General features: G+C 44.4%; 2 protein-coding genes and 1 long non-coding RNA gene across 3 annotated transcripts; all 3 read right to left on the bottom strand.

Moving 5' to 3' along the window:
- Positions 1-8,436: 8,436 nt before the first annotated feature.
- Positions 8,437-15,196, bottom strand: LOC108891828 (uncharacterized). Its single transcript, XR_001962375.2, has 3 exons — positions 15,098-15,196; positions 10,285-10,463; positions 8,437-9,986 (listed from the first exon to the last, which is right to left on the bottom strand). It is a non-coding gene; the product is annotated as an uncharacterized LOC108891828 (long non-coding RNA).
- Positions 15,197-19,823: 4,627 nt separating this feature from the next.
- On the bottom strand, positions 19,824-40,499 carry efnb2a (ephrin-B2a). The gene is made up of 5 exons (XM_018689179.2): positions 39,481-40,499; positions 32,955-33,238; positions 26,698-26,790; positions 25,610-25,717; positions 19,824-23,875 (listed from the first exon to the last, which is right to left on the bottom strand). Exons 1-5 carry the CDS (start codon positions 39,591-39,593, stop codon positions 23,466-23,468), a joined length of 1,008 nt encoding a protein of 335 aa, XP_018544695.1. The 5' UTR covers positions 39,594-40,499; the 3' UTR covers positions 19,824-23,465.
- A 2,067-nt stretch (positions 40,500-42,566) lies between these two features.
- Positions 42,567-50,614, bottom strand: arglu1a (arginine and glutamate rich 1a). Its single transcript, XM_018689178.2, has 4 exons — positions 50,042-50,614; positions 47,497-47,722; positions 44,749-44,832; positions 42,567-44,023 (listed from the first exon to the last, which is right to left on the bottom strand). Exons 1-4 carry the CDS (start codon positions 50,371-50,373, stop codon positions 43,859-43,861), a joined length of 807 nt encoding a protein of 268 aa, XP_018544694.1. The 5' UTR covers positions 50,374-50,614; the 3' UTR covers positions 42,567-43,858.
- Positions 50,615-57,744: the final 7,130 nt, after the last annotated feature.

Genomic DNA, 57,744 nt, shown 5'->3' on the forward strand with positions numbered 1-57,744 from the left:
ACTATGACATTTTTTGAGCCTTATTATTTTTTGATGCCTTACTATACTATGACATTTTTTGAGTGTTTTTGACCATTTTTGATGCCTTACTATACTATGACATTTTTTGAGTGTTTTTGACCATTTTTGATGCCTTACTATACTATATTTTTTGACCATTTTTGATGCCTTACTATACTATGACATTTTTTGACCATTTTTGACCATTTTTGATGCCTTACTATACTATGACATTTTTTGAGTGTTTTTGACCATTTTTGATGCCTTACTATACTATATTTTTTGACCATTTTTGATGCCTTACTATACTATGACATTTTTTGACCATTTTTGACCATTTTTGATGCCTTACTATACTATGACATTTTTTGAGTGTTTTTGACGCCATAGTATACTATGACATTTTTTGACCATTTTTGATGCCATACTATACTATGACATTTTTTGACCATTTTTGACCATTTTTGATGCCATACTATACTATGACATTTTTTGACCATTTTTGACGCCATACTATAATGACATTTTTTGACCATTTTTGATGCCTTACTATACTATGACATTTTTTGACCATTTTTGACACCTTACTATACTATGACATTTTTTGAGTGTTTTTGACCATTTTTGATGCCTTACTATACTATGACATTTTTTGACCACTTTTGATGCCTTACTATACTATGACATTTTTTGAGTGTTTTTGACGCCATACTATACTATGACATTTTTTGAGTGTTTTTGACCATTTTTGATGCCTTACTATACTATGACATTTTTTGACCACTTTTGATGCCTTACTATACTATGACATTTTTTGAGTGTTTTTGACGCCATACTATACTATGACATTTTTGGACTGTTTTTGATGCCTTACTATACTATGACATTTTTTACATTTTTGACATCTTATTATAACAACATATTTTTTCTTCCATTTTGGATTGCTATTATTTCTGTATAGCTTTTATATTACTCGTTAGTTTTACTCTAGTATTACATTACTTTTAGCATAACATAAAACTTATCACATTTTACCATTTACAGATTCAATTAAATTAAATTCAAAAAAAATTTATTTGCATAGTGCAGATACCTTTTACTGTTGTAACTACATCCAGTAACAGATTACTTTGACTATTACATCTTACTTCTGATATTGCTCATTACTTTTACATTACTTGAATTACCTGGAGGACTCTGTCCTGGTCTCAAACAACTTCTTCATTGTACGAAGACTCTCTGTGATCGTGGACAACGTCTCTGTGATCGCGGACAATGTCTCTGAGATTATGGACAAAGTCTCTGTGATCATGGACAATGTCTTTGTGATCATGGACGATGTCTCTGAGATCATAAACGGTGTCTCTGTGATCATCAACAATGTCTCCATGATCGCGGGCAGTGCCGTCAAATCGGTGACCCCAGTCTCCGCCGATTCTATCGCAAGGTCTCTACGAAGCATGGGACAATGTCCCTGATCGTGGACAATGTCTCTCTCATCTTTGACAAGGTCTCTGCGACCGTGGACAACGTCTCTGATCGTGGACGATGTCTCCCTCATCCTCAACAATGTCTCTCCGATCATGGACCATGTCTTTGTGATCGTGGATGATGTCTCTCCGATCATGGACCATGTCTCTGTGATCGTGGATGATGTCGTTAACGAAGTGGTGACACCTGGAGAAAATCAAAGAGAAACATACAAAGGAAAATGATCAATACACTACTACCTATTCCTCATCAACAGTTTAACCATGAAAACACAGAGAAATATTCAACATTACAGCTGAACCACAACATTTAACAAACATTAGAGGCTGTTTCAGAAAATCAACAGTTGACTGTCATCACTTCCAGAAGAACCAACAACAAATATTTGGGAAAAAGTCAAATGACTGATTGATTGTGTGTCTATCAACTCATCACTGGAGCAACGTCTGTTACTGTGAACTGCACAACAATAATAAACACTATCAGTTAATTTTTGAATGCAGAATTTTTAACTTGTGTTGTTTATTATACTTCAGTAAAAAGTCAGAATATTTCTTCCACTGCAGACGTTCACATACAGAATCATTATTTCACATTTCAACCTTCTTCTTAATAACACACATTTAAAATGTCTTTGTTTTGTGTTGTTTTCATTTAACGAATAACAACCAAATATACAAAGGTCTTAACAGCAGCTTATGTGAAAATAATAAGTAAAAAAAGTAAATAAGTGTAGAACTGGTCGTTATAAACTGTGAAGCTATTTTTAAAATCACCCCCTGACCAACAGTTAAAATTAACACACTCATGAACAACTCACTCCAATATTTTATCTGTAGAATTGATAGTTTTGTACGGTGTAGTCTGGTGTGTCTAGCACATACTTACTTTGACTATTACATCTTACTTCTGATATTGCTCATTACTTTTACATTACTTGAATTACCTGGAGGACTCTGTCCTGGTCTCAAACAACTTCTTCATTGTACGAAGAGACTCTGTGATCGTGGACAACGTCTCTGTGATCGCAGACAATGTCTCTGAGATTATGGACAAAGTCTCTGTGATCATGGACAATGTCTTTGTGATCGTGGACGATGTCTCTGAGATCATAAACGGTGTCTCTGTGATCATCAACAATGTCTCCATGATCGCGGGCAGTGCCGTCAAATCGGTGACCCCAGTCTCCGCCGATTCTATCGCAAGGTCTCTACGAAGCATGGGACAATGTCTCTGATCGTGGACAACGTCTCTCTCATCTTTGACAAGGTCTCTGCGATCGTGGACAACGTCTCTGATCATGGACGATGTCTCCCTCATCCTCAACAATGTCTCTCCGATCATAGACCATGTCTCTGCGAACGTGGATGATGTTGTTGACAAAGTGGTGACACCTGGAGGAAATCAAAGAGAAACAAAGGAAAATGATCAATACACTACTACCTATTCCTCACTATGACATTTTTGGACCATTTTTGATGCCATACTATACTATGACATTTTTTACATTTTTGACGTCTTACTATAACAACATATTTTTTCTTCCATGTTGGATTGCTATTATTTCTGCATAGCTTTTATATTACTTGCTAGTTTTACTCTAGTATTACATTACTTTTAGCATAACATAAAACTTATCACATTTTACCATTTACAGATTCAATTAAATTAAATTCAAAAAAATTTTATTTGCATGGTGCAGATACCTTTTACTGTTGTAACTACATCCAGTAACAGATTACTTTGACTATTACATCTTACTTCTGACATTGCTCATTACTTTTACATTACTTGAATTACCTGGAGGACTCTGTCCTGGTCTCAAACAACTTCTTCATTGTACGAAGACTCTCTGTGATCGTGGACAACGTCTCTGTGATCGCGGACAATGTCTCTGAGATTATGGACAAAGTCTCTGTGATCATGGACAATGTCTTTGTGATCATGGACGATGTCTCTGAGATCATAAACGGTGTCTCTGTGATCATCAACAATGTCTCCATGATCGCGGGCAGTGCCGTCAAATCGGTGACCCCAGTCTCCGCCGATTCTATCGCAAGGTCTCTACGAAGCATGGGACAATGTCTCTGATCATGGACAACGTCTCTCTCGTCTTTGACAAGGTCTCTGCGATCGTGGACAACGTCTCTGATCGTGGACAAAGTCTCCCTCATCCTCAACAATGTCTCTCCGATCATGGACGATGTCTCTGTGATCGTGGACGATGTCGCTGTGATCGTGGACGATGTCTCTGTGATCGTGGACGATGTCGTTGACGAAGTGGTGACACCTGGAGGAATCAAAGAGAAACATACAAAGGAAAATGATCAATACACTACTACCTATTCCTCATCAACAGTTTAACCATGAAAACACAGAGAAATATTCAACATTACAGCTGAACCACAACATTTAACAAACATTAGAGGCTGTTTCAGAAAATCAACAGTTGACTGTCATCACTTCCAGAAGAACCAACAACAAATATTTGGGAAAAAGTCAAATGACTGATTGGTTGTGTGTCTATCAACTCATCACTGAAGCAACGTCTGTTACTGTGAACTGCACAACAATAATAAAGACTATCAGTTAATTTTTGAATGCAGAATTTTAACTTGTGTTGTGTTGAGTATTTCTTCCACCGCAGTCGTTCACATACAGAATCATTATTTCACATTTCAACCTTCTTCTTAATAACACACATTTAAAATGTCTTTGTTTTGTGTTGTTTTCATTTAACGAATAACAACCAAATATACAAAGGTCTTAACAGCAGCTTATGTGAAAATAATAAGTAAAAAAAGTAAATAAGTGTAGAACTGGTCGTTATAAACTGTGAAGCTATTTTTAAAATCACCCCCTGACCAACAGTTAAAATTAACACACTCATGAACAACTCACTCCAATATTTTATCTGTAGAATTGATAGTTTTGTACGGTGTAGTCTGGTGTGTCTAGCACATACTTACTTTGACTATTACATCTTACTTCTGTTGTTGCTCATTACTTTTATATTACTTCTATTAATAAGGATTACTCATACATTGTTTTTATATTGAAGATTACTTCTATTTTTACACTTTTAATATACTGAACATAAACAGTTTAATCTCAGTGCTCTGTGTTGGAACAGTTGATGTAAAGCGGTTTGTGAATTACCTGGAGGACTCTGTCCTGGTCTCAAAGAACTTCTTCATTGTACGAAGACTCTCTGTGATCGTGGACAACGTCTCTGTGATCGCGGACAATGTCTCTGAGATTATGGACAAAGTCTCTGTGATCATGGACAATGTCTTTGTGATCGTGGACGATGTCTCTGAGATCATAAACGGTGTCTCTGTGATCATCAACAATGTCTCCATGATCGCGGGCAGTGCCGTCAAATCGGTGACCCCAGTCTCCGCCGATTCTATCGCAAGGTCTCTACGAAGCATGGGACAATGTCTCTGATCGTGGACAACATCTCTCTCATCTTTGACAAGGTCTCTGCGATCGTGGACAACGTCTCTGATCGTGGACGATGTCTCCCTCATCATCAACAATGTCTCTCCGATCATGGACCATGTCTCTGTGATCGTGGATGATGTTGTTGACAAAGTGGTGACACCTGGAGGAAATCAAAGAGAAACAAAGGAAAATGATCAATACACTACTACTAACACTACTAATTGATAGTTTTGTACGGTGTAGTCTGGTGTGTCTAGAACATACACTCAATTAAGAATTTCTGATCATATAGGATCAAACTGAAGTTAAGATGTTTTTCAGTCCCATTTTGACTGAACCTTAACAATAACAATCCGAGACAGAAAATTAGTGTTTGTTGGTTCTGATGTGTTTGATATTGTTTGGTGAGAAGGTGAGGAGAGCTACAGTCAATTTGTCCACAGACAAAACACTGAGAACTATTCTGATACATACTTTTTAAAACCAAGAATGCCACATATTTGCTTCAAGACAGAGGCTGGTGAGGTGAGAACTGAATAGTATTCTTTGTCATATGATAGTCAATGCTGTTGATTAAGCAAAACAAGACATCTGAAAACACCTTGAGCTCTGAATGATTACAGTTAGTACTAGATTTTATAGACGCAATTACTCAGTTCTTATTATGTTCAGAACTAAATATTTATCATTACAGCAGAACCAGTCTGTTCTTCTATTATCTCTGAAAATGGGCTGTTTACTGTCACATATGACATGAAAAATCACATCCTTAAGAACCAACAACAAAGGATCTAAAATGTTTAAGGCCCAAATTGTGGAGGAGCACAGAGTTAAAACTTAGTTTTCAAGCCAGAACTTAACATATAACTGAGCTCAAACACGTATTAACCGAGCAAAGACGCGAAATGACGCAATAAAAGACAACAAATACACACAAAATGATCACAACGATATGACAATCAGACAGACAGAAACACAACACAAACACACGATAGGACACACAAGTAAAAAGACGACAAAAAGGAAAACCCCTCACCTGCATCATTGAAAGATAAGGCTAATGCTAACGCTAACATCCAGGTGTAAAGCAGCCAGGTACAGACGCCATATAATACAAAATGACCCCAAAGAGACACAAAACGATGACAGCGACATGTCAGACCGATATAAACGGAGTTAAAAACGACCTGGATGGAGCACAACGTTACAAAGAGATGCAAAATGCCGGTAAAGTGACTGTAAACAAACACAACAGAGATTTAAACAGACTCAGGAGCTCATTGTGTTTTCACCCATCCACGCTGCGGGTCCACAAGCCATGTCAGGGAAACACAAACACACCCTTACCCACACGATAAAAACGACTGGAAATGGAAATGAGGTCAAAAGAAGTCTTTTAAAGAGAAGGCCAATGCTAACGCTAGCCGCTAGCTAGTTCGCTCCTTAGCCTTACCTTCGCGCCGCAGGTGTGTTCAGCGTCCATCTTCACTCGTGTTCAACAAAAAGGCAAAGCAAAAAATACAAAGCAAAGCTCCAAAGCTTGTTTTAGCATCCAGGCTTCTTCGATAGTTCACTTTTCGCCCGGTACAGACAAACCGAGACGACGGTCCAAAGGTCGGTTTAAATCTGTTTTCCGGCTTCGTTTCTCCGCCTCTCTGGACTCCTCCCACAAGGTCATGACCAATGACAACACCCGCAATCTAACAACGACAGAGAAAACGCCAATTGGCCATCTGATTCTGTTCCGCCTAGCAACCGCCTCTGATTGGTCTGATAATACATCCAGTGACAGTGATTGGATGGAACGCTTAGTAGTAGCTACATTTAAAGGGCACTTACTACCACAACCCAAATAAACTGATATGTAATCTGGCTACGTTTAAAATATGTTTAATGGTTCTCTAAGGGCTCGTGTTTGTGTAGTGTTTGTAATATACATTTTGGCACATTACATTACATATTATAAACCACAGTGTTTCTCCCATTAAAACTTCAAGCTGCTCCACTTAGTCACTTGAGACTTTGTGGTTGATGTTGCGTTGCCCAGACAGCATTTATTCTTAATTCAGTCTCAGTTTATGTTGAGAATCTGTTATATGTTTAATAAAAATACAACGTAATCTGAGGTAAACAAAACAAAAACTTTTTCCACAGTGGAACAGGGCCCAGATTCAAGAGTCAGAGCTGATAAATGCAGCAAACAAACAAAATCACGCCACCATCATCTGTGTCCTTCTCCCCATCAGCCTTTATTTTGTCTGGCATTGTTTCTGTTCCTTCCTGGCTTTGGCCACAACTCTCACAGTTTTCCTAGAAGACGACTCAAACCCTCATTTGCAGCCGTCTGGGCGCGGTTATTTGGAGGAGCTTGGAGCTTGAATAAATCCCAGCAGCTTTGGTGTAAACACGCCATAGTGCTGCAGTCTGCCTCCAAATTATTCTCAGCGGAGCAGCTCCACGTTTCATCTCACGGGTGACATCACAAATGAACTTTGGGAGTCGTGGATGGCAGCGTGAGAGTTGTTTATGTACTTAATAAAACAGACTGAGCTCAACAGAGTAATGTATGCGAACCCAGTTTTAGCCCGGATTATTTTCACTTTAATGTCGCACAGTTGAGGAAAGTGATTTCCCCTGCATGGGCTCCGGGGATTCTGACATATTAGACGTATTACTCTATAGGATTACAGTCACTAAAATAGGCTGCACAACAGTGAGGATGATATTTATAGTGAGCTACATATATGACCATATAATGTAATTGCTGTTCCTTTTCAAGCGCTCGGAGAAGATATAGCCTCCAGCCCTGGAAACAGAGTTAAATGTAAAGTTATTCATACATACTGAATGCACACAATGAGATGAAGATATGAATCCGTGTTCCCCCTCTTTATCCTCCTCCTCTTTTGTCCTTTGCAGGCTTTTATTTCTTTGTCTGTTGTTTGTTACGGTTGTTGGATTTCTATATTTCTGATTTTCTTCCTGCCCGTCAAGGCTGGATTACCAAAAACAGGAAAAAAAAACACAAAAGCCCCAGATTTACTCAGTAGAAATTGGTTGTGCATAACGTGATTAGTTGCAATTTTCTTTAGGAATTTGTACCATTAAAGCAGTATCAATGGAGGTGGGTCCTGCTTTTATTTTCTAAAAGACCACGTGTCAAAATTTAATTCATAACGTGCTGATAAAAGCTAAATTTTATCTGACTGTTCTTGAGAACTATTAAATAAATTTAAAGAATCAACTAAAACCATGTGAGTTCCAAAAAATATAACCCTTGTGACTGGACATGGAATTCACACGGTCTGTAATCAAGACTAACAAAAGCTCTGCTATTTAAAACATGGTCTCTGAAACCATTCTCATCACTCTCTCTCATCATTTCAGGGAAGATTAAAGCCTACACTTATCTGATACAGTGTGATTTCTAAACAGTGAGCCAATGAGAAAATGGAAAGTGAAGAAAAACATTTGAAGTGTAGATATAAATGAATAAATATTGCAGGAACAGAGGTCAGCCTTTAAACTTGAAAGAAATACGACTGAGACATTTTATTGAGATAATATTTTTGGCACATCGAACAGCCCTACTTGACTCTTAGCATGTTAGCATGTTGGCAGAACTGCTAAAGCACGTCAAATCATCATAAGGAAGCTGCAGCAAACAGTGAATTTGCTGTATGAACCAGTTCAACTTTGATGAATTCACACCATCGAACCACAACAAGCTGACACAGAGTCAGGGTAATGCTGCATTCAATTTCCATCAGAGGTCTGAACTGGGAGAGACGTCTCCTCTGACGTCGTTCCAGTTGAGAAGTTGTAGAAACATGGACGCTCACAGAGACTTCACAGCTGCTGTGTCAGAGTTTAGACGACTTCAAAACAGATCTGCTCCACCTGAAGAACACCTGATTAGATTTTAATATAAACATTTTAGAATATTCTTAAAAAGATGTTCATATTTAAAACCTGTAACATTAAACCAAGAAGGTGAACTGATTCAAACGTATCTCAGACTAGCTGTTGTTATGTGTCTACAAACACTACTGATGAAAACAATATATTAATACAGTAACAGTTGTTATATGGTGTATGTCCGTGTATTAAAAGGTCTCTCAGCTGCTTTAGAGCAGCATCAAAGCTAATCAATCGAACAGTTAAAACAGTGCTGTGTAAAAATAGCTCAACAGTTTAATAGCTTCAGTCACTTCAGAGCTCTTAGTCCCTTTTTGGTCTTTCATTAGCAGGTTACTCTTCTCAGTTAAGATGTCATATCTTTCCACTGAACTCTGATTCATGCTCTGTCCCATGAAAGCAGCTCCTGCAGTGTTTACGGTCTGTCTGCTAGCTCCAGCCCAAAGGGTGCATTTGTTTCAACTCCCACGTAGCAGCAGTGGGTAGTGGTTTGATAGTCCCTCCGTTTGAACAGGATACAATGGCCATGCTGAATGCGAGGCACCTTATCATCATACGTCTGTGCCAGTGAAAGAAAAGCAAGCTACTGTTTTTTTGACTCTGTCCTCATTTGTCTATCACCACCACAGTGGAACAAACCTGTCACTGAAGCTTTCACTCTCATCCATCTATATTTATATAAGCAAAACCCTTCCTCTGTGCCACTGAAACAATGCAAATGAAACTGAGTTGATTTGTGTCTCATTATATGGCATGCGCCACCAAACATTAGAAAATAACAAAACCACTGTGGGCTGGTTAGAAGTCCATGATCTCAGCATCAGAGACAGAGAAACTACTGCTGTAACCATACAGGGAAGAAGGGATAAGGTGAGACTCCACCTGGACTCACACTGATTCTTGGCTCAACTTATTCAGATGTGTCTTTGTGTCTGTTCATGAAACCCCAGGAAACCTTGTGTCTTCTTGTGTTTTTCTCTTGCATTCGTTGGCAGATGCACTCTAAAAGTTGCCTCGGCTCTGCCTGAACACTGATGAATAATAGACCAGTCTGGCTCTGATCTGGCATTTCTTCATTCTGGGAGAGTTGACTTCCAGGTCTTTTTGGGTGAAGACCTCGAGCCCAAACCCTGAGGAACAATGGAGTATCAGTTAGCTTTGACTGGAATTGATCACTAGCGATAACCCTTTCCGTGTGTGCCATTAAAACAACACAAATGAAATTCAGTTCTCTTGTTATACATCCCTGAAACCTTCAGAGAGATGTGGATCTGAACCTTTGAGCTGTGGCCACGCACCACTACACATTAGGAAATAACAAAAGCACTCAGGGCTGATTAGACAAAGAAAAGAAACCATGATCTCAGCATCAGAGAAAAATGACTGCTAGAACTGTAGATGAAAAATAGAGATAAGGTGAGACTCCACCTGGATTCACACTGAATCTTGGCTCAACTCATTCAGATGCATCTTAGCGTCAGTTCATGAATCCCCAGGAAACTCTGCTCTGTCTGAACGCTGATGAATAATAGACAAGTCTGGCTCAGGTCTGGCATTTGGGGAGTTCATTTCCAAGTCTTTTTGGGTGAAGACCTTGAGCCCAAACCCTGAGGAACAATGGAGTATCAGTTAGCTTTGACCTGAATTGATCATCACGTCAGTTTTAGTCCAAAAACAACAGAAGGAGAATAAGTGTATTAATGTATTATGTCTATTAAATATCATAGAGTTAAGCCAAATTCCTCAGGTTCATTGTTTGCAAAATGATCCGTTGTAACGGCGTATCTTCTGCAGTCTGAATTTCAGGAGACTTTGACTTCCACTTTAGCTTTTAGACACCAGACTGCAGCAAATTATTATCTGAGAGAAGACATCATAGCAAGTTTCCTTTTCGAAGTATAACATGACAAACAGCCAGTAACTAGGAATAGAGATTTCAGAGTAATAGCAAACTGTCACCCTCAACTGATGATTTCTGAGCCAGGTGATAGGAAAAGAATTGGAAAAAGTAGGTAGTAAGAAGGAAAAAAAAAAGAAGAGGGATTTTCTCTTTTGTCCCGATTGCATTAGAGCTCGTAGAGGAGGAAAATGTAGGTGAAGGGATATGATTATGTTGTGGAAAGGGTTGTACGAGGAACTCTTTGAAGAGATGAGTTTTCAGCCTTGGATGGAAGAATAGGGAGCGACTCCGCGGTGCCGACTGGAGTAAGAAGGTCAATCCACTTTTGGAAATGAGAGGAGCGAAGAGGCTGGGAGAGGCGGAGGAGTGAAAGCTGAGCAGTCGGGCCACGGCTCGAATAGGAGTCCTTCTTTCTCCATGTGAGCTGATCCCCTCCATTCCTCTCAGGTGATGGACATTAGGTTTGGAACCGTGATGGGGTGAGGAGGTATTTCAGCCACTTTACCCTGCAATCCAATTTTTTTTTTCCTCTCCACAGAACTGCAATGCAGTGATCACATCCAATTTCTGGTGCCCGAGCAGCAGCTTACAGAAAGTCTTAAAATAATACCACAGCACATACACTGCCATTACTTCTCAGATTGTCCTCCTCTGCCTAAAGCCATCACACTCCAACACAGTGCAGGTCATTCACATGAAGAAAATGTGTGGTCAGGTAATGCAATTCCAGCGTAGAGGTTAATTCAACCATGACCTTTTTAAAAAAATAATTAGGGTAACACTTTATATGAGGCTACACTCATTCACCATTAACTTGGCAGTATATTGGCTCTTTTTTAGTCATTTTAAAGCACTTATTAATTCCTCATTCTGCATGATCATATTCTACAGCTGCCAGGCCATTAACTAAGAGTCCCCCCTCAACAAACTCCTAACAGAGTGGTGCAGGAATGAGTCCTAAAACCCAGGGATGAGTTAGCATGTTAGCGCTTCCTGTTCCCTCGTCCCAAAGTCAATGGGTTGTTGGTTAAATGAGTACAGATTGGATTTAGGCTTCAAACATTAGAACAGTGGTGTTCATCTGTGAAGATTATCAGATCAGAAACTTTAGCTGCTCACACACACAAGCGCTTGCTGTAGAATATGATCATGCAGAGGCTTTATATCATGACTAATACAGAGCCAGTATGTATGCTAATGAGGAGCAAGTTAATGGTGAATACATGTAGTCTAATCTAAAGTGCTATATTAATTAGAATCTAAAAAAGCCTTGGTATTTTTGGGTCAATAAGACGTCATCTTTCCAGGAAGAGAACACAGTAGTTTTCAGCTCGATGACAGTGAATTTTTTCGCTCAGCTGCTGAGCATCAAACAGCTTCAAAATCCAAAAATGTTCAAATCTCTGACACAACAACAACAACATGAGTGTGAGTGTTTGCGAGTGTGTTGGGGGGGTAGTCGACACCACTGGGACGGCAGCAGAGGATGATGAACTTCAAACAGCGCGGAGGCTCCTCGGGGGTCCATTACGGTGGAAGTGACATGGTTCTAATGATGCTGCTGTGACTGTGGCAACAAAGGTAGCTGAGCAGTTCAAGGGAGGAATAATCCCACGACAACGGGATGACTGACAGCTCCCGGGTCGTCACGGTCAGTGGGAGGGAGTCGCTCCTGCACTGATGACCCCCCCCACCTTGATTTGTTGGCAATGAGTTTGATTGACATGTGATGGTGACATGGCTTTAACTCAGTTTAACAGCAGAGGTTAACACACACATTTACTCTGCACAGACAGTGTGGAGGCTGTTGGCCATTAAAGCAGCAGTTCACCCAAATCAGGAAGAAATGGTTTTATTAAATCTACAGGAATCTGGCTGTGCAGGTTTTATCTGCTGAGGTTTTTAGACTTATTCCATTTAAGACTTCTGCCTCCGTTCCAACACAGTGAAGCTGGAATCTCTGAATTTAATTGAAAATTTTTTGCAAAGCAAAAGAAAAGACATTTAAAAAATTCAGCAGGAACATGCCTCTACAGGAACAACGACTTGGTCCTTGTTGTTTTGTGACTGAAACATCTTTCAGTTTGAGGCTTTTCCTGACCACAGCACTGACAACAACCTCCGTTTACTTTTACCCAATGAGCTGCTGTGGCCATGAGAGCAATGACAGCAAACAAAGCTGCTCATATTCACCGTCCTGAGGCCTGCAGGTCCATTTCACCACCACAATGTGAAATGCATGTTTACAGTTTCATCTCATCTGGCATTAATTTACTCAAATCTGATTTGAAGCTCTGTTGTAGCTGCTTTATTATATTATTATGTATGAGTGAGACAAGTGAAACACAGTATACACAGTTAGCTGTTACCTGTACACAGCTATCACTCAAAGCAAACAATTAAATCACTTTTAAACCACCTGGAAAATCTGTTCCTTCTTTAAAAGGTTGTTAGACAGTTGAATTGTCACTTAGAGCTGAACAGATGACAGGGTGATTGTTTTGGGTTGTGATGTGTTTTTTATATATATATATATACATATATGGCTAGGAGGAGGTAAAGCTGGTTGAAGAGACATGATGACAGGATTTACTGATTTCAAAGCTTCTCCTTTTGTTCCTTTTTCTACGTTTAAGAGTGTGAGTCAGCGTTGCTAACACCTGACATTCACTCACACAATAGACAGGGTGTAGCTGGGCGAACAACACCACGGCAGAGCGTAGGTGAGGGAGGCTGTCCATGTGGGAAATGGAAACACACTTTTGAGGAGTGTGTGTACACATGTGGTTGGGCCACTCTCTGGTTAGCTGAAGGTGTTGGCTGTTTTAACATACCACTGCAGCATGTCAACAAGGCCACCACCCAAAAAGACCATGAGTAAGAACAGTACGTTTGTTTGCTCCTTACAGAAACTGAAACTCTGTGTGGTGTCAATGTGTCATCGTGATTCAGGGAAATCACAGGACACAGTAAAATATTTTACTCTGGTAACACTGGACTAAACCTGAGCTACATTAGTCATTATTCTGTGTGATCAGACCTGGGATGGGCCTCTCTAAATACAACAGGTGCCAGTCTTTCTTTCTAAATGTGAACAAATCCCACAAATCAAAAATTAATTTAATCTTACGTGTATCCAAAGGCTGATATATCTCACTCCATAGTCCAAAAATTATTTCCCCATTGAGGAGGGAACTAAAAATTAATTTTCTCTTCTTAACAAAGGTATTTAAAAAGGCACCCATGACAGGAAACTCTACATACTCCTGTCTGAATATAATTTACTCTGGATACGTTTCCTTATTTTTATTTAATCATTATTTCAATGGCTCAGCTTTATCCTGTTTGTTTTTATTTTGAACAGTATCTCTGTCGTTGTCGTTTCCTGTCAGTAACTGATGGTTTAATGTTCCTGTGTCTTTAGCAGCTGTTATAAACAATCATGTGTTATAAATAAAGTTTCTCTAAATATCACTGTTCTCTCCTCATCAGTTTTCCTTCACCTCATTTTTTTGACAATTCAACCACAGCAATTGTCCTGCTGCTTTAAATCCTCTCTAGACCACCAAATGTATTCATCCGCAGCTGCAAATAGTCCCCGACAAATACACTTCTGTTCCTTCAGTGTGAGTAAAAACTACAGTGCTCAGCAGCTTCAGGAAATTATTAAACGTTTGTGACGTCTGTTTTTAAGATTTATGTCGTCACAAAGAGCCAGTGGAACTTAATTGACCTTCGCATTTAGCAGTTTAGCAGCTAGATATTTTGGTTTTAGGACCGACATCTTTCCTGTCTTGTTTCTGTGTCACCGCTCTCATCAACCTCGCCTTCTTCTAGTCATGTGACAGTGTTACAAGTGAGAAAAGTTCTGATAAACACAGAAATAGACAGACAGGCTAGTTCTGCTTCAAATGAATGCTAATGTTGCTCTGCCGCTTTTAGAAGTGTAACTGCTAATGAATGCACTGTAATAATGTGACAGGGTAATCTCAGTGCTGTGTTACTGCAGTGAGTTAAAGCAGCTTTAAAGATGCTAAAAGTTCATCCTCAGTGTAGCACTGGTGCTGAGGCTGCAATCAGAAGTTAACTTACCACTAAACTCTGAGGACTGAATAGGCAGAAGTTAGATTTACTGCTGACAGATTTATCACAGCTTAACAGCAAACAGAACAATTGGTACGATTATGAAAAACAAAATACAGCTCTTTCTTTTATGTTGAGGAAAAAACACAACATAATCCAAAAGATAGAGTGTTTTAAGCGTCAGTTTCCTTTAGTTGTTCTTCTATTCTCGACTTCCTCACTACGTGAGTAGCTTAAATGAGTGTGCATGATTATTACTTATCTGCAAATCCTGAGAATCCAGCAGTGAATCCTCTGTGAAGCAGCTCTCTCTGGGTCAGAAGACCTCCTTCAAGCCCAGATCCAGGATCACAAAAACCAGTCTGCACAGATAAAATGGAATAAATGAGCCTGTTTTCTAAACGAATGAGATCTCATCAAGTTCTTCAGTAAGCTGTTTAAACATTCATTTAATTTTAGCTTCATTCAGACATGAATCCTCTGCACATCTCCACTGCATCAAGGGATTAAAATAAATGTACAATATCTAGGCAATGAATTAACAGTGCTTTAACATCAAATGAGTTCACTTAGAAACTCAACACAGGAATCAAAACACACGTTACTTTCAAAATACTCGTTTTATGCACCGGACATGACGTGATTCTGTCAGACCGCGTCAAGCTAGCTGAGCGTTAGCATCGTTAACTCACCGGAGTTTCCAGTTTAAAAAAAAAACACAACCCGACTCCGTTAGCGCACGTGGAAAACCACTCGGAGACTCCAAAACAAACTCCGTACACCGGCTTCACGGCTGCTGATCCCCGGTAACAGCATCTGAAGAGCACGTTAGCGCAGGATGCTCCTACAGGTGCTCACAGGGCCAAAACAACCCGGAAATGAGTTAGCGTTTTAGCACTTCCGGTTCCCTCGTCACAATCGTTTTTTTTTAAATGAGCTTGTTGATTAAATGTCTGAAATAAGGTCTGTGGTTTTAACACAAGCTCAAGACATTTTCACATCTTAATCTACGACATAAAATAGATCAGAAAATATCTGACTCCTGATGTTTGAAGCTTTTACGTATCTTAAAAAAGGCGGTTGCTAACGAGTGTCTAAATGAGACTACAGAGGTTGTCGGGGACGTTAACATGAAAACCCATCTACTCACCAGTCCACCTTTACAGCCTCGTTGTGTTTCTACTCACGCTCTTTCAAACTCTCACTAACTTTCTAAGAAGAAAGGCTTTTGTAGAAGAGCTCAGAGCTAAATGAAATGACCAGTTGGAAGCTTAGTGGTGGAGACGTTGACGTCATGTGACCGTGGTGTAGTTGGTTTATAGCCTAACATTAGCTTCTTACCTCTGGCTTCAAACATCAGAACAGTGGTGTATATTTGTTAAGATTATTATACACGTTTGATGATCATGGAGCTTATTTTCTGGAATAACCCAAAAACCAATGGAAAAATCCCATTGGCTTTTTGGGAGGGAACCAGGTTGATGCTAACTTCCAGGTTGGCCTACGATAACCATAAACCTTTATATGGGTTACATCAGTCCTTCTGAATGCTACTGGTATTTGCTGTGTCTCTCCAGTGCTACCTGTTTTAAGGGCGGTGTCTAACTTACATTAGATGTGAAAGAATGCAGCCAAATGTGACGGAGCAGCCAAACAACCACAGTCTGTTTCTTCATGAACATCCTCACTGATATGACACATACTGTGTCGCCCATGTGGCTGAGGTGGAGAGGAGTTTCTGTGTGGATTATCTTCTTATTGTCAAATGCAGATGCACCCCTTATGATTATTTGTTTACTCCCTCCACATGACAGAAACTAGCATGAAATTCCACACCCACATGACACAACTGTATGCATGACTGACTAATTAGCTTACCCAGTGCAGCTCCTCTGTGCAGATGAGTCCAGTGTTTGGCTCACATTTCCTCTTTGCCCACAAACGCTGCAGAAGAAAACGCCGAACATCAAACGCAGCACGCATCCCAGATCACACAGGAATTTTCCTCGGTGGTCGACATGAGTACACGCTGTTTTGAAGTTGTTATGTTGGTATGCAAAATGAGCGCAGTGCTCTCTCAGCTGCTTTTTTGTCTTTATTCCACACCCCCAAAACAAGATATGTACAGTATGCCAGCACACTCAGGTCAGCACTCAAAGCAGAGAGATTTCATCCCACTCAACTCAAAGCAAAGTCCCAGCGGTTGTCTTCCCACCGAAGACATAATAAACGTTGACACAGGAGCCCCTTGGGCTTTTAAGACACTGGCCCAAGGGTCCTGAAGAATGTTAAATTACAGACTGTGGAGAGAGGTTAAGGGCCTGAAAACCTGACTACTCCCAGACGATAAACTCTTCAGCCTCCTCAAAATGAAAAACCCATTAAAGACTTGCAACGCCTGGTCGCCTCTCTCCGCAGTCCGAGGCATAAAAGCGGGAGAGATAAAACGGAAACGTTAAATAGGAAAAACATGAGAAAGCACCCCCCCATCCTTCAAATTCCTCATCAAAGTGTGCCAGCATGATGTGAGGAGATGAGGGACCATCAGCAGAGAGCGAGTGATGGAAGCTTCACAATTTGTTTTCTCTTTTTGTTTCTCAGTTTTTTTTTTTCATTTTGGCTTCTCAGTTAAGAGCTGAGCTCCACTGCTGTGAAGATATTTTCATTTTCTGCCGCTGCCTCATAAACAGAGTGCCGTGAAAGACAATGTGGTTAGAAATGATGAATGTACAACCAGTGGCTTTAATATCTTTATTACCGCGGATGTGGCAGAGAACAGAAGAGCGTATTAGACAAGGATGAAAAAGAAGAAAAAAGATGGCGAGTACTTTTCAAATCTGAGGTTTTTGGCTCCATTAGGATTCTGTTTTACTGCAGTTTGTAGTTATAATGCTTCTCTCAGGACTAACAAGGCAGCTCCTCACAGTTATGGCCTCATCATTTCTTAACGCTGAAAATCACATACTGGGGTCATCAAAATAACAGAATCCACCAAAGCAACGCAGGAGTTCAGAAGCCTTATGGGAATGGTTTGACATTTTGGGAAATGCATGTTTCCACTTTCTTGGAGTTTTGGGAAGGTTAATACCCACTTACAAACTGCTAACAGCTAACCCTGATTTACTCGGTACAAAAACTGAAGCGTTCAAACCTTCAAACAAGATATATCCAGTAAATTAGAAGCTTTAAAAGTTCCTGGATGTACATTTTGTGACCAGACCAGCTCCGTTTCCAGTCTTGATGCTAATTAACGGCGTATCCTTCGAGCTGGCTCGGGCACGGTACAGAGTGATCCCACTCATCAAACGACCTGGACTTTGGGAGCCAAACATGCTCATTTACTCAAAATGTCAAACTGTTATATTATGGGAAAGGTATGCTCGACTGATCTGAGGGATGAGGTTTTGGATGCTCTTTGACGAGCCAACAAACACTTCATACAGACCACTTTCCAAAGGTTCGATTTACCGCAGGGTTATTGTGCAGGATTGCGTTGTATTGTTTCTACATCATACTGGCTCAATGTTTCTGTCCTAATCAGCCAAAACAGTCACATGAGCAGCAACCGGAAGAGTGGTTCAGCCTGAGAGCTGAGTTCAAAACTGAAGAATACTCAAATTAAATAAAAGAAACATAAAATACTTTCCAGTCATAACATGAGGAACCTGATTTGATAGTTTGACACCTTCAACCTTGTTGTGAAGTTTCAATCTCCGATTCAACCTTTTTCAGAGAGCAGAAACAGAACCCAGTGACCGTGTTGATGCTAAAATAAAGCCAAGAATCTGAGCACCCTAATCTAGACTTGGCCAAGAAGTTTGGCTAGCTCCAATGCTTGGCTGTCACAGCTATAATCTTGCCTGTTGCTTGATACCCTGGGCTGCCGATTCTTCGGCTGAACAGAGAAAGCTGTGGTGGAAAGCTGATGGGCTATATGAGCTGATAGACTGGTATTAACCAGCTGTCTGTCTCGCTTCAGTTCTGTCTTTGCCTGGCAATATTTGTGAAGGTTCTCCTTCTGACTCACTGGTGGCATGGTGGTTATACAGGCTAGTTGCCTGGATACTGCATGTTGGCCAAAAAAACAACAAGTCTGACTCACCAGCTTACTGACAGTTTGGCACTGTACTGGTTCTGTTTCAGAGAGCAACCATCATCCCACTGATAGGAAACATGATCCCGTAATCACTGTCCTTACATCACCCACCGTACACACAGCTGACACACCTTTACTTCACTGTGTCCGTGATACTGTGCTGTAAGACTACAGTAATCCCCTGTGTTGGACAATACATGCCCAAAACTATGTGGACACAGCCGTCCACTTCCTTTGGTCTGAGACCAACACCACTTATTTTCAATTAAGACAATGTTAAAGAAACATTCCACTGACATTCTGTGTTACTTTCAGTTTACTTGTTGGGTACAACCCAGCCTGTAAAAACAGGTCATCTTGGCGAGTCCTGGACAGGCCTGGACTCAGTTTTCCCTTGCAGGGTTAGCAGTTGAGCTGATGGATGGATAAGTAAATGAGAGTAAATGATATGATGGAGTAAGTTGCAGCCTGGGGACCCTGAAACCCAACACTGTGCCGAGACCCATTGGGTTCGACTCAGGTGGCAGAGCTGAATGCTGCAGCGTCCCTTTAACGCTACAGCAACGACATTTTAGGCAACAGTTTTGGCGAGGTCCTCTACTGTTTCAACACGACAACACCCAGGGGCAGATCTGTAGAGAAGCAGTTTTTCCTTTGTGTGGAAGAACTTGACTGTCCTGAACCCTGACCTGAACCACAACTGAAAATCCCTGCAGCCAGGTTCCAAAAACCGTTTTACATATGGGTGTAAGACTGGGGCGTCTACATGTTTTAAGATATAGAGCAAGATCTGGATTATTGGTTTCTCATTTCAGGTCTTTATAAAAGACTGTTGAGGTGTAAATGTTGTAAAAGCAGAGCAACAAAGCAACGCAGACAGACAGCGCGTCCATAGGAAAAACATTTTATTGAAAAACATTTTCAGTTTGTAACAGACTGGTGGAATGTGTGTCATTTATCCTCACTTTGAACTTGTTTTAAATTTTTAAATGTTAAAACCATTTTTCACAGCCTGGCCATCTCATACTGCAAGGAAGGGGGGAGACGAGGGCTACAGCCACCCAGTAACCATGACATAACTAAAGAAAACCAGGGGAGACGAACAAACAATGCAAATATAATACTGTGTTACTTACAAACTGGACTGAAATTAAATCATAAACAGAACAAAGAAGAAAAAAAAAAGAAACTAATTCAATAAATATTTATGGTACACACTTATGGCACAAATATGCAGCAGTCGGTTTGGCAACTTTTCTCTCATTTTTTTTAAAACCAAATTACCATGGAAACAGTGCAAAAGGGGAGGGAGTGGGGAGGACATGGGCTTTCCATCGCGCGCTAGCTAAAATACATAGCAAAAAATTCAAATTTTATACAAAACATCTTACTTTAAGAGTTTATAAAAAATGTTTTTTATTGGGTTGTGGTCAATATTTACATAAGCTATTTACCAAAAAAGTAGTATGCTCTGTTTTTACTGAAGTGTATTCTGTTTTTTTCTGTACTTTTTTTTCCCATTTACTTTCCTAAAAAGGTGAATAAGGCTATTGTAACAACCCAGGATCCATATACAATACAAACATTAATGTATTTACAGTTTCTTACCTACAGAAGTACGGTGCAAAATTACTGAGTCAAGTGACCAAGGGCTGACCATACGAGCAAGGCATTTACAGTAGCCTGAGGTGCTTCTCCTAGCCCCGTGTGCTAAGACTCTCACAGAACCGATCCTGGTCCACGTCGGGAGAGTGTTAGTCGAGTGGCTACTAAGAAAAGGACGTCAGATTCAAAGAAACTAATAAGATTGTCATATTCTGCCGCAGACAGACAGCAACTAAACAGCCATTTCTTTGTTGTATAAGTGTGTCTCTTTTCACCTTTTCTTAAATACCTGTTCAGGTGTGATATACGTATATATGATTTTTAATGGTTTCATTTTTCACAGTTTACCTTTGTACTACGGCACACAGTTAAAACAGAAAAAGGTTCAAATAATACTACAAAATAATGCAGGAAAGAAAAACTAACAGCAGGCTTGTGTGAAGTACTTTGCTAGTTTTGTGTCATTTGTTTGTCGTTACATCTTTCAGTGGTTAAGAACACTTTCCATGGGTGTTTTTTTTTTCTCATAATTGATTAAAAAAATAAATAAGAATTGCATATTTGCAGATTTTGTAGCCTCTCGGAGGCACAAACCTCAGATCATACAAGGCTTGGCTTTTCGGTGAAATTTGATGTTCTTTAATGAACGAATGGAGATGTTGACGATGGCCTGATAGATGCACGTGAAAACAAGCCAAAGATATTAATGGATGTCTAGTCGCTGAAATATAGATTTGCTCAACACGCGCAAAACACGCATACACACATGCACAGAGAACATGAAAGGTGTGTGTGAGGAGATGGGTGGTGGTAGTGGTGGGGGGGGGGCACTGGGTGTTGATGGGAGTTATCCTTTGGGAGATGCTACACGGAGTGGGAGTGTGGGAGACACAGCTACTCTGCCCTTGTGTACACCACTGTGAGCTATTTTGGGTCAGATAACTTTGCTCCCCTCAGGGCGGGGGAGGGCGGGGGAGGACGAGGGAGGACGGGGGTCCAGGTCCCAGGTCCTCCTTCCCCCCGGGACCGAGCTCCTGTCTCTGCAGAGCACGGTCTTCAGCGGGTCGAGGGATATCAATAATCAAAAACTTAGATTGCATACTGTGCACTTATACCATAATATATTAACATTACTTCTTCTCCTCCTTCGTTCTCTCCATGCCGCCTGACAACACCTGTGCTCTATGTGTCTATCATAAATAAATCTTTTTATTCATTTTTTTCATTTTTCATCTTTGTAATGTCCTTTTTTTTAAATGTACATCTATTTTGTAACAAAAAAAGAAGAAAATCAAAAACTCACAATATGAAAATGCTAATGGAGACTGAGAAACAGTGAAAATGTAAGTAGATGTCCCTGTGCTTTTTTTTGTTGTTTTTTTGTTTTGTTTTTAAACGAGAATAGGAGAGCACCAGTCACGTTGATTTTGGGCGGCCTTAGTCATCAGCGGACCCCTCGGGGTGAACGCTACAGTACCTAGAGCTGCACTAACCTCAGCTACATCTCCAGCCTCTTCTTCACCTGATGCAAAACAAAGGCAGTAAGGCGAATTGGATTTTTTTTTTTCTGTTGCCCTTCAACACGTTCCAGAAAAGCTGAGGCGAGCTCTCGCTATTAAATCTGACAGGATACAGCTGCTCTCCCATCTCCCAGGTAAAACTGCGTCTCTCTGTGAGCCGCTGTGAAGAGTGGAGGCACCAAAAAAAGAAAAAATAAGGAGGGGAGGGGGTTAAAAGTGCTGCTCTATGTTTATGAAAGTCCTCCACTTTTCCCAGAAGCCACCTGGGCAGACCTGATGTGTTTGCACCCTCTCAGGTGGAGTAGGGTGCAAAACTGAGAAGAAAAAACAAAAATTTCACTCCTTCTTTTCGCGCTCTCTCCACTCTCTAGCCACTGTTGGGTAAGTTGTGTTTGAACGTTACACGTGACATGTCACTAAAGGAAAAGAAAACCACACATGAAAACCAGATATGACCAAAAACAAAGATAGGTAAATGTTGACAGTACAAAAAAAAAAAAAAAAGAACCTGTTTTTTTTTGTTGTTGTTCTTAAAACCTTCAAGTAACATCACAAGTTCTCAGTGAACCACAGACGGTGATCAGCTGAGGAGAACGTATCTGGAATGAGGAGAAATGGTGCGATCCACACTGAAACCCAAACTGTTCACATCGACTGGTGTGTGTCTGCGCATGTGGGTGAATGTGTGTTCATGTGATGGTGAGCGTGTGATGGTGAACGGGTGATCTCCGAGAGTCAGTCAGGAAAGTCCCAGAGATGATCGGTGTGAGAATCTCTCTCCGTTTTTTTTTCCTCCCCTCCTCTGGTAAGTCTGAGCATCACGGCAGGGCGGCCATTTTGTGAGTTCATGGATAGCCCATATTCTCCTTTTTTCCTCTCCTCACTCGTCTTTATGTCTCTTTCCTTCTCTTTTTTCCAAGCAGTAGTCTCTCTTAAGGTGAGGTTAAAAATTCCTTTTCCTCCTCTCGTCCCAGGAAACCTTCACGTCCATACATCCGTGTGTCCATCCTAAAGAAAAAAATCTGTCTAAACTTTCTGATTCCATAAGTTCTCTCAAAACAGGTAGTGACATCGGCGGGAAAGAAGAGATCGTTCTCTCTTGTTTCCCCCACAAACCCCCAGAGAGCAGCAGCAGTGACAGCAGCATGGCGTCTCTCTGGCCTTCCGCTCGACGCATCGGCGCCAAACTGCGACGAACTCAGACGGCAAGGTATCAGCGAGAAAGAAACAAAATGGTGACGAAACATCGGAGAAGAGGAGCAAGAGTCGACAAGAGTGAGAGAGACAGAGAGAGAGAGAGAACGAGAGTGTTTGTTCGCCGGCAGCGCCAGCCGACACCGAAAACCTGCTCTGCCCGGGGATCGTTCCAGTTTGTCTCTCGTGTTTTGTCCTAAAAAGTTCTGCCTCAGACTTTGTAGTAGATGTTAGCCGGACTCTGAGGCGGCATCTCCTGAACTATGTAGACCGGGTGGCCGTAATCGCCGCTGACCTTCTCGTAGTGCGGGCAGAAGACGCTGTCAGCAGTCCTGAGCGGGATGATGATGTCACTGGGCTCAGAGCCGTTATTGTTCCCGCCGCCGCCGCTCCGTTTGGGCGTGGCCAGGGTGCTCAGAGACAGCGTGGCGGCGTGCTGCGGCGAGTGCTTGCGGTGCCGCCGCCGGTACTTGAGCAGCAGCAGGACCAGCATGATGATGATGATGATGAAGATGACGCTGCCCGAGGCGATGCCGACGAAGATGGCCACGTCGGAGCCGATGATGCTGGAGGACTTCCCGCCGTTGCTGTTGTTGTCGCTGCTTTCTCTGGGCGCTAAATCTGCAAGACAGACGGAAACAAGATTCAGTGACATGACAGAACAGAACAGACGTTCGAGTCTGATCTGGTGACAAACAGTGAGGGTGTGGATCTAAAGAGAACTTTGGTTGCTTCCTTTAAAGTAGCACTGGTCACTTATCAAGATAAATGTCACATCATTACAGCGTTTTAAACTTTATGGTCAGAACACGATCAACAGAAGAACATTTAACAAATCGGAGCTGGAAAAACCATCGTCATGATCAAATCTAACCCAACTAATCTAAAACCTGTTCAATGTTTACCTCTGTGACTGATTTATGTGCATGTTATTTCATCCTGGAATTAATCAAACGTTTAACGTTTGGTTTGTTATATTTCTGTCAGAAAACGGTTTGACATCACATTTCTCAGCCTTGCTTTGAAGGAAGCAGCTCTTTCAGTTCTCTTTTATTCTTTACAATCTTTTCATCACATCCCAGTAAAGACTGAAGCGTGCCTATAGGAGGCTTTTGTATGAGTCCCACTCGATTGGTGACTATTCAAATTCAGTCGGTTCAGATCCTCCAAACTAGGGCAGGCAGAAGGATGAGACAGAAACAGGCGGGTGGCACTCAGATAAGATGTATTTTAAAAGTAACTTGATTTTCTAAATAACAGGCCTGCAGGGAAGAAACCAAGAGAGAAATATTTGATGTTATCATGAGACATCAATTATGAAAGCCAAGCTGTGTTCTGACCCCCAGCGATGGACTCCCTGGTTCACATCCAGCACTCGAGGGCGGGTGTGTTCTGTTCTCCCCGGGACAGGAGCTGTTCCCTGAGCAGGCAGGATTACTGCGTGTCCCTGTTTGTCTGTCTGCTCCTCTCACGGCCTAAAGGTGCTTTTTGCTGTGGTCGGGGGAGTCGGACGCCGGGTGGCAGGCGGCCAAACGCAGGGACCCTTCCGCTGTTTTACAAGGGGATTACGCTGCCTCAGACACTCAGCACCCATATGCTGCTGCTGCTGGTGGCCGGGACGGACGGAGGCATGAGAGAGGGCAGGAAAACAAAGAAAACAAGGTGCTGATGGCTGCAAAAAAACCCAGCGCCAGCATGGATTTAAAGGGCAGAGCTGTATCCTCGACGTCAGAAAACAGAAAAGTGTCGGGCGAGGCCACGCCCGCGGTGAACCAGGACACAGGGGGGACGGACTGCAGGACTGCAGGACTGGAGGACTGTTTATATAGGTCAGCTTGTTTTTGTTCTCGGGCTCTTCCTGTTTCTTTTCTCTGAGCTCAGCTCGTTGCGGAAATTGCCGTCCTGATTTTCTTCTTGGGAGATTTCTAACTGCAATATAATAGCAGAGATAAGAGCGGCCTGCACATAGCTGCACGTCTGTCTCCTGTTGTGATTTGGTGCAGAAACAAGTGTGTGTCTCTACTACGAACAGGCCATTAAAAAGATGGCAGACAGCGATCGGATCGTTTTCCTGAAAATGTCACTTAAGAGGCGGGTTGAGGCTGGACTGGAGCCAGTGTGGAGATACCTTATAAGTCCTTGAGAGGCCAGAGATGCCTATCAGTTTTATGGGCAACATTCAATTACTGGCTGATGAATCACTGACCTTTCTTTCCTTCACTTTCACACACACACTGCGAACCACACACACCCTTACTTAACACAATCTGCACTTAGCTGGCTGAACAATTGTGCGAACCCAGATGCCAAATAGTTTCAATAAATCCTCCACTTTCCCAGACGAGATGATCTCACCTGTTTTCTCCAGCACGTCATTGTTGTGAGAGTCCTTTCCGTCCGTGTGCTTGGGAGGGTAGGGTACTCTGGTGGGGTTGTCTTTGGGTGAAATAGGGTCGGAGGGATCTGAAAAAACAAAAAAACGCAGGTTAGACGCAGGAATTAATGAGGAATTCCTCACAAAGCCTGAGAGATAAACTCCTTTAAGCTACCAGTGATTCATTCATACAGTATTTTAAAATCCTCCGAGCACCATGAGCGTACAGAGCTAAGGAGGGGACGTGGAGGAAAAAGAAAAGAAGAGGGAGTACGTCAAAAGTACGTCCATCTTTTTTTCCAACCTTCAGTCTTTTTCTTGAAGCCACATTGTCCTCCTTCTTCCACTGGATCCACATAAAAGCAAACTGCTGTTATCGATGTGTCTCAGTGTGATGGTCGTCGGCCATAAACAGCAGCTAATGCTCGTGTTCTGGTTCTGCAGTTGGACCCATGTGGCTCTAAATGCTGATAAACGTACGTCAGTGCAGCTTGTTTGAGCTCTAAATGCTGAGTCGTTCACTGAGCATCTGCTGTTATAATCACAAGCACACTCAGGTTGTTTCTCTGAACCGCACTTAATGCTGCATTTCATATAATAAATCCACTGATTTGCAGGCAGCTCTAACCGACGCTGGGGCTGATTTTCAGTTCTATTAATCAGCAGAACCAATTTCCAGGCTCGTTCAGCACCTGCTCTTTTCTTCCTCCGAGCAGAGCGGCTTCGATTAATTCCCTGACCTTCAGCGATTCTCCACAGAGCTGGAGTCGGTGCTGACAAGAGGGGCAACCCCGGGAAATTACCGACGTGGGCGGCAGCCAGGCAACGGATTTATGAATAATTATCAGAGTGTAATTAAGAATGGGGTGTGATCTGTTGGGCGTGACTGCATGTGGGGGGGTCTGTGAATGTTTATTGTTCAGAGACGGCGTCGGTAACGAACGTCACTCAGGGACACGGGGTCAGGAATCACGAGCGCCACGTGCATCTAAACTAGACCTGCACACGCTCAGAGAATCCTAACGACGGAGGACGCACTGCGGCCGTGAGCCGAGACAACAATACTCACTTTGTCCCACTTTCATGACAATCTTCATGGACTTGGTTTTGCAGACGCCTCCCTCCTGGTTGTCGATGCCCTCCAAGGTGCCGTTAGAAGTAGCTACAGCAGAGAAGAGAGAGAGAGGAGCGAGGTTAGGATTAACTGTCACTGTGAAGAAGAAGAAAGGATGTGTTGTGTTATCTTGGAAAAACAGCCAGTTCCCAAAGACAACAGGGGAACGAAAGCTTTCCACCGAGGAGAAGACTCAGACCCTCCTTTAATAAAATCACTGCTCACCCGTTCATCACCGCAGTCGCTGCACATCTATTCCACATCCCCACAGTCAATTAGCCTGAGTAATTGTGACTGTAATATCTCTAACTGTGCTGATGGGCCTCGTGAAGGAGGCAGTTAAAGGGGGGGCAGAGCACAGCTACGATGACGGCGGCCATGTTGGAAAGCCACAGGAAATATGGCGCGTTAACGCGAACGACACCTCAGAGAGCGGGAGCCGGTTATTAAAGAGTCTGGATTTTAAAAGCTCCTGAAATAATCGAATCTAAAGAGATGACAAGAAGGAAAACAAAAAAACAGGTAGACACGAGAAATGGTTTGTAAAAAATCGGGCACTTTTCCAAGAGAGGCTGTGAAATTACGGGAACAGAGGGAGGTGATAAAAACCTCGATGGTCCTCAGAAGAAAAGAGCTTAAAGGATCTGAAAACGTGTTTAAACACAGGAGGAAACAGAAGCTAAACACTGTGTTAAAGACGCAGCAGCAGATGTTGGGAGGACCTTCTGATAAAAAAACAAAAATACATCTTCATTGCAGATGTGGCCCACACACACACACACACACACACACACTCAGAGGCCAAAGCTTAATCAGCTGGATGTTTTCAAGCTCATTAGCTGCCGCTCCGCCCTCTGTGCTTTTATCTGTGCTGCCCCCGGAGGCTGAGGGGCAGAACTGCAGCTCAGAGCAGGAGCGGGACAGGGAGGGAGGGGGTGAGGAGGGGGAGGGGGGGTAGCAGGGCTTGTGGTCTATCAGGTCGGTAACACAGAGGCTAACGAGCTGCAAGAGCTTAGCGGCTTGGCTTCCCGCCAGCGCACAGTGGCCGCATTCACTGTGACTGCTCCCCCTCCCTCCCCTCTCTGGAATAACACCCCATCATCCCCAGCTTCCTCCTCCTCCTCCTCCTCCTCCTCCTCCTCCTCTGCACCTGAATCTTGTCCGTCATCAGGGAAACTCCGTCAGCTCCTCCTCTGATCGAGCTTCAGTCTAAACTTTTTTCCACTCTCTCCTCCTCACTGTCACTTTTCTTTCTGTTGGTTCTGTTTTGTTTTTCCCTCCTCCTCTGAGCTACCAATCATTTTGATACGACTCCGCTCGCTTCAATGAGACGGTGATGGGAGTGGACACAAAGAGCATGTTAACAAGGACTCCCTGCCTCCCCCTCCCTCCCCCTCTCTCCCCCCGTCTCTTTCTCTCTCTGACCTATGGCTCTGCAGTGGAGACTGAAAAGCACATTACCCACAAAGCTCCTTAAAGGCTTGTGCTCCTGTGTGTCCGTTTCACAAACACATGAATTTTACCCGAACGTCTTCACGCTCTTTACGTCGCCGAGCGATCGGCAGGACGGCGGTGCGTTCGAGGTACATTTGAGAGGTCAGAGGTCACAGGGTGTGACCTGCACAGAAGGTGGAGCACAGTTCACCTCCTTCGTTCCTTTGCCCTGTTAAACCGTTTCACACAGCATCATTCTTTCTCCACCTTCGGACTTTTAAAAAGAATCTGGACTCATCTAAAATCTTTAAATCCAAAATTTCCTTCCCCTTTAAATGCTGAGCAAAACACACGCTCTCCGTGCCAAGGCTGCAGTCCAGGCAGGCCTGACTTGGATTTAAACAGAATTTGATTGTCAAATCTGCTAAGGCTGGCTGAATGACTTGGCCCTCCTCCGGACCGGCCGACAGACCGGCCTGGGTAGGGTTAACCAGCTAATCCACAACGCTGGGGGAACAAGGTGGGAGGAGGGAGGTTCATACAAGACCCTCACAAACGGATTTAGTCATCAACCACTGCTGGGTTTACAGCACCCAGATAAGACTGAAAGAGACGGGGAGGGAGGGGGGAGGAGGGGGGAGAAGAAGGAGAGAAAATAGTGAGATTAAGCGACGGCTTCAGCCTGACCTTCTGAGAGCAGAGAGAGGAACGACGAGGAGGAAAAAGAAGAAGAAAAGCTACGTTCGCCGTTCACTCCATCTTGACTGTGAATTACAGAGTCTATTTTCTCACTGCTTTCAGAGCGGGGGGGTTGGAGAGGGAGGGGGGGAGGGGGGAGGGAAAAAGGCCATCAGGAAAAATCACTCACTGAAACACACACACACACACACACACACACACACACACACAGAGTCACATGTCTCAAACAAATGGTAGAAATGTGTCTGAACCACCTGTAAAATTAACACCATGGTACCAGGAGCCCCTCCCCCCTCCTCCCCCCTCCTCCCTCCTTAACTCAATTTATCCTCCTTAACTTCATTTTCTTCCTGTTTATCAAATCAAGAGAGTGGAAAATCACCCTGTGTTTAACCACACAGTCAATTGTGAGCTGCAGCTCAGATAAAGACTCGTGAAACCAGCAGCTGTGTTAGCATTTAGAGCTAGTTCTGAGTAGTGAGGGGGAGCTCAGCTAACGTTAGCTTCTTTATCAAATAAAGAGTGGAAACTTCACCTCCACACTGAGCTCTAATGTCACAGTTTTAGAGGTTTACAGGAAGTTTTCTCTGATACATTTATCATATGTAATAAATGTGATATATAATAAATATGTCTTTGTGTTTTACATGTGGACAAACCACAGGAACAGGTCACAGATCTGGGAGGAGGTAAAACGTGTAATCTGTGTTTTCAGGTTGTTAGCGTCTAAAGAACAAAGCTAAAGGAAGCAGCAGCAGATTCTTGTAGATGTCGGGTTCCTCTGTTATTGGTATTATCATACTATGTGTTTTCCTTTGACCTCTGACCCCTGACCTTCACCTGAGACCAGGTTTCATGTGGTTTCAGACTCGTGAGCTTCAGCTGAACCGTTTCCTGCTCCGCTAACGCTGCCAGATTCTCTGGGTATAATTAATACACAATGCGGCGCCGAACAGACAAGGCTGGGCTGTTCATAACCAGAGCGAAGGGAGACAGACCGGAGGACAGGGAGAGAGAAAGAGGATGTGTCCCAGAAAGACAGAGAGAGACAAAGACAAAGACAAAGGCAGCCATGATCAAACTCAGAGTGTAATTACCGTGAAGGCATCGCCACAGCGCCGCTGGTTAACGCCCGCTGACCCGGGTCACAGAGAATATGAACAATCGCCGATCACAACAAAACACACGATGGATCGTTCACATTATTATTATTATAACAGCAGTGAAGAGCAGGTCAACTCTGATCCCTGGTTTGAAATAAAATTGGTTTTTATTTCATGGATTCTCAGAGTCGTTGCTCACGTGCTGAAGTTTCAGCTGCAGATTTATTCTCAGTCCTGAAATAAAGTCTCTGATAAACTGAAAACATTTCTACCCCTGAACAGAGACGTCACCTGGACAGATCATTTAACGGAGACTCACTGTTACTACATGATAATGTGGACACAGCAGTGTTAAAGCGTTAGCTGCAGAATATGATCATGTCATATTTCGTCTGCTCTGACTGTGAATTCAGCCTCGTCCTTCCTCTGCCCTCTTTAGCTCATCTCTCTCACTCTGCCCTCGTTCCCTTTAGCTCCATTTCTCTCCCCCCACCTCCCCCTTTTCGTCACTCGCTCTGCCCCTTTTCCCTCCTCATTCAGCTCCCTCTCCTCCTCCTCCTCCTCCTCCCTCTCTCCCTCTTTAGCTCATGCAATCTTCTAGCTCACTAGGTTCTCGGCTGCAGGCGATGCTGCCGCAAACGATCACGTCAAACTCATCTGCTCTCAACTGGAGCAGCATTGTGGCGCGGCCACTTTGAAAAGGCGCACACACACACACACACACACACACACACACACACACACACACACACACACACACACACTAACAACTGGAATTAATCATCTCAGCTGCAGAGACAGATCAGAGCACCTGTCAGAATCCAACAGTCCAACACCGACGCCTTCCCTCAGTCTTTACGTGGGGGGGTGGGGGGGTCTAATCTAGGTCTAGCCGAGGCACAGTACTCAACACAAGGCAGCGCTAATCCAATTGGTTGAGGCTCAGATGTGCGGCGTTGATGTGGAGAAGCAGCGGAGGATTAAACCTTAATTAATTACGTATCGAGTGCTCACTCCAAAAACACTAATGAAATCCTCGTCAGTGTCGGAGGAGATGGAGATGCCTTCAGGTGCAGGTCAGGTGAAGCCTGATGTTTGTATCTACACACACACACACACACACACACACACAGAGCCGTGAGTCTTGACTCCGCCCACACACGCCTCCCTCTCTTTTCCTTCCTGATGTTTATTTGTGTCAGACTCCTGCTGTTTACACATGCAAAGCTGGAGCTTCTCCAAGCAGCCAATTAAAAAAAAGAACAGCTCTAAGTACACATCATAGCAGAGGGCTGTTAGAGCTGCAGAACTGGAGGGGGGGGGGTGAGGGGTGTGGGGGGGTAAAGTTGGCCAAGTCGAGGCAATTAACAGCAAAACGAGGCACAGTCCAACAGAGGAACAGCTCCCTCTCTCCGGTCTGTAGAGACACACCAGCGAGGGGAGGTGGTGACGGGGTTTTGCAAGACCTGCAGAATTGGATTTTCCAAACCCTCGTTTTAAAGAATTGAACTTTCCCACCGCTGCTACTTGTTGACTCAGCAGCCTGGTGAGGAAGAGGAGGCGAGAGGCGGTGGGAAACTGAGTGTTTTGAATATTCACACACTTCATCCACACATGGACAGATACAGTGAGGAGCTGCTGCTGTAGGGGATGATGTGTATCAGCTACCTGTCTGTCCACACACCTACGAGCCCCCACAGTGCGATCGCACTCGGAGGCAGGAGTGCAGGAGGAACGCCGGGAGAACCGGGGGAAAGTAAACACCAGCATCAGCTCATCAATAATTAACTGCTGCGTTTGGGTGGAGACTGATCGAGTCAGTCGAAAGCCTTTGTAGTCCCTCAACACACACACACACACACACACACCACGTCTAATGGTGTGTTCCTCCTCTGTGGGCGTTGGTGCTCGTGCACAGATGTACCTGTCTAACCTGTCTGACTCTGAACGCAGCAGGACAAGTCCCGCCATGCAAATAACCTGCAGCTACGACACATCAGTGACACTGTTGTTTGCTTTTAAATGAGCTCGATTGTTTTCTTTCTTGAGACGGCTGCTCAGCAGATCTCTCTGAGGGACCTCCGAGTTACTGTGACCGATACTGCAGGAGGTTTACGTGCTGCCGTACCATCAGCTGTTTGCAAAGTCTAACTTCTTCCAGACCGTTTGGATAATCTGGTGGCTCCTGGTCCTGCTCTTCTCTCTCCTCCTTTCTTCCCCTTCCTTCCACTCACTCAGAAATATGGCCTTCCCCTCCTGTGACAGCTCACAGATGGCTGTGGCAGAGCCTCACAGATGGTCCTATCTGCGGCACAACCCCCCATCAGCGCCACACAGATGGTTCAGTCCACCTCCAATGTTTCTAACCAGGGGGGCCGTCGCTAAACCCCCACCAGAACTTCCTCCCCGGACGCCGTTGGTACATCACAGGTGACCACACCTGCACCGCGGGACTGAACTGACTTTGAAAATATCAAGAATTCAAAATGGAGTTTGGACAGAACTTCCAGCTCCAGACGGCAGGAATCATGAGGAATATACCGAGTCGTAGCCCTGGTGGAGCGATCGATGGGCTTCGTTTTCTGTACGTGAAAACCACAAGAGACCAGCACAAAGTCCAGCGTCTAAAGGCCTCTGACAGCACCTGTATAAAGCATCTTTAAAATACTCATCGCAATGTTTTCCTACAACGAGATGATTCACTCCCTCTGATGGTATTTTAGCAAACTTCAGATTTCTGTGTGTTTTCATCTGAGGGATCTGAGTCTGGATCTATGATCCAGGAACTCTCAGAGTTATGGTCCAACGACCTTTAGGGGGAGGACTCGAATGTACGGTTTACAACAACACGAAGAGAGCAAAGTATGTCACCAACAGCTGGTTCTTCCACCTCAGCTCTTTAAGGCTGTTTTCCCCTTTAAATTATGCAACGTCTAATTTATGACCCCCTCAGGGCCGGACTGAGCGAGTACTTACAGATGATGTAGTAGTCTTTCCCCCTGAAGAACTCCAGGCCCCATAAATTGGGGCTGAACTCCTGAAACTTGAGGGTGAACTTGACGTCCTGGTCGGGCTTGACGCAGTTGAGGAGCGGCGTGTCGGCCTTGGTGATGGTGCAGCTCTCCAGCTGCTCCCTGGGCACCATGTACACCTTGTAATACTCCACGCCGTCGCCCACCCCGCCGTCCACGCGGGGGCACACAATGTCCAACTTATCCCCGATCTGGGGGTACAACACCACGCCTTGGCCTGGCACGAATCTGAAAGGAGAGAGGAAGGGAAGAATGTTATTAATGAGCTGCAGAAAAACAGATCATCGCTCGTTCATTATCTGCTGTGGACTGGAGTGTTTGCCATCTCCAGATCCAGAAAGAAGAGCGGTCTGCTTAATTATTGATGTGGTAATTACTGATTGTGTCCATTAATTTTAGATGATGAAGGATAATGGGGGAATGTCTGATAAAATCACAGAGCTTTCTTCAGCGCCGGGCCGACGACGGAAAGAGAGAATTTCTACACGCGAGGATGAAACGACAGGATGACGTCAGCGCACGAAACAGGAAATTAAAAATCAATAAAAGCCCCTGATTGGTTCATTCACAACAACAGGAAGAGCAGCCGAGACACACAGAGCAGCTGGAGGCGGTTTGTCTGGGAGACGAGTTGAATTTCACTAAATTCTTTCCAAAAGTAAAATAAAGTTGCCATTTAGTCTCCGAGTGCTGAGAACAGCCTGCAGCATTCACACACACACACACACACACACACACACACACACACACACACACACACACACACACACACACACACAGCTCGAGCTGGAGGTGAACCCTCGTATTTAGCTGCTAAATGAATTTCCCTGCGCTCGGATGCAGTTTGAAATGTTAACCACAGACGCTCTGAGCGTCACAAACATGAACTAATGACAGAAACATCCTGTGGAGTTCAGGTTTAACATCACACACACTGTGTGTTTGTAGTTAACTGGAGCTGAAACAAGTCAATCAAAAAACCAACCTGCAGCATTTCTACTCAGACTGACTCTAAATATCTGTTATGACCATGATAAATAAATAAAACTTCACAAACTAAACTGATTCAATAAAAACCTGCAGACATTTAAGTTAACTGAACTTATTTTTGGTTTCATTTTTGATCAGTTTGTTTTCTGAGTTATCAGCTGATCGATTAATAAAACATCAGGAAACTGAGTGAAAGGTAACGTCTTCAAACCAAAGCAGAAACATGAGATTATGTTGGAGAACCAACAAATATTCAACATATTTTTTATATTTCCTCATTAATAAATCATCAACAGTGGCCTGATTGTTTCAGCTTGGTTGCTTGGCAGCTGACCTTTGACCCTTAAAACAGTCACCTCAGTCTGCTCTGAACCTGCGTCCGCTTCTTCTTCTTCTATTTTTTTAAACTACAAAGACATCGCAGCCTCCACACAGGAGACGCTGAGGCTCAGCTGATTCATAATTAACAGAGTATGAAATGAATTCAACTCATAATCACACACACACACACACACATATATTTATATATATACACCGTATATCCACTGACCCACTTCCTCTCTGTATTCGTCACACACCCTCTTCGTCTTTCTAACCTACAGATGCAGACACATACATTATTTTCTGTCCTTTTCCAACAGCGTGCATCATCACACACACACACACACACACACACACACACACACACACACACACACAGCGGCTAACTAGGCCGAGTGAATATGTTTTCTTCCCCGGGGACACACTCAGCGGTGGTATAGTGTGAGTCCAGTGACGGACACAGAGAGAGGACGGCTCTGTACGTCTGTGCATTGTAGCGCCATCTGGCATCATATGATCAGTGTATGTGTGTGTGTGTGTGTGTGTGTGTGTGTGAGGAGAGGTCTAAAGGTCTAAAAAAAAAACCTCGGGGGCTTCACTTCTACACAAAGAGGTGAAGAGCAGCTCCGTGTCCCATCATGCACTGCTGCTCAGACGTCCTGTCCTCTAAAGGTGGAGAAAATAAAACTTCATCTCGTGTCTCTGATGGTTTTAGGAGCTGATGGATGAAGTGCTGTTTGTAAAGAGATGGTTTCAGTGATCGCTCAGTCACCTGCAGACTAACGGCTCCTCCTCCCTCCGTCCTCACCTGACGGCGCCCGGACAGACGGAAAAACGCCGACTCTCCAGAACCGAGCTAACTCAGCTAACTCAGCTAACCTGAGCTGACACAGAGCAGCTGATACTTTATTATTTCTTCATGTTCTAACTTTGAGTGTGTGTGTGTGTGTGTGTGTGTGTGTGTGTGTGTTCTGCTGAAAACAAAAATAACAATGAACTATAGATGAATCAATCGATCAATCTTCTGTTAAAGTTTCCTTTAAATACAAACAGCTGATTTATCTTCAGGTGAACACACACACACACACACACACTGTGACCTCTGCAGGAAGCTTCACACACACAGAGTGTGTGTTCTGGTACAGTGTGAGGGATCATAGATCTGCCTTACACTGCTCCTCTGCAGTGTGAGCAGCTGATCGGCTGCAGAGCTGGACGAGGAGAAGAAATGATTCAAGCTCAGTATGAGCCGTCATGGAAACACAGAGAGGTGAGACAGGTAAATGTGTCAGGTGGCAGACACCTGGGCCGACGGCATCAGAACCACACACCAGGTGCAGGAGGTCAGAGAGGAGGAGGAGGGTTTCCAGCCCTCACTCTATCACACATTAAAATGAAACACTGCTCTCAGATCAGTTTGTCTTAATGTGAGGACGTCAGACATTTGTACATGTGAAACATTAGATAATAAAAATCACTCAGGCTCTAATAATTATTATTATAATTATAATAACAATAATTATTATTATAATAATGACAATTATAATAATTATAATAATGATTATAATCATTACAATAATTTTAATAATAATCAGAAAAATGAAAAAAGTCAATCAGTATTTTTAAGAAGTGAAATAATGATATAAAACTGATCTGTAGTTTTAGCTTCTTACATGTGAGTTTCTGAATTTATTTCTTATAATAAAAATAATTCTATCATTTCATGTTATTAGAAATATTAAACAACGTCGTCGTGTTTTATCGATAAAGAAAAGTTTCTTTGGCTCAGGAGCAGAAACAATGATCAGCTCCAACACAGAATTTATAATCACAGAGAGAGGGACTCTTCCTCCTCCTCCTCCTCCTCCTCCTCCTCCTCCTCCTGCTGTGGTTTGGTGTGAAGGTGAGAACAGCCACAGCTGCCTGACCTCTGACCTCTCTCTCCACCACAGACACAAACACACAAACACCGTCATCATTTTTCATCATGATTCAGCAGAAATCAGAATCAGACGGCTGCAGCTCCGAGAGGATTTAAAGACCAGAACAACACAACACAGCTAACACAGCTAACACAGAGCTGTGACATGACGACAGGACAAACATGGCTGACACCCACCGTCCTGACAACAGCTGCTTCTCTCCTTTATCTTCCTGCTCCTCACCTCAAAGTTTGGAGTCATGGGGGAGAGTAAAACAACAGAAGGAGGAGGAGGAGGAGGAGGTGATTTACCGTAGACGAGGAGCAACTGTTTGACTGTGAGCTGCAGGACAAAAGAGGCCGAGCCGACCGCGCAGCTCAGGGTTAATCCACCCACAGTTCTTTGCAGCCTCCCCGGCTTTCGCCCTCTGTCGGCGGAGAGGACGGAGGTCTGCCCCCCCCCCCCTTCATCCTGTAATCCAGGCCTGTGGGATCGAGACGTAATTCTCCTCCTCTCCCTCATTTCTTTCTGCTCTTCTTTTAAATGATAAAATATCAAATCTCCACGTCGACCTTTGACCCCGGCTCTGCTCGGTGAACTCTCTCCGTCCAACACGGCTGCATTTCACTTTCCCTCCTCCTCCCTCGCTGCCGGTCGATGCAGCTAAATTAAAACCTCCGATCTTTCTCTCGGCCGAGCTCGAGGAAGAAAGACGGGGAGGAGAAAGAGAAAAATGAGAGTCGCTGCGGGGGCGTTAGGATGGAGGGATGGTCGGAGAAAAGAGGGAGGGCACGGTCACGGCGCTCGGCAGCACAAGGCCTCATCAGTCATTCATGATGGACCTGCATCTCTGAGCCTCCCACTTCCTCCCTCCCTCCCTCCCTCTCTCTCTACCCCCCCACATTCACAAAAGTACCCTCAGAGGTGCCCCCCAGTCACTGCCCGGTCACAAAGGGCCTTTGGGCTCCTCTGTAATCTCTTAATGAACTGCAGTGGAGGCTCCTTTTACATAAACCATGTAGAGCAGGCCTCGCTTTTGTTTCACCCCCCAACTACAAAATGGATTACCAGGAGGGGGGGGGAGGAGGAGGAGGAGGAGGAGGAGGAGGAGGAGGAGGAGGTGGGGGTCATTCCCTCTCTCTCTCTCTTTTCCTACGTGGAGCAGTGAAGAAGTAACGTCCGAACTTTAACAACAGTTTCTGGACGCAGCCGTGAACTCTTCTTCACACACACACACACACACACACACACACACACACACACACACAGCCTGAGCCCCGAGCCTTCACATTTCTAACACTCGAACACAAACTGGACGAGCGTCTGGTCCAAGTCTCACTGAGCTGCTGAACAACGTCTCAGGAAGAAACTGATGCACAGTGACAGAGGAGGCTCTTCCTCCTGAGGAGCTGATCCTGGTTTTACAGGAAACCTCTGAGCTCACACACACACTGAGACTGCACACACACACACACACACTCCAGCTTTCTTCTTCTGTCTAACATCAGAAGAAATGACAGACTCATCCTCTGCTCCAGAACAGAAGCAGCTTTCCTGGTATTTGATCCTCTGTCTGTCTAATGTGGTCTGAGGGTCTGAGGGTCTGAGGGTCTGAGCAGGTCTCAGTCTCTGCGCCTCAGACACAACAAACACACACATCAGTGTCCATGTCGAAGGCCGAGGGTGAAGCGCGAGACCGAACACACACCGACACACACAGGAGGACGAGGCCGCGCGGCTGCACACCGAGAGGACAGACAGACAGACAGACAGACAGACAGACAGACAGACAGGGACTCTGAGGCTCCAGGAGCTGAATTATTGAGTGACTTGGGGAGTTTGGCCGTGACGAAGCGGCCACAAAGAGGAGCGCCCCCCGCCGGGCCCAGACCCGGGCCCAGACCCGGACTGAAGAGGAGGAGAAAGACTCCGTTTCTCTCTCTTCATAAAAGAGTTTAACCGCCTTTTTCAGGCCTGAACCTGCAGAGGACAGACAGACAGACAGACAGACAGACAGACAGGAGGACCTGATGTTGATCTAAGAACAAAGCGGATGAAGTGTGAGGCCTGTTCTCCTCCATCAGCAGCTGAAGCTTTACTACACCCAGCTACACCCAGCTACACCCAGCTACACCCAGCTTCACCCAGCTACACCGAGCTTCACCCAGCTTCACCCAGCTTCACTCGGCCTCTTGAGCCTCTCTCCGCTCCTGCAGCTTCACTGCTCTCTGATTCACACTCAAAGCGCCTGAAAACAGCGAGAAACGACGCGAGCGGTTTATGAAAAGTTTTCATCTTATTCGTCATATTTAGAACAGAATTGACTCTAAATAAAAAACACTTCATGTCCCGGGTGAAGTCAGTGTGAGAGTGTGTGTGAGTGTGTGAGTGTGTGAGGGAAGCAGCGGCGGAGGCCCGGGCAGCGTCCCGCCTGCTCCACCGAAGCTTCATCTGCCTCTTTACTATTATTTTCCTCACTGAGGAGGAGAAGATCTCCCAGCCTCTGGGCCTGAGGGAGTCTGCTGATGAGGCCGATTCTCCTCCAAATATACTGATCTGATTTATTTTACAAAATGGATCGAACCTGCTACAGAAACGAAAACAGCCGAAGTTCTTTTCGAGCGAAGAAGCGAAGCGTAAAATCACCTTGAGACCGAGTCCAGCTTCTGAGCGCTCAGTTACAGAGGAGACACGGATTTTCTCCAGCTCCACACAAATAAAAAGCAGTAAACAGGGAGCCGCTGCCTCCTGTGAGGCGGCTCCGTCCTGACGCGCGGCCGCGGCCCAGCTCCGCACTGCGCGTAAAATCCTCCAACACACAAACTGTGGGTCTGATCCGCTCTGCGCTCAGGTAACGACACCTGCTCTTTGTCTTTATCTTTATCTTAATCTTTACAGGTGTTTTAAACAGCACTCAGTAACATCATTTAGTCCGTTTCACAGTGCTGCAGTTTGGGGTTTGTTTCCACGCGGAGACGCTGATCGCCTCCGTGTGAGAACAACAGGAGATAAATTCACGTTGGAAACTCAGCTGCTCTTTGTTCTGTTTGCTGAAATAAAGAACTGCACCTCCACAGCCTCTCTGTGCCGACTCCTCTTATTTTACGCACGTCAGCTCTGAGCCGACGTTAAATCGCCTGATTTTTCAACGGACTCTGGCATGAAATCGCCTCCGCACGGGGAGGGCGTACGGGCGCTACGGGAGCCAGCGACCAGCGCGGCTTGTGTTCCACTTACTTGGTATTTGTTGTGTTCCAGTAGATGGACTCCAGGATGAGCGCCCGGCACAAGTCCACTTTGAAGGCAATAAACAAAACTCCGAAATAATATCTCCACATCGAGTCCCCCATGGTGAAGCCCCCTGCGTGTCTCCGGGCTCGGCTGCACACAATCCCGTCTCAACAGAACCACGATTCGGCGACAAATTAAGACGCCAAGCAGCTCCAGGAAGAGGCTGACCGCGGAGAGACCTGCACTTTAAATCCCGATCCAGAGAGGGGACGGCGCACGGACCACGAAGCCCCGATCAGAGCATCTCCAGATGCCGCAGGAACCAAAAGGCGCACGGGCGGCAGCTGACGGAGCAGACAGTGCGTTAGTACTCTCCCCCCGGCTCAGAGCTCAGAGCGCAGACCCGACCCGCTGTAATACATCCCTCAGAGAGAAGAAAGTGGCGCTGTCCGCTGGGGACAGAAAATATAAATCCCCCTGCGTTAGAGTCCAGCAGCGCGCGGACAAATCCAGAGCAGCAGCAGCGGAGACACGGACGCTGATGGCTGGTGGTGGAATGGGTGAGATGTCCCCCCCTCTCAGCTGGAGCCGGTGGAGCTGCTGGTGGTGGAGGAGGTGGAGGAGGAGGTGAGCAACAAACTGTGGGTGACAGCGGCCGAAAAATGAGAGCGGCTGAACAATGAGGTCTGATGGTCAAAATGAAGAAGATGGTCAAACATGAGAATGAGAGAAATCAAAGGAGCTGGGATGGATGTTCTCACACTATAAAGAAGGCCCCCCCTCCATAAAAAAGAATAAAAAAACACAAGTTGCTGCGGCTCAATCCTGCAGATCCGAGCTCCCTGAACGGCCGCAGACAGACGTGAGGGGACGGTGCCTCGGCGATGCTCCGAAACCTGGATGGAAAGTAACTGCGAGGACGGGAGCGCGGACTGGGAATATTTGCTGGAGTTGGTTATGGCCAGGCCCCGCCCCGCGCCGCCGCTGATTGGTCCCTCGGCGGGAGGGAAGTCAATAGGAGGCGAGCTGTCAGTCAACGAGGGCAACTGGTTCAGTGCGCGGCGACGAGTGGAGAGAGAGAGAGAGAGAGAGAGAGAGAGTATTAGATATAATGAGCAGGTGGATGGATCAGACTATTACCTGGGCAATGTCTAATTATGACGTCATGAGAGTGCCAAACATGATATCAATAATAAATCAATAAAACTGAACGACGCTGTGATTCAAATCAGATTTCAGCTGCAGTTTAACCAAACACACTTTCTCCATTTGTCCCCATAAGGCTTCCATACATGTACATAGAAATATACATACACACAGGACAGAGTGTGTGAGAGTGTGTGTGTGTGTGTGTGTGTGTGTGTGTTGCTGTTGGAGGTTTTTTCGAAAGGCAACAGCGCCCACTAGCGGAAAGTGCTGCTCAGAGAGAGAAACAGAGTCTTCAACTAAAACTGAACATTAAGAGTTTAACTGAGAGTTAAAGCAGTTTAACACGGAAACTAAAGGTTTTAACGATTGTTTCTGTTTCACTGAATAAACTGAATGAGTGAATGAGTGAATGAATGGATGAATGGATGAATGGTCGTGTTGTTATTTCAGTGTGTATCGAGACATAAACTCACTGCCTTCACTCATTAGATCCACACTTCATACAAACACTGAAGCTTTTAGTCAATGGCCTCTAATTTGATACACACACACACACACACACACCTCTGGAGCTGCAGATGTGTGAAGTTGTGACACGTTTTAACGACTTAATTCGATCAGGCTGTTTTCTGTTTGTTCACAGCTGATTATCAGCTCCATGTTAACACCGGGTCCCGGGTCCCGGGTCCTGGTCTGGAATAAACACAGGCTCGGTCACGGTGGATGTTTATTGGACTTCAGATTCACTTCTTAAAGGAGTGTGTGTTAGTTTTCACACACACACGTTAAAGCTTCGGTTAGAACATTAAAGTTGACTTTTAGTTTTCTCTAAATTCTGGAAAAGTCCGTTTTTAACATAAGAAATAATAATAAATAAAAAGCTGCTCATTGAATTCACAGATTCCTGAGCTGAGAGTCTGAGTCCGTGTGAAGCTTCACGAGTTTGATCGACTCTTTAAATCTTTTTTTTCCGGTAAAAAAAAAAAAAACTCGAGTTTCTTTAATTTCCACGGCTCTTTCTTCCTGATCTGAGCAGCTAAAACCCACCCGAGTTCACCTGAAGACCAACCCGAGGCAGACACACACACACACACTTTAACTGTGATTCTTTGACACTTGTAAACAGGAAAACGACTTTAACTGTTAGAGATAAAACTGACCTGCGCTCAGTGGAAATCCTCCTGAGAGTTAATTAATTTAATTAAAGGAAACGCGCAGGAAAAATACTAATAATTAAATCATAAAGAAATAAATACATATTAATGGTGAAAAAATAAAGCCGCCTAGAAACAGCTAAAGTAGGCTTTAATTTTAAAATAATGAACATTATTATGAATAATTCTTTTATTTTTATTTAAGTTTTTAATTTAGTTTTTTCGTCAGACTAACTTTCATCTTTGTTGTGCGTCTTAAAGTTTTCAGATCAGCTGTTTTACCTCTGTAATGTGTCGGTTTATTGTCGCGGTCTGACTGAGCTGAGCTGCAGGAAATAAAGTGGCAGCAGCAGCAGCGGGGGACGGAGCAGCTCACAGGCCGCGGCGGAGCTCTGTTTCCTGGGCAGCGCCGCTCGGGGCACCGCGGTGGACGGTGAGAGGCGCGGGGCTCCGAGGGAGGAGCGGAGGAGGAGGAGGGGGGTTATAGAAGTTGACGTGAGAGTCTGGAGGTCATAACCCGCAGCCACAGTCAGAACCGGGCTCATTAGAGTCCGGTTTCTGCGCATTAAACCAAACCGTCTCCGGAGCTGGAGCCCGGGCGCGCTCAGCTCGCGGCCGCCTTCAGATGACCTCACAGCGGCCTGGAAGTGAAGCGGCGGCCGCTGGAGGCGGAGAGCGGAGCTGGCAGCTCTTCACCTGGACGGGGAACCAGAGGAGTAAAGAAGGAGCTTCCAGGGTTTAAGAGAACTCAGTGTGAGCAGCGAATGAAGAGCGACACAGGCAGCAGGGTTTCAGGCATTCAACGGGTTTACTCAGCTGTTCAGTCCCTTCACAATTGGGGGGAAAATTACACGACAAATTCAAAATCCCACAACATAACAAAAAGTCATTATACCCACCTGAGGTCACACACACACTCACACACACTCCTCATTCACTCTCACACACACACACATCCACACTGACCTCAAACCTGATCTTACCTGAACTTGTCCGTCCACCAAAGCCAGGCGCATGCGCCAAGTTAATTTACTTTAGCACAAATCATTTGGGACAGAACATGGAGAATGTGGTCGGGAGGTTTTTTCTCGTGCATTTTTTTTTTCTGATAAACCAAAGCTGGAGTTTTAACCACGACTGTAACTTTTGTTAATTGTGGATCGATTTTCATCATAACACAATCTTTAAGTTGGGGGTCAGGAGGAGGAGGAGGAGGAGGAGGAGGTGGGGAGGGAGTCAGCACATCACAGCAAGGCTAATAACATTACATCATACAGGAAGTGTCCCCTCTCTCCTCCATTACCCACAGGCCCCTTTATCGTAGCCGTATCCTGTTGAAGGTTTGTGGTCGGGGTCCCGGTGCAGCCTGGGAGTCGAGGCCCAGTTCGCTCCTCACGTTTTTAAAAAGACAAATAATATCCAGATGAAGCAGGAAGTGAGATGGAAGACACAAACCTGACGTTAACTGTGCTTTTTAAAGGCTGTGCCGCTTCAGGAATCAGATTTAAAAAACAAAAACAGGACAGAGAGCGACTCCCAGGCTGCACGGGAGCCTTTACAGTAAGCTGAACTAGACAAGCCAGACAACACTCTTCTATATCAGGGACTGTGTTCGCTCTGCTGGGAGTTTGCTGGCTGTAAAGACATGTTAAGAAGAAGAGCACAGGTGCACAGTCGCTCCCTGTTACACCACAGTTAAGACTTATTGGGGTCAGGGGGGGCGAGGGACATGTTATAGCATTCTACATCAATAGTTCGAGTTCCCTAAAAATTCAAATAAAACCAAAAATGAAAAAAACAAAACAAAAAACAAAAAGCAAACGAGTCAGTTATCTGTGCGGAAAGTAGGGACGAGGAGGATGGAGGGAGCAGTCAGGTCCTCTGCAGGCGGAGAGCTGCCTCCTCTTCGAGGCCAGAGAGAGAGGGACGACCCCCTGATCCTCTGCCTTCCTTCTGCACTTCCAAAACGAAGCGAGCGTTCCACAGAGGAGGAGGAGGAGGAGGAGGTCAGACGATGAGCATGGAGAGCTGGATGGAGGCGAGGAGGAGGAGGAAGAGGAGGTTGGGAGGGGGGAGCAGTCTCATTCAGCCGCCTTGAGGGAGAAGGAGAGCTTGGGCCTGGACTTGCCCTTGCCGAGGATTATTTTCTGCTCCTCCTTCTGCTGTTTCTGACGGTCCTGCTCCAGCTTCATGCGCTCCTCGTGAATCTTTCTCTGCTCCTCCACAATACGCAACTGCTCCTCAGCCTGAAACACAAAGAGCAGGAGCTCAGAAAACCACCTCCTTCACACCAACCTTACAGCTCTCTGTGCAGCCGTTTACCACGGCCTCAAGAAATCAGCACTAACACAGACTTAAGGTCTTTTCACAAACAGCGAGAGGCGAATATACAACGTGAAAATGTACCAGGATCCTCTGACAGTGACTGTGGTGCCTTTACTCACAGAGAGAAAGAAACATCTCTAACATCCACGTTCTGAGTGGACGTCAGAACAAATTACTGGCACAGAAAAACGTCCTCAGTGTGAAAAGGTCTTTAAACTTCTACACGACAAAGCTGCTTGTTGGTGAAGCTCTGTTGTTATTCGTTAAGCCTCCACAGAGATTCTTGTTCATACCTGACATTAAAAGCACATTAACCACATGATGCTCGTGGTTTCCTTTCTTACTGCTCTTCACACGGGACGTTCTGTGATCAGGACGATAAATTTCACTCTGAAAATTAAACTGCTGGATGTAAATTTGACGACAAAGACGACAGCCGTGTGCTGTGATGTTATATAAACAGAGCTGCTTTCAGCGTTTCTGAAGTGTTGTGTTAAAACGGGATGAATAATGCCAGCCGTTTGCTATGTAATGGAGGCAGCATGCAGAAACGATTAAAGTGAGGGTTACGAATTTGACAGAAATGGAAGAAAATGTCCAGAGAGAGGCCCAGGAAAAGCGTGGCTGTTCACAGAGCAGGGCGTACCAGCTTGGCCTGAGCCTCGGCGATCTTGCGGTTATTCTCCTCCAGGATTTTTTCCAGCTCCTCCCGCTTAGATTTTTCTTCCTCCTACAGGGGTGACACGGTGCCATGTTAGCGCACGAAGAGGCTACAGCCACAAAAGCACTTTATGTACATGTACACGCTCTCTCTCACACACACACACACACACACACTCATCCAGGCACACAACTAACTCATTACACCACAGGGAAGTTTGTTTAGCCTCTCGCACATGACCACTCTCTGCAGTCAGCCTGACTTTGTTTTAAAAAAAGCATAAAGAAACTGAACCCGCTATTTTTTCCTTTCTCTCTTTACTGCTGTTAACACACCCTCCTAGAAAAACTAAAAGCTAAAGCCACACCTAGGGCACTCACTGCATTTATTACTGTGAAAGACAATTAAAAATTTAAAACACAAGACTTGGAAAAAAAGGGGGGAAAACCCACTCATCACACTCATAAACAGAAGACAGATATGAATGACAGACAATACAATCTAGAAGAAAAAACAGTTGCTGTTTTTTAACATCATTATAAGCAAGAGAAAAAAAGGATACAAATAAAGGAGGGAATAGTTTTGGCTCACCAATGCACGTATACCTACGCATTTTCCTTGCCTGTGTACCTACACAACTGGTGAAACCATTCGGCATTTAACGGTTGAATATTTACTGTCTCGTCCGGACTGTGTGGCCCCCTGCAGAGACAGAGAAGCGCTCCTGGGCTGGGAGGGAGGGTAAGTAGGTATGGGGGGTTTCTGCCATACCACGCCCGCGGCATTCCTCTTTATTACTCTGATCTCTGTACTGCTTAGCCTGAGCCTGCAGCCACTTGCTCACAATCTTTCTTTTCTCTCCCTTGTTTTTTTTTTTTTTTTGGATTTTCCTTTTCGATGGCAGCGTGAAGGAGAGTACAGTACAAAGTGTCTGTGTGTGTTCGAGGAAGGAAGGACCGGACCACGGTACACTTACAGTACAGGACACGAGTCACGGGGTGAGCTGAGAGGCTGCAGGCCAGCTCGGGGGGGTCAAGTGCTAGTTAGGAAGGTGGTGAGTTGTGTTTCCAAAATAAAAACAACACAAATGTATTTACATATAACAATATCAAAACTTAGCAGCAGCCCTATAGGAGAAGCAAGTCATGAGTACAAAACACAGTACATTTGTTTTTGCTTTTTCTCTTTAGGGAGAGAAGCCTCTTCATCTGAATGAAATCATGAAAATATATTAACAGATCAAGGTTAGACCAGAGATATGTTAATCAGCTCAAACAGGAAACAGGAAAATGGAGTGGTCCATCATTATGTATCCCACACAGAGCAGATGGCATCTAACAGAAGGATTGTTAAAGAGAAGGTAAAGGTGGTGGAGGGAGGGTGGGGGGGCGGGGTGGTAAAGAAAACCTGTACATGGCAAACTGTGATTAACATTTCTACACAGAAAAAAAAAAACAGACTTTAAAACCTCCCAGTAGATTTAAGACCAGACTGGAGCCTCTGTCGGCTTCCAGTCCATCTAAACACCTCCAGGCCGGGCTAAAGCTAAAGCTAGCGGTCGCAGCGGTGAACGTGTCTGAGACTTCAGAGTGGGAGATTTTAGAGAGAGCAGTGTGGTGGCGACAGAGCAAAAGGCAGGAGAGAGGAAGGGAGGAGAAGGAGGAAGGAGAGGGAGGGAGTGACCGAATAAGTCCCAGTAGGTAAAGGAGGCGCGCTCAGACTACATTTCTCACCCGATTAGTACCGAGCCACTGGCTGCTCCCTGAGCAAGTCGGGGTCACTAGGCTTTAGCCGTCCCTCTCATTTACAATACATTATTACTGTTGCGTAAACAAACCCCCTTTTCTCAGGGACGCCTGGAGAGGTGGGGCAGACGTCTACATTTACTGACCAAAAAGGGGGGAAAGGGGAAGCCTGGGACTGTAAAGACTATCAACTGAAAAACTACAACTGTGTCAAATTAAAAAAAGAGCCTGGTCTGAACTCATTTAGGCGTTTGGGAAATGTTTAAAAATGGCCGGTAACGGACAGTGACTGTAAAAATACAAGTGTCAGCTCTTATTTACAGACGTTAACAGAGATACTTAGAAATATCTAAAAGTAAAAGATCAAACTGAAAAACCGTGATGAAAAAGAATGAAAGTCAGTCCATTTCTGTAACCCTGCCATGGCAAACTCTCACCGGCTCATAATGAACTTCCCCCTGAGACGCCCAAATTAACAAGGCGCTAAAAAGCTAAAGTCCTGTATCCTGCAGCTTCTCAGTGCTAAACTCTGACATGGCTACAAGAAAATAAAGTACAGATGTATCATAGAAACACCATTTAAAGGGGAGGAGGTGTTCACTGTGGTAAAGTTTATTCTTTAGTCTGTAACAACACGACTGATGCAAGGATCAGTTTTTACAGCTACGTCTCAGTCGTGCATCATCTCATGTGTGTAAAAACATTTTTTAAATCAATATTTACATTATTTTTCTGCTGGACAGCTACTTCCTGGTTCTGTATCAACCCCCCCTGCAGTGAAACTTCTACCATGGCTGGGTTACATCCAGAAAAGTAAACAGGGAGGGGTGAGGGTCCCTCCACCTCCACCATCCCTGCATGTCCCCCCTAAAGTGGCACCAGTCAGAGTAAGTGACTGGGAGGAGGGGGGAGATGGGGGACAGGGGGGTAAGGGTGGCAGAGGCATGGAGGGAAGGGAGGGGCTGCGTTCCCAACGACCGAGCGTTACCTCTCTGGCTTTCTGCGCCGCCAGCTCGGCCTGCCGCTGCCTCTCCAGCTCCTCGAGAAGCTGCCGCTCCATGATGCGCTTCGCCTCCTCGACGCGCCGCAGCACCTCCCTCTCGATCTCGTCCTTCCTCTTCTCCAGCTCCTCCTCCACCCGCTTGGCCACCAGCTCCTCCACCCGCCGCGCCGTCTCCTCCTCGATCAGCTTCTCCTCAATCTCCTGCTGCCGGCTGGAGAAGGAGAGGGAGAGAAAAAGGAGGAAGGAGACGAGGGAGGTCAGGGATGGAACAAATTTATCCCTCGGATCTGCTCTTATACAAAAAACACAAACAACAGGACAACAACTAAACCCCACAACCCGACCATTAGGCCCCGAGTCATCAATAGTTCTGTGTAAAGAGGCTGAATGTTTCACCTGCCCTTCACTGTGTTATTAAGGAAGGAGGTTAGCCTGTTGTAAACAGCTAATACAAACTAAGAGCGGGTGATGTGGATTTAATCCTCGATCACATTTGAAACTGAAAAAACTTATAGTTATTAAGGAGATTAGGAAATAAAATAAGCTAAAGTAGAGTAAAACAAATAGAATATAAGAATTAAAGTTACAATGCAGAGCAATAAATCTGTCATAAGCCTCACATTTAATTTAACAGAGGGTAGCGGCAAACTGAAAATATTTATTATGGATCATGGACCAGCCGACGCTGATCTGACACATTTTAATTGTGCGACAGCAAAGGCGTCATTAACAGAGCAGAGAAAGAAAAGTGTTTTAACACTTTACTGATGAGCTCTGTTTATGGTTCTCCACACTGATATTCTCACAATCTATATCTGATCAATTATTGATTGTGTTATGTATGAACCATGTTGTCTCCCAATGACACGCACAAATGAAACAAAGCAGATGCAAACATATAAAAACACTAAAATAAACTGTGAATGAGCTGCAGGAAACAAATCGTATTCAGTCTTAAAAGGAGTTTGGTTCACTGTGACCATTTCTACATACTTTATACTTTCAGTATCTAGTAAGCAAGTGGAACATTTTTAAAGCTATTTTGCCTGAGAATCAATGATGAATGCTGAAAAGGGAGACGTGGTAAAAGATGCAGCCTCAGTGGATGAAGAGCTGCAGTGAACAGGTGTAAACCTTTAACCTTCAACATGTCATCATAAAGACTTTTAACCGTGACATTTGTGACGGCTGCATGTAAGACCGACCTGTAAGAAGGTTGCTGCATACAGCACAGGACAGTGTGAATGTGTGGAAACCTGACCTCCTGTGTCAGACTTCTACCCATGTGGGAGTGAATGAACCTCTGTGGTTCAGCAGCAGACAAAGATGGAGGTCACCTGTCCTGCTGAAAATGCTTTTAAATGCTCTTCTCTTCCCTCAGACTGTATGATGAACAGGAAGCTATTAAGAGGAGGAGGTGTGCTGTCAAACTGCTGCTGACAACTGTAAACACACAACCCACCTTCCCTGGATTTGATTCCATCCTGTCACTCAATGGGAAACCCAACCCAGGACCAAGTCCTTCCTTCTCTTACAAGTCTCTGGTTCGTGATATTTACATTTGTGTGCCTGGTTAAGTGGCCCTGTGGCTACTACGCAGTAAAAGAAAAAGCCCAGGTGTGTGGACAGTTGCTCAGATCTCAGGTGTCTGTGTGCCTCTGGCTACCACACACACCCCTTCACAATAGCAGCCTCCCTGTCCAACAATAAACGGGTGGTGGTCATTGTGTGGCAGCCACTGAAGCGTTTTAAGATGCAGATTGGGGACAGTGTTGCAGTTTTATCTGCACCTCCTGAGGCAGCAACTTCACCGCTGCAGCTGATCCGACCTGCGCTGCATACTCAGACATCTGTAAACACTGGAGAGGTATTCTGCTGAGAGGTCCATTTATCAACCTAGATATTATAAGCAAGCCTTATTGCACGGTAACAGCATGCAGACTGATAAACTAACCTTTTCAATTGTTTTCATTTAGAGTTGTGCATCATGAAAGACTGCTAAAGATATTAATTACTTCCACAGTGATTCATGTGCTTATACATTTGTTTTCTACTGAATTCAGAAAAAACAGTAAAATGACTTTTCTAATCAAACAAACACTCAAAACATAATTTAAATTAAGTTTATGGTATAAATTGCTTGGTGAGGCAAAGTTGTGTAATCTGCAAATCGTTAGTTAACCCAATTTAACTTTACATATTTTATATTAAATTCCAGATAAACTAGTAACAAAACAAAGTTGAGTTAGACTTACTGAGAAGGTGGCGTGCCCCCTGCAGCAGGCTGACTGCCCCGACAGGGATAAATAAATAAAAAACCTCCCCTGTGTAGTCAGGGCCCTGTAGAGCCTAGCTGACGTTAGCATGCTTTGGCAGCTAGCTAGTTAGCTAGCATTAGCTTGCTAGCGCAAAGAGCTAACGTAATCCATACAGCTGAATACAGCTAGCCTAGCATTTAGCTTAGCGCGTACTGCAGCTGAGTGCAGGTAATGTTATGTAACGTTTGAGTTTGAAGTTAAAATATACTCACATTTTCCTTTGTCTTTCCATCTCTGCCTTTCTTTCCTCCTCCTCCTTCCTCTGCTTCTCGTCCAGGGCATTTCTCTTGCTCAGTGTCCTGCCGAAGATGTCGATGCGCTCCGGCGGTGAAGCTGCTCTGTCTCTACGGGACGAAGTTGTGGTTGACCGAGAACGGGAACGAGAATCTCTGCGCCGGTTCCTCTTCGATTCTCGGGACTTGGACCGTTTCTTTGACCGCTCCCTGTCTCTGGACCGCGACCGAGACCGGCTCCGTTTCTTACTGTGCTTGCTGCTTTTGGAGTGTTTGGACCGGGACGAGCTGCGGCTCCGAGAGCGGCCCATGTTGACCACCTCTGCTAGTCGAGATCTTACACCAAACTGCTGTGTTTTATGGCTGATGTGCACAATATCTGAAATTTAGTTCCACCAGCTCCTCTTTAAACTTGTTATTTATAATAACGGACCAAATGGAATTGCTTCAGCGGAGCTATTTTGGAGAAATAATCATTCGAAAGTCGTTATTGTTTTGCCCTACTAACTTGCTATAAAGAAAGATGGCGGTTTGTCGAGTTTGTAGTTTCCCAGCATGCACTGCGGTGGCCTTCGGTATTTTCCGGCGGTCTTCGGGTACAGTCCGTAAACTTGCCGTTACTTTATCAACAGAAGTGTTTTTTCAAAATACTAGTCAACAACGGATATCGAGTACTTGTTTGTTTTTAGTTCGTACAAAGGTAAACACTACTGAACCAAACAAAAATAAAATAAAATACTTATTAATGACACGTGTGTGCTCTCAATTTAATGATGTTTGTACACAAATTAACTAAACTGTATGTTTATTTTGAGACACATAGATCGACCTGTTACGTTATGCACAATTTCTCTATTTTCTCTGCCTTCAGTTGAACTACATGTTACACAGGCCAATGGTACAAAGTCTGTGAATGAGGTAAGTGTGTGCCAGCCTCATTAGTATACTGAATCCAGGCCCCTGTTCAGTAATAAAAATCAATATCTACAGGCAGTGTTTTCCTCAAAGCAGTCTCCCAGCTCTGAGGTCGTGCCAAGAAGGTTCTGCTGGTATCACCATCATATGTGTTTAGACTGCGCTCTTGAAATCCAGGTGACAAAACGGATACAGCAAGAAGATGAACAGACAGAGCCTCTCGAGCTTATCTGGATTTCAGTGCAAATCATCCAAAACCATATCCAGTCTATGAGCTGTGACTGTGTCTGTATGAATCAGCCTGACACCACGGAGAAAAAATGCACTTTTACAGGAAAGACTGATGTTTCATACATTAAAAACAGAAAGATCAGGTGCTTCCAGTATCGTTAACTAAAACTAATTCACCACCCGCTCGGTTGTTGCGTGGCGTCATGCCTCCTGCTGCTCCCACCATCCTGCTTCAGAAAGTTCAGAAACAATGACGCAGACACACACCTTTACTTCCTGATTAGATCTTCTCAGTCACAACACATCTCTCCCTGGTCGGTCACATTCCTATTACATGAACCTTTTACCTCTTCTCAGAAAGTTAATAATGTGAGCTGATCAGGCTGATCAGGCAGGCTGGTGAGGGCTGTCTCAGTTAGCCACTTATTATCAGCTGCCTTTTTAAAGACAGATAAAAGCTTAAACCTGATATATTTCATGTCGTAGAATAAGTTGAACTTAAACTTTGGAATGCTGACGTATTTCTGGGTTCAGGACTCATTCCTACAGGACTGTGTGGAGGCAGGAGGTCGATCCACCGTCAAAATCATCCCCTCCCCACCCTCACCTACCCCACTACATGACCTCACTTCCTCCATTCAAATGAATGAGAAAGGCTTGGCTGCATTTTTTCCACGCCGAGTGAACGTCGGTGTCGGTGCATGTGCTGCGTTGCTTCTCTTCACACTGATTTCAATTCTTGTTCCTGTTTGACCCGTATTTAACTTTGCCTGTGTCCATTTTTAAACGTTGCTTTCATGCACTATCAGGGGCTAAAATGATGCTTTCATCTGAGCTTGTAAATTTAGCGACTAGAGCATCAGATAACCAACCGAAACAGACAGAACAAGGGAGGGAAAAAAAGCAGAAAACACACAACTTTACAATGACACAGTCCTGCACAAAAAGATTGCCATCCCACTCTGAAATGAGGCCATTGTGAGAACTCTCCCCAGAGTGCTGCGCTCGAAATAAACTGGCATTTTATTTAAAAACACATAACTCAGAAGCCTAGTGAATCAACTTTAAAAAGGTCACACCGCTCAAGCTAAAAATGAAAGTGCTCCAACTTCAGAAAGATTTTTTGCTGTCATTTAGTTTTTTCTTATTACCTGCAGCTTCTCAGAGTCTAATTTTAGAAGAAGGGAATAATTTGTTCACATGGAGTCATGCTGTGTGCAGCTTCGATTGTAGATCAAGAATACTTTTAGGTGTTTTGAACTGATAACGGTTGTCAGATGAGACACTTTCATACCCACACAGATGAAAAGGATTTTTGTGTGGAGTAACTGCACATTCATCTGTGAACCTGTATTGTCAGATTGAGTGTGAGCACAACCACAGAAATATAAATTTCCTCAGAATTAAAGCAAAGAGAGAAATGATGTGGTTTTATTGCCAGAAACTGTGGGAAGGTCTTGGTTCATCTATCCAGGAACAGCTTCCCCCGCCTGCCTGCCCTCCCTCCCTCTCACTCTTTCTTATTCCTGTGCTCGAAGCCAAAGAATTGATTTTCTGTAACTTGTGGTTGTCTTTTATTTTAATGATCCACCAATTCTGTTCCCAGAGACGAGAGGAATTGGCATTAAGGAGCCAGAGATGTCTTGTTTTTCGCTTGTGTAACGGGAAGGGAGAAGCGCTTAAAGCCCCTTTTGATGAATAATAGAAAATGTTTCATGGAGGTGAAGAGGAAAAAGAGTTCCAGAGCGGCTCTGGTGGGGAAAAATAAGCCAAATTGGAGGAGCAGTGCAGGCGTAAATGAAAGAATTTGCAGAGCTTGTCTGCTTTGCTCCTGGGTGGTTTGGGGTGAATGTCGAAGGAGAAGCAATAACATGAGCAGGGGAGATGTGGCTGTTAGAAAGAGATTCAAAGAGCAGGTTTCATATTTCTCTAATCCCTGTTTGAAAGGATGCCACGCAAAGATCATCGCGGGAGAAACAACTGGGATGTGTCGCTAATAATCACATGTCAGTCAAGGTTTAAAGGTGTATGTGTCAGAGGAGCACCACCCTCCCTGGTTGAGACTTGGTCACGGTTCATTTACCTGGGAAAGTTGGACTCACTTAATAACATGGTTATAGGGAGATAAGTATCTCCAGATCCTCCTTTATTTGTAACGCAGCAGCATTATTAAGACATGGCGATCCAAGAACCATTCATACGAACAGATTTGTTTTTATGTGGCAGTTATGAGTCATAAAGGAGCGAGGACAAAGTTCAGTCTGTCTCGCTCCACTGGAGAATTACCTTGTTTGACCTGAGAGAATTACAGTGGCTTCAGAAAGTATTCAGACCCCATCACTTTTTGCTGCTCTGTCTTGTTGTAGATTGAATTTTAAATGGATAAAAGTGCCGTTTTTACCCATAATAACAAAAAGAAAACATGTTTGTAGAAATTAAAAACCAAACTCTCTCATTTAAAGTATTCAGACCCTTTGTTGTGGCGCTGTAAAGTGCATCCTCTTTGATTGAACAACCCATGAGATCTGTCTAGAACCTGATCGAACTGACTGGACATACAGTCCCACAGTTCACACTACATGTCAAGATAAAAACCAAGCCATGAAATCCAAGAGCTCCCTGGGAACACTCAAAGCTGTAAAGATGGTTGTAAAACCATTTTTGTAAGGAGATCCATGAATTGAAATAAACCTCAATAATGTCACCAGTCAATATAATTTCAAACTGCACATGGAGACTCAAAAGGCATTTGTGAGTCTGGAAAATATTACAGTTCCCTCAGTACCAAATCCCTTTAAAGTGATTTCAGAACACTGTAAGTCATTCTTGGTAAGACTTTCTAAGAACATCTAATTTGTGCAAATTTCACTATGAATCATTCTGATGAATTATAGATTAGACTAAGAATTCTGATTTACCCTAACTGCACTCTACCAGTGAAAGAATCAAAGAGCCCGTCTCTTTCAGAGTTGCCTCTCTTCTTTCAGGTCCCCTGACCCTGCCCTGTGGTCGCTCTTCAGGGGGAAAACACTTAACAAACACAGGATCTCTTTTAAAAAAGCCCTGCCACATTGTCACATTGTCATGTTGATGGCCATTGGGTTGTGTCATAAAGATCCATCTAACCCCCACCTTTCCACCCCACCCCCTGACTCCTCCATGAGAGCAGTTCTTTCATGGGAGAGGTGAGGCGGAGACTGGGGACAAAGAGGAAGGATGGTGGAGGTGGAGATTTTTAGGAGAGCGAGGAGATTGAAGATGTGGAGGGGAGGAGGTGGTGATAGCAGGGAAACACACACCACGTCCTCTCATTACACATTCATCACAGCTTTTCATTACTGTTCTTGAGAATCAGAACAGGGGAGCACAGTTTGACTTCTATTTCAAAGATTGCAGAATTTATGCATGTTGAGTTTTGGGCCAATTTTTCCTCTGGTCCATTTTAGAACAGGGCCAAACCCAGTCCCACAGCAAGGCTACGTTCACACTAAGAGTCCAGGCACTGTAGCTCGTCTGGACATACTAACATGCCTGAAGACAGATATCATATGACCGTACACTGAGCGTGTGCGTGCAGGTGTAAACAGGAAACAGATTATCTCCTCTGTAGTTGGTTGCTTAACTGCAGAAAATACTACAAATGAGGAAGAGCAGCGGCAAAAAGTACGACCACAGAACGAGGTGGAACTGTTACTGTTTGAGAATCCAGGAAGGATTCGTCAGGACTGATAAGACCCAATCAGGAAGTGAAGATTGGTGGCTGCATCATCAATCCCAAAAGTCTCCGTTTCTCCCCATCCAGACCAAAACTCAAGCCCTAACTAACTCACAATTTTTGTGATGTGTTTGTCCATTAGAATGGACGTTACATCCTAACTGTCTTTATTGGAAGAGCTGCGACGTGTCCATCATTCTGTCTGAGAATCTGGACTGATGATCTGAACACACACTGAAATTCTCACATGAAGTCAAGTTTCTTGCGTGTTTTGTTTTGACCAGCTGTTCTTCTTATGACGTCCAACGAAGACGCTGATGAAAAATAGATAAAAGTGTGTTAAAGGAACGATCCCAGCGACCAGCCTCTTCTGCTGTCTGGTTTAATCTGCCCTCACACACTCTCTGCTTCCATGTGACCCCGACAACCTCCACTGACCAGATGTCCATCGTCTGAATGACCATTACTTAAAAAAACAGACCATCACGACGACGCACTTAATTCAAATCACTAACCCTTAGAAGAGCTCCCCATTCACTAGAGCCACCATATGCCTGATGTCTTCCTCCTGACGATTTATTTGTGTCAGGGGCTGGTGAAGCGCTCGGGTCCGTGTGACAGCCGTGTCCCCTTCCTCTAAAGAGACGTAATTAAGTGTTAGAGGAGCTTCAGAGATGACCTCTGCGACAAAAGACGGCGAGGGAACTTGCCTGTCAGCACCACGTATACGTGACGAGCAGCGGTCAGTGCCGAAGATCGTCTTTCTTGAGAAGAGGACTTGTGATTCTGACAGGCCAAACGGAGAGGTCAAAGGTCGGGTTTGAAGTACTGGCCCCGGCAGGTAAGCTGATCTGGTTTAGCCCTTGTCTCTATCTCCATCTGAGACGATCGGTCTGCTTCTCCTCTCGTCTCAGAGGTTTCTTTTCCTTCCCTGCCATTCAGAACCGAAAGGTTTGGTATCGGAGCAATTATCGGCTGAAATTAAAAACTGCGAGCGAGCGCAGAAGGGCGGGTCCGCGTTTGCTCGACTGAAAAGACGCATGAAAGGGCAAAGGATTGACGGGAACATGAGCTGTGCTGCGTGCCGGCGCGCTACGTTCACCGCAGAAGCTGCAGGTTTATGTCAAAACATGAAGAAATAAAGACTTTGACTTAAAAGACTCTCCAGCCCTCCTGAGTGTGTCTTTGGCATGTCCTTTGGTCTGAGGGGAATGAGATTTACCCCTGCGACTCTTTCATCTCCCTCCTCTCTTTCTTCTTTGGCCTGCTTTTCTCTCACAGCGTGTTCGGAGAAAGGCTGGCAGCCTGAGTGTGTGTGTGACTCACAGCATGGGAAAAAAAGAGCACTCCTGAGAAACTACAAACAGGACGAGAGCCACATCCATCACAAGCCTCAGCCTGCCACCAAAGACACAGTCCACAACTCACTCTGCTGGCCTGCCACTGGTCCCTGCTGTAACAATGGATGTTTCCTGAAGGCTGAGGTCACACTGATATTACTGTGTGTGAAAGCTCAAGAGCCGGCGAATAGGAAGGAGCCAGGGTCTTACTCAACATCCAGCCATTACTCAGAAGACTGTTGTCGAACAAGCGAACTGCTGTCATATTCTTAACGCCGTTTCCTCACTCAGCACTCATCATGTTAGCGTTGCGCAAAGATTTCGCAACGGGAGGTGTAGCTCGCCGGTTTGCTGCTCCTGAATGCAGCGTGACTCCGGTTAATCAGCGCAGTGGAAACACAGCACCGTGATTTTTATCTCTTCACAGGGGTGGAACGACTTCGCCTCCGAGATATGGACTCACTGGCTGCTGTTCAGGAATCACTTCATTCTGACTGGCATTAGCAGAAGAGATAATTATTCATACCGAGATGAAAGCAGCAAACACTGAAGGGCTTCAGACTCAATCTATTAGTCTGACATCTTTTAGAGCAACAACAAGTACATCAGAGTGAACGAGGTGCTGTGCCCCTCAGGCTTTGTCAGGTTTGTGCCTCTCTTTGTCAAGCTAGCTCTCATTTACATCAGCCTTAAGTAAAAAGAAGCTGCTCTGTCATTCTCACAAAGCACTGACAACCGTGACGGCTCGCATGAATAGATGAGTTTGCCACCTCGTGCTGATCCACCCACGCCATCCAGTCTTTTAGGCATAAATCCAGAGAAGTTTTCAGGAGTTCAGGGCAGATGTGTTTGTGTGTCACCTCAGAGAAAAGTATTGTCTGTACCACAAAAGTTAAAAGGTCTGTGTGTGTGTACTGAGGTCATGTTCAGACAGATACTTAAACACCACTGGGTGATAAAAACACTTCATTAAGCTCAGGCAAAGGCCTGATTTCCACAGGGGAGGGGAAATGTTGGTGTGTTCATTTGAATTAACGAGTCTCCAGCTGGAAATTTTAACTTGGAACTTCCCCTGAAAGCACCTTTATGCTGCGTTCGTTTAGCTCAGAGGTCGAAGGTCAGAACTGGGAGTGACGTCACCTCTGAGTTGACGGCGTTCCAGTTGAAAAGTCTGGAAAACATGGACGCTCTCAGAATCCAAGATGTCTGCCTGGGCATCAACAGTAGTGAAAGCTGTAGTAATATCCAGTTTTTTAACACTTCTTTCTTATTTGTGTATCAGTAAATCAGATATACACACACTTCAGTCCAACTTCTATCTGTGGACACGTTGCTACACTGTTTGTAGGCTCAAAATACTGCGTAGAGCCTTGTTATCGACTGGTATTGCTAACAGTGGCTAATGCTAATGCTAGTGATTGCTGCTGGTGATCTGCAGCACTCTCACTAAGAGATCGCTCTCTTCCAAAGTCAGGATTTTG

Source organism: Lates calcarifer, linkage group LG1, assembly GCF_001640805.2.
Source record: "Lates calcarifer isolate ASB-BC8 linkage group LG1, TLL_Latcal_v3, whole genome shotgun sequence".
Taxonomy (NCBI): Eukaryota; Metazoa; Chordata; class Actinopteri; family Centropomidae; genus Lates; species Lates calcarifer.

Excerpts from the sequence above, each read along its gene's own strand:
- arglu1a (XM_018689178.2), bottom strand. The coding sequence starts at position 50,373 with ATGGGCCGCTCTCGGAGCCGCAGCTCGTCCCGGTCCAAACACTCCAAA. Across the intron at positions 47,723-50,041 it reads ATGGAAAGACAAAGGAAAAT|CCGGCAGCAGGAGATTGAGG; the intron begins GTGAGTATATTT and ends CTCCTTCTCCAG. Across the intron at positions 44,833-47,496 it reads CGGCGCAGAAAGCCAGAGAG|GAGGAAGAAAAATCTAAGCG; the intron begins GTAACGCTCGGT and ends TCACCCCTGTAG.
- efnb2a (XM_018689179.2), bottom strand. The coding sequence starts at position 39,593 with ATGGGGGACTCGATGTGGAGATATTATTTCGGAGTTTTGTTTATTGCC. Across the intron at positions 33,239-39,480 it reads TGGAACACAACAAATACCAA|ATTCGTGCCAGGCCAAGGCG; the intron begins GTAAGTGGAACA and ends CTCTCCTTTCAG. Across the intron at positions 26,791-32,954 it reads GAAAGACTACTACATCATCT|CTACTTCTAACGGCACCTTG; the intron begins GTAAGTACTCGC and ends TCTCTGCTGTAG.